General features: G+C 45.0%; 11 protein-coding genes across 11 annotated transcripts in view; 6 read left to right on the top strand and 5 right to left on the bottom strand.

Annotated features, from left to right (window-relative positions):
* Positions 1–15794: 15794 nt before the first annotated feature.
* On the bottom strand, positions 15795–16724 carry LOC311342094 (olfactory receptor 11A1-like; the record flags this gene model as incomplete). The annotated part of the gene is made up of 1 exon (XM_084466927.1): positions 15795–16724. One exon carries the CDS (start codon positions 16722–16724, stop codon positions 15795–15797), a length of 930 nt encoding a protein of 309 aa, XP_084323053.1.
* A 5175-nt stretch (positions 16725–21899) lies between these two features.
* Positions 21900–22826, bottom strand: LOC311342095 (olfactory receptor 11A1-like; the record flags this gene model as incomplete). Its single annotated transcript, XM_084466928.1, has 1 exon — positions 21900–22826. One exon carries the CDS (start codon positions 22824–22826, stop codon positions 21900–21902), a length of 927 nt encoding a protein of 308 aa, XP_084323054.1.
* A 1732-nt stretch (positions 22827–24558) lies between these two features.
* Positions 24559–26682, top strand: LOC311341586 (olfactory receptor 2G6-like; the record flags this gene model as incomplete). The annotated part of the gene is made up of 2 exons (XM_084466406.1): positions 24559–25452; positions 26641–26682. 2 exons carry the CDS (start codon positions 24559–24561, stop codon positions 26680–26682), a joined length of 936 nt encoding a protein of 311 aa, XP_084322532.1.
* A 414-nt stretch (positions 26683–27096) lies between these two features.
* LOC311341584 (olfactory receptor 10A6-like) lies at positions 27097–29374 on the top strand (the record flags this gene model as incomplete). Its single annotated transcript, XM_084466405.1, has 2 exons — positions 27097–27990; positions 29195–29374. 2 exons carry the CDS (start codon positions 27097–27099, stop codon positions 29372–29374), a joined length of 1074 nt encoding a protein of 357 aa, XP_084322531.1.
* Positions 29375–33319: 3945 nt separating this feature from the next.
* Positions 33320–36114, top strand: LOC311341583 (olfactory receptor 11A1-like; the record flags this gene model as incomplete). The annotated part of the gene is made up of 2 exons (XM_084466404.1): positions 33320–34199; positions 36110–36114. 2 exons carry the CDS (start codon positions 33320–33322, stop codon positions 36112–36114), a joined length of 885 nt encoding a protein of 294 aa, XP_084322530.1.
* A 276-nt stretch (positions 36115–36390) lies between these two features.
* LOC311341582 (olfactory receptor 1496-like) lies at positions 36391–37407 on the bottom strand (the record flags this gene model as incomplete). Its single annotated transcript, XM_084466403.1, has 1 exon — positions 36391–37407. The coding sequence occupies one exon, from the start codon at positions 37405–37407 to the stop codon at positions 36391–36393; it is 1017 nt and encodes a 338-aa protein (XP_084322529.1).
* A 3183-nt stretch (positions 37408–40590) lies between these two features.
* Positions 40591–41607, bottom strand: LOC311341581 (olfactory receptor 6N1-like; the record flags this gene model as incomplete). Its single annotated transcript, XM_084466402.1, has 1 exon — positions 40591–41607. One exon carries the CDS (start codon positions 41605–41607, stop codon positions 40591–40593), a length of 1017 nt encoding a protein of 338 aa, XP_084322528.1.
* Positions 41608–44535: 2928 nt separating this feature from the next.
* On the bottom strand, positions 44536–46137 carry lipt2 (lipoyl(octanoyl) transferase 2). Its single transcript, XM_084466837.1, has 2 exons — positions 45632–46137; positions 44536–45286 (listed from the first exon to the last, which is right to left on the bottom strand). The coding sequence occupies exons 1-2, from the start codon at positions 46080–46082 to the stop codon at positions 45045–45047; spliced, it is 693 nt and encodes a 230-aa protein (XP_084322963.1). The 5' UTR covers positions 46083–46137; the 3' UTR covers positions 44536–45044.
* A 1017-nt stretch (positions 46138–47154) lies between these two features.
* rnf169 (ring finger protein 169) lies at positions 47155–52838 on the top strand. The gene is made up of 5 exons (XM_084466793.1): positions 47155–47577; positions 48553–48623; positions 49707–49813; positions 50528–50615; positions 50720–52838. Exons 1-5 carry the CDS (start codon positions 47214–47216, stop codon positions 51701–51703), a joined length of 1614 nt encoding a protein of 537 aa, XP_084322919.1. The 5' UTR covers positions 47155–47213; the 3' UTR covers positions 51704–52838.
* A 1003-nt stretch (positions 52839–53841) lies between these two features.
* Positions 53842–62994, top strand: calm3a (calmodulin 3a (phosphorylase kinase, delta)). Its single transcript, XM_084466851.1, has 6 exons — positions 53842–54000; positions 56575–56605; positions 57193–57336; positions 57860–57966; positions 61033–61168; positions 61352–62994. The coding sequence occupies exons 1-6, from the start codon at positions 53998–54000 to the stop codon at positions 61378–61380; spliced, it is 450 nt and encodes a 149-aa protein (XP_084322977.1). The 5' UTR covers positions 53842–53997; the 3' UTR covers positions 61381–62994.
* Positions 62995–68002: 5008 nt separating this feature from the next.
* The window catches only part of ptgir (prostaglandin I2 receptor), a 15007-nt gene continuing 12568 nt past the window's right edge, over positions 68003–70441 (top strand). The window contains exons 1-2 of the mRNA XM_084466537.1: positions 68003–68119; positions 68374–69718. Coding sequence (XP_084322663.1) covers positions 68879–69718 — 840 coding nt within the window. The 5' untranslated portion in view covers positions 68003–68119; positions 68374–68878. The remainder of the gene's footprint in view (positions 68120–68373; positions 69719–70441) is intronic.

Raw genomic sequence — 70441 nt, 5'->3', positions numbered from 1 at the left:
AATTCAGGTCTGTTTCTACATGTTGCCGTTTAAAATGGATTCCCCATTCCTCTACTCCTTCCAAAGTGTCCCACAACATTGAGAGTGCATACATGTTATTGATTTCTAGATTTCTGTATTCATGAGTTATTATTATTATTTTTTATGGATCGAACAGTGAAGACAGACAGGAAAGTAGACTGATACAGAGAAGGAATAATATCGGCATAATGTGGGTCCAGAAGCCATGCGGTCAAGGTCGTTATCGTTTCCATACCAAATAAATACTATTTGGCTCAGTACTGCATGAAAATGTGCACAAAACCAATTTTGCCCTACCCTTATTTGACTGACACATTTTACTACACATTTGCCTAACAGGTTTGGTTATATATCGGAGGCCATGTAAATGGCCTTTTGTCTAGACAAATTTAACTTTCCAGTAAGTCTGGCGGGATCAGTCTTGGATTCGCTCAATTAGTTTCACGTTTCCATTTGGTCATTTAGCTTCATGTAAGCGTTCATGCAAAGCGTCCTTCAAGTTGGGCTGAGATACGCGCATACAATCAAAATGTACTTTTCAGAATCTCCACACACGGACACAGAGTTCACCAATGTTTTTGTTTGGGTTAGTAACCTGCTGTTTATTGGTCAGACTCATTCTTTCTGGTCCCTGTGTGATTGATCCTGTTTGAAGCGGTGACGGTTGGTTCTGGTCCGTTTCAGGCGGTCATCGAGGAGGTACTGGAGGAGAGCCCATACTACGAAGGGACAGGAGCCAGGTGACCGTAGCCTAGGGTCAGAGAGGTCAAGGTCATCAACACATGTTCACTAGCCCTCCCCTCTGACCCTAGGGTCAAAGGTCAAGGTCATCAACACATGTTCACTAGCCCTCCCCTCTGACCCTAGGGTCAAAGGTCAAGGTCATCAACACATGTTCACTAGCCCTCCCCTCTGACCCTAGGCTCAGAGAGGTCAAGGTCATCAACACATGTTCACTAGCCCTCCCAAGAAGTTCACACCGCTCCGTTTAAAATAGAACAAGCTCAATTTATAATTATTATTTGAATAATTACTATTATTAGTATTTTGATATGAAATGCAATCTATATTTTTTTTTGGGGGGGGGGGGGGGGGGGGGATGTACTGATTCCTTTGATTAAATAAATACAATCAATTCGTTTTTTTTATTTGTTTGTCCATGCATTGTGTAACAGGCAATAAATGTCTTCTTTATGAATTGGGTGTGACTGTACGGATATTTGATGTATGACTATAATGTCATCGCCTTGTTTTTGTTTGCATAAAATATGTACAGATATAGATTTAATACATGTAAATGTTTGACTAATATATTGGAACACTGTTCAAATATACAATATAAGAATATTAAAGTAACAATATAATGTATTCTTTTATTAATGTCATTTGAAACATTTAGTGTCATTTGGATTTCTGTACGTTTTGATAACTTCATCACTTTGACAATAAATATCTGAGCTGATTGATTTTATTATTTTTTATGCCGTTATAGCATTTCTATTTTGTGAATAAACAAACGCAACTATAAAGACTTTCATAGTTGCATAATTTGCCCAAATGTTGTAATTTGCATATTTAAGTTAAGTCAGTTGTGTTCTATTTTTTATGTTCTATAATAGTAATTGTATCAATACAGTTATAGTTAATTAGTTATGTTACACATTAGGCATTTATTTTTTTATTATTTTTTATTATTTTCATCAAAAGGAAATACACCATCATACGGTGTAATTTCATACTTCAATCAGCATACAATTCCTGGTAGTAACAGTATTCCTCTACTCCATATGGTTTTAAACCACACTCACACATCCACATAATATATACCATTTATTCCCACTCATCCACATATCGTTCACCTTTTAAACACACAAACCCAAACACACACCCACAGTTTGTAACCCAAACCCACCCACCCACTCCCACCCCCGCTCAACACACACACACACACACACACACACACACACACCACACACACACACACACACACACCTATGGCGGCGCACACCTGCATGTAGTTCCGCTGATTATTCGCTGATTATTTCGCGGGTCTCGGTGATCGCGCTGCGTCTCCATTGAGCCTCACTGTGCTGCTGCTGCTCGCGCTCCGTCAGCTGTTGGCTCCACCACAGGTTAGATTGAAAAAGACGCTGAGCCGTCTCCATTACACGGTTAATATTGACGTTATTTTAGTAGTTTAACCGAAACATGGTTAGAAACGTCCGGTTGAAGTTATAAAAGTAACTAATGATCCGTCTGGTCCTTTTGTTTTCCAGGTTGACCGTCGGGTTAATTAACGAACACTTTTTTGAAGTAAAACGGCCGCTACATCCGGACCTGCTGTGAGTAGGACACTTATTTATAATTTATCTTAATTGTTTTTTACTCTAGGCCTACTTGATAAGTTGAATAATAGTAGTCTGGATGTATGTCGTCGTAAGCTGTTTTTAATTGAGTTAATTGATATTTTTCGCCGGGTGACGCGGCTGCAGATATTTATCATTATACAACAGTTAGTTCCGACTCGGTCCCAACCGAGCAATTTGATTGGACAACGAGACATTCCATAGTGCTGATATACAGTATAACAGCACTGGGACTTTTCACAGACCTAATCACTCCGCTGTACGGGCGTTCTAATAACCGTTATTAGCTAACGTTACATCAGCTGTTAAATAGCCTGAATGTTTATGTACTGTATATGTGTTGCCTGGCAACAGCCTAGTCTCCCTTCAGTTGCGGAACTATTTTTGTTGGCGGAGCCGAATAAATGATTACTAAACAAACAAATCATAATCTCTTGTTTCTTATTACTGTTAACTAATAAAATGTGCTCGTAGCACTGTTGTATAAAAGCAATATCACACCTCGAGGTCGTGCTGTTGTACTGTATATCAGCACGGTGTGATTATCTGCGGCACTCGGCCTGCGGCCTCGTGCCTACGACCGAATCACAGCCGTGCTGATATACAGTACAACAGCACTCCCTCTCGTGTGATATTGCTTAAATGACTCCATGACTGAGTTGGCGGCGGAAGACGTAGGGGGGCGGGGCCATGACGTCACACAATGACTCCGCACTCGGTTACCGTCGTAGTTAGATGGGAAAAATAACTTTATTTTAATAACTTATTTGGATTTATTGGATTAATCACTAATTAAAACACACACACACACACACACACACACACACACACACACACACACACACACGCGCCGTAAAACTAATCTTGTTGCTCTCCTTCACAGCTCAAGAAGAAGAAACAGATTCTGTGAGTATCACGATCGAACCACGAAGAAGAAGAAACTGCGAACTGTAAGTCACAACATTTTCTTTTAATGCTGTGGGCTGACAGCGTTTAGTTTGAACCGGTTCTCAGGCCCCGCCCCACGTAGGCCCTGCCCCGCCCCACGTAGGCCCTGCCCCGCCCCCTCTCTGGCCCCGCCCCACGTAGGCCCTGCCCCGCCCCACGTAGGCCCTGCCTCTCTCTCTCTCTCTCTCTCTCTCTCTCTCTCTCTCTCTCTCTCTCTCTCTCTCTCTCTCTCTCTCTCTCTCTCTCTCTCTCTCTCTCTCTCTCTCTCTCTCTCTCTCTCTCTCTCTCTCTCTTCTCCCCCCCCCCCCCCCCCCCCGTTCTCATGCCTCTCATTCGTCCCTAAAAGATACTTTATCCGTCCACTTTCCTACTACATTCCTCATCATTGCATCACATCCCATGTGTGTTGTCCTACTGATAAGGGTGTGTGACTGACTGACCAGAGATGCATGCAAGGGTTCTGCGCTGTTTGAGGCCTTCAGTTGTGTAGACATTCCCCCTCAGGGGAACCTAGTGTTTAAGAGGCCGTCGTCACGTCAGTTACATGAACTGGAACGTCCTTCAGGATGGAGACAGGGACTCCTCAAGGAGACACCAGGGGGCGAGATGTGAGGGCTGTCCCTCTCAGCAACTAGAACCCAACCTGGTTCCTGCACCTGAGAACCACGGAGCACGTTCCAACGTTTCCCTCCGTACGCTTTGAAGCCCTAGCCCCCCACCACTGGTCTCTCCATCAAACCCTCCACTGGTCTCTCCTCTCTCAAAGACCTACAAACCCAGTGCTGGTCTCTCCGTCAAACCCACCACTGGTCTCTCCGCTCTCAAGTACCTACAAACCCACCACTGGTCTCTTCTTAAAGACCTACAAACCCACCACTGGTTTCTCTTCTCTCAAAGACCTACAAACCCACCACTGGTCTCTCCGTCAAACCCACCACTGGTCTCTTCTTAAAGACCTACAAACCCACCACTGGTTTCTCTTCTCTCAAAGACCTACAAACCCACCACTGGTCTCTCCGTCAAACCCACCACTGGTTTCTCCTCTCAAAGACCTACAAACCCACCAGTGGTTTCTCCTCTCAAAGACCTACAAACCCTCCACTGGTCTCTCGTCTCTGCGGGGCGATGGCCTCCGTCGCCCCCGGTCGATCGAAAGGGAGTCGGGTTCAGATTCCCAAAGCTGGAGAGGCGGAGATAGGCGCCGCGAGGCGTCCAGTGCGGTAACGCAAACAACCCCGGAGAAGCTGGCGGGAGCCCCGGGAAGAGTTCTCTTTTCTTTGTGAAGGGCAGGGCGCAAAGACCTACAAACCCAGCACTGGTATCTCGTCTCTCAAAGACCTACAAACCCAGCACTGGTCTCTCCGTCAATCCCGCCACTGGTCTCGTATCAAAGACCTACAAACCCAGCGCTGGTCTCTCTGTCAAAACCTCCGCTGGTCTCTCCTCTCTCAAGGACTTAAAAACCCACCACTGGTCTCTCAAAGACCTACAAAACCTCCACTGGTCTCACCGTCAAACCCAGCACTGGTCTCTCCGTCAAACCCTCCACTGGTCTAGTCTCTCAAAGACCTACTAAGCCACCGCTGGTCTCTGTCAAAACCTCCACTGGTCTCTCCTCTCTCAAAGACCTACAAACCCACCACTGGTCTCTCCTCTCTCAAAGACCTACAAACCCTCCACTGGTCTCTCGTCTCTGCGGGGCGATGGCCTCCGTCGCCCCCGGTCGATCGAAAGGGAGTCGGGTTCAGATTCCCAAATCTGGAGAGGCGGAGATAGGCGCCGATAGGCGTCCAGTGCGGTAACGCAAACGACCCCGGAGAAGCTGGCGGGAGCCCCGGGAAGAGTTCTCTTTTCTTTGAAGGGCAGGGCGCAAAGACCTACAAACTAGGGGTGTGAACGGTTACAAAAAATTGTAAACGGTTACACGACCCCTTTTTATTCGTGTACACGGTTAACCGTTTTATTATTTTTTTTTTTTAGTGGACCGCAGTTGCGCTTTACGACCAATGGAGGGTGCAGCCACTTTTCAGAAAGATTCCTCCGCGTCACTGTCGCCACTCAAATGCCAGACATATACAATTATGATAAAGTAGGCTAGCCTAAATAAGTCGCACAGAAAACTTGCTGTAGAATTTGTAAAAACAAATAGGCCTACCTGTAAGTATTTATTTTAGGCCTATATAGGCATACAACAAGGCTATGATAACAACTAACACGATGAGAATGAAATCTCTATTTTTAAGGGACGAGAAACAAAGGATTTTTCAATACCAGTTTATTATGCACTGATAATATCAACATGTCTAACGGAAACATTTCTCTGTGTCATATACAGAACAACTCAACAGCAGCGAAAACGGCAGCCTCGAAAAAGTTGATAACATATTTTAAACAAAATAAATAATAACTTAGGTTCACCTTAACAGAGGATAAAATAGGCCTACTACAGGACTGCATAGGCCCATGCCTGCGGTAATTTTAACACACGCAGAAAATTAACAGCGGCGCCACAAACTGCAGCCTTGAAAAAATATTAGTCCAGAAATGTAAACATTTTTAACATAATAATAATTAACTACAGGACTGCATTAGACTGAATTGTTGTTTTAAACCAACCACACACACACACACACAAAATGGTGTGTGCCGGTAGTTGAATGATGCTGATTCTCTCAGCGTGTCTTCTTTTCGTTATCGTTGCATGGTCTGGAAAACAAATAATAAAAGTCTATAAGCTTTTATAAATGGCCAAGAACAACATTAATCAAACAATGCTTCCCATAGTGAGAATAGCCTGAATAATAGTTATATTAATTACCTGGGCAGATTCTTGTTAAGGAATATCAGCGTATTCACGTTGTCGGGAAGAAGCCGAGAGCGTTGCTTTGACACCAGTAGGCCTGCAGCGGAGAAAACTCTCTCTGACGGCACGGAAGTAGCTGGAATGCTCAGAAACTTTTTGGCAAGCCTGGACATTACGGGATAATTCTGTTCATTGGTTTTCCACCATGCAAGGGGGTCTGTGTCCAGGTGACATGCAGGGAGAGAGAGATACCTCTCTAACTCTGACTCTGAGTGCTCCTCTTCCTCATATGGCGCACCTAAGAGGAAGGCCATGGCACTGCTTTTCTTCGGTTGTTTTGGAGCTGTAACATCGTCCCCGCTCTCCTCATCCAGCTGTTCTCGTCTTGCCCTTTCCTTGTCCTTTTCATCTTTAAAAATCGCCTCCATGTGGGTCTTTGCTGCAGCTTGCATGTCAGGTGACAGAAACCTGAGGTTCTTGTGTCGGGGGTCGAGGACTGCAGCCACAACAGCAGGCTTTGATGCAGTCAAAGTGTCCCATGGGAGGAACCTTTTGGCCAGTGATTCTCGCACAGTGTTCACAAAAGTCGCGACTTTGTCATTACCACCTGATGGCTGCAAATGTTCATTCATCAGGCCGCACACCATCGGGTAGACCACTGAAATTGAGACCGCCTCCTCACCGCAGGTCGCTGTTGTGGCCATCGCCAATGCTTTCAGGACAGGATCCATCTCCTCCATGAGTCTCCAGTACTCATCTTTTAACTCGAGGTTGCGCGCATCCGCAGGTTTGGTGACAGAGCGGTCTGACAGCACAGCGCAGACAGCCCACCGTTGCTCTGTCAGCCGCTCAAACATTCCATATATGGAATTCCATCGGGTCTTGCAGCACTGTATAAGTGCATGTTCTTTGACGGACATCTGCTTTTGCTTCACAGCGAGTGCTTGCATAGCCGTTGCGCTGTGGTGAAAATGCCCAACCAGTTTGCTGCACGCTCCGATCATGCGCTCCAGGATCTGGACAGCCTTGAACCCGTCATTAATAGCCAGTTGGAGCGTGTGCGCAAAGCAACAGACCGACTCCCAGTCACAGGCTTCGTTGGCCTTTACAATATTTGCAGCGTTATCGTGCACGCACGCACTAACCCGTCCACTGACACTCCACTCCGCCACCACCGTTTCCAACTCCATTTGCAGATTTTCTGCTGTGTGCCTCTCTTCCATATTTTGTGTGGTCAATACATGGGCCTGCATTTGCCACTCTTGGTCTATATAGTGACAGGTTACTGTCATATAAGATGTCGTGGTCAGGGATGTCCAGCAGTCGGTTGTCAGTGCGACATACATGGTTTGGTCGAGCAGGCGTTTAATTTTGGCCGAGCAATCTTCGTAAAGCTTTATTACCCTACAAGTAACTGTTTTCCTGCAGGGCATTGTGTAATCTGGCTGAAGAAAACTGATTAGCTTTTTAAATCCTTCATCCTCCACCACTGACATCGGTTGCATGTCAAGGGCCACCATTTCGGCAATTAAGTTGGTGATTGAGTCACTCCGTCCCTTTTCACACTTCTTGCTTGCAAACTGCCGCATGGTTGTCTGTCGTGGCCCAGAACCGCTACCACCGCCACCGACGTTAGCCCCACCCCCCTCCGTTTCAGACCACCTTGTCGAATGTTTCCAGCGCAGGTGATTGTTCATCGACCCTGTGCTGTTTTTGAAAGCCAAATGTACACCGCACAGTGTACATTTAACTTGGTCTTCTTTCTCGTTTTTTTCAAAAAACTTCCACGCCATACTGCGCTGCTTCGTGTCAGCTGCCATCGCAAGTCCAAAGTGAAACTTAAGTGTTACATGACGTAATGCCCGGTGGTCAATTACCCATCATTTATCACGTGCATTTCTTAGCGCATTAACGTTGTCAAAGTGGAACATTTGTAGCTTTATTAATCTCTAAATAAATAGTATGTGTTCATTTTGATTGAAGATTTTGAATTTTTCGGTTTTCGTTTACTGATTTTTCCTAAACGGTTATGATTTACTAACCGGTTACACGTGTACACGTGTAAACGGTCACACCCCTACTACAAACCCAGCACTGGTATCTCGTCTCTCAAAGACCTACAAACCCAGCACTGGTCTCTCCGTCAATCCCGCCACTGGTCTCGTCTCAAAGACCTACAAACCCAGCGCTGGTCTCTCTGTCAAAACCTCCGCTGGTCTCTCTTCTCTCAAGGACCTAAAAACCCACCACTGGTCTCTCAAAGACCTACAAAACCCAGCACTGGTCTCACCGTCAAACCCAGCACTGGTCTCTCCGTCAAACCCTCCACTGGTCTCTCAAAGACCTACAAACCCAGCGCTGGTCTCTCCGTCAAACCCTCCACTGGTCTAGTCTCTCAAAGACCTACAAAGCCACCGCTGGTCTCTGTCAAAACCTCCACTGGTCTCTCCTCTCTCAAAGACCTACAAACCCTCCACTGGTCTCTCCTCTCGTTTGGCTTTGTATTCCTTTGAGTATTGTCATTGTTTGTGTAAATACACAATCTAATAACTGAAAATAAAGAGGTGTGATCTTTAACCTGGTACTGGTCAATCTTTGCATGTCATGGGGTACTACTTCATGTGAGGGGCAATATTTAACCTGGCATGGGGCACTAAGTGTGAGCGGGGCAATTGTTGACTTTGCACGGGGCATTAAGTGTGAGAGGGGTGATCTTTAACCTTGCATGTGGCACTAAGTGTGAGGGGCAATCGTTGCCCTGGCATGGGGCACTAAGTGTGAGAGGGGCACTCTTTAACCTGGTACTGGGCACCACATGTGTGAGGGGAAATTTTTCTACTTGGCTTGTATTACCTGAACATTTTAATTTTCAGCTATAGGAGGATGCTACTCTTCCTGAAACACCCTTGAGTGTCATTTGGTCGGATGTTTCTGATGACTCAAGTCTGTGGCCTAAATCAAAGAGGATAACAAAGTGGGTGTTCAATACAGCAAGAGCCTGGAGCGATCAAGCATCTGGATCTCAATTCGACCTTCTACACACTGGACAGGATGACTTGAGTGTCATGCAGCTTGGACTGTAGTGTGACTGAATCATGCAAACAATGGGAAGCGACAATGGCTACTTGGTACAATGGATGATGGACTAACGGCATTCCGAATGGACAGAATCGGATGAGAAACCAACCAACTAACTGAAGATGGAAGATGAAACATTCTGCAACGTGGCTTCCCTACCTAACCTCAACATGATGGACTACTGGCAAGCCCTCTGGATCTCCTGTACTCCTGCCCTGAGATCTAAGTATTTCTCGGGCTGAATCGGAAACCATCTTGGAAACATCCCAACTAGCGTCCCTGTCGAGCTGCAGTTGTGCTCTTCAGAAGAGGTGAAGAAAGCCTCACTGGGGCTTCAAGGTCTATGAAGAGGAACGTTGAAATGTGCGCCATGATTCTCTCCTGTAAGAGCTGTTGTATTCTAGTCACCGAGAGGGGGAGCCTCACAGCCTACCCTTTGGCGTTTCTCCTTGGGGAGTCCCTGTCACGGTCTTGACGGACGTTCCAGGTCATGTAACTGATGTCACGACAGCCTTTTGAAAACTTGGTTTCTCCTGAGGGGGAACCTCTACAGAACTGTAGGTGTCAGATGGCACAGTATCCCAGCATGCATCTCTGGTCACTCAGATCACACCCTGATCAGTAAGGCAACACTCATGCGATGTGCATGCGATGTTTTAGAGAGTAGTAAGGAAGTAGACAAAAGGCATGAAAACAGTTTGTTATTTTGTACTGTTGTCAGCCTTGTTTATGGGTGGGAATTATTTGCTAAATGGGGGGGATATGAAATGTATAGTCAATTATTTGTACATGAACCAACAGCAACAAACTACTAGATCTGCTCAAGGTAAGTCTGTTGGCTGTATTTTGCAACAAGACGACCAAAGCACCCCAAGATCTCCATCGTCGTTCCAGCTCAAGGTAAGGGGCTCCTGCGGGGGGGTTGGTAGTTAGATTCGAGACCGCGATGTGCACGGGTCTATAAAGATGCTGTCTGACTTCACAGGATCTCCTGGACCAGGGTGGACCAGCAGGTGACCAGATCCCACTGGACCAGGTATGGGTCACCAGGGTGGATGATAATAATAATTTATTATTTTATTATTTTATTATTATTATTATTATTATTATTATTATTATTATTATTATTATTATGTGGATGTGTCTAGTGCTTTTCTCGCACTTAATTATAATGTAGGGTAACTAGATCCCCTAGACCAGGCATGGGGCACCAGGCTGGACCAGAGGGTATCCAGATCCCCCTGGACCAGGAATGGGGCACCAGGCTGGACCGGAGGCTGTGGACCAGAGGGTAACCATAACCAAACACTTGACACCTGGAGGTTCTTTTTAATTATTTCAAATGATCGTAGAGGGTCTTCATTCGTTTTTCCTTCAGATTTTTCATTCTGTGAATTTTAGCCAAAGCTGTGAAGTAATTAAGGTCACATCAGCTGCTACTACTATAGTTTATCCAGCGTACATCAAGGTGGACACTAAAACGTAACAGCTGGTCACACTCACACTTGGTAACGTAACATCACCCTTTTAATGTGTGTTTGTATTGTGAACAGATTAAGCTGACGACCCACCAGGAGCGAGACGAGGACTACGATGGGACTGCTCAAGTCTTTGGAAGGTTAATACCAACAGGTTTTTTTTTACATCGTTTCACCACTAAAGCTATGCTGTTAAATTCACAGAATGTTTTACTATATTCCTGAATTACAAATTCCCAAGTGTGTGCATGTTTCATGTTGAAGTTTAAAATTTGATTTGATTCAGAATTATTTAAACAAGGTGTCCAAAGAATAATAAACTACTACCACTGTGTTTCTAGTGTAGAATTCTCAAAACAAAAGTATTTTCTTCAACACAAATTATATAAACTAAAAAAATTATGGAGGAGAAGCCACCTGGAGGGAGACCCGGAATCTGGTTAGCCGCCTAGCTGGACATCGTTAGCCTCCTAGCATAATGGATATAGTTAGCTTCATAGCATAATGGATATCGTTAGCTTCATAGCATAAAGGGTATTGTTAGCCTCATAGCATAATCAACATCGCTAGCCTCATAGAGTTATCTATATCATTAGCCTCATAGTATAATTTATATTGTAGCATAATTGACATTGGTAGCCCCATAGTGTAATCAACATGGTAGCCTCATAGCGTAATCGACATGGGTAGCCTCATAGTGTAATCGACATTGGTAGCCTCATTGACATTGTTGGCCTATGGCTAGCAACATAGATTATGCTACGAGGCTAACGATTTGTGTTTTTCCTCTTGCAACATTTCAGTGACCCACTGACGGCGCCTCGTCGGAGCTGGACGGTGGAGACTTCAGATGCAACTTCTACCTCGCAGGACGTGACTTAAGTCACGGGTTGTCAAGGGTTCCTTGTTTCTCAAGGGTTCCTTCGCGGGTTCCTCATGGTTCAGTGTTAGGGACAGAGTTAGGGTCAGATGGTCTCACGATGAACCATTGTATTTTTTTTTTTAATCACATCCCAGAATTGTTTCACTGTGCACAGATGTTGAAATGTATACTGATGTTTTATGATATAAAATCATTTAAAATGACCTGGTTGTGTGGCTTGTTGTATGGTAATTTTTATTATACACATGCATGTTACCCTAATGAGGTAAGGTTACCTCTCCCCTCCCCTATATCCTAACCTCCCCCCTCCCCCTCCTATATCCTAACCTCCCCCCTCCTATATCCTAACCTCCCCCCTCCTATATCCTAACCTCCCCCCTCCCATATCCTCTCCCAACCTCCCTCCCCTATACCCTCCCAACCTCCCTCCCCTCCCCCCTCCTTTACTCATACCTCCCCCCCCCCCCTCCTCTAACCCTAACCTCTCCCCTCCCCTATACCCTAACCGCCCGCCTCCCTTACCCTCACCCCCAACCTTACCCTAATCCTCACCCTTATCCCTAACCCTAAACCTAACCTTGACCATAGCAGCGAATATCAAGCCAGTAAAAGCACGTATGATGATATTAGCTAACTAGACAATCAGATGGACAGTGGCTATACAGTATAGCTAGTCTAGCTTTCCAACCCAATTTTGTGTAGCCCACCATCGTGAAATGTGTGATAAACAGGAAAAGGTCCTGCCACACTTACCTAACTGGAATGGGGTAATTTTTGGGATTACTGTTGAACTACTGTGTTCACCCGGCTATGAACTGAGACTTGATAAATCATTATCAATATATAACATTTCTTGCCTTTTCTCTCTATAGTGTAACACTATAGTACCATTGATACACTTAATACTAACCATCATGAAACGTATAGCAATATTAACCCACTCTATATTTCTCTCTCTTCCCCCTTACCTCACTTGTGAGGTAAACCATTACCAGTTATTAGCCATCCTTGTATTTGGCCCTCATCACACCTGAAGTCCCATCCCTATGACTGCCCTACCATCGCCTGTTGCTGTCCCCTTGACCGGATTCCTGGCCTGCACTGCCTAGCGATCCACTACTGCCCTATGACAATTCCTAATCCCTATGACAATTCATCCCTACACTAGACTATTTGAACTTTCTGACACTAAATGGGATTCATGCATTATCATACTGGTAAGGTAACCATCCCGCCTCTTTGTAACATACACCCCAGGTGGCTCTAAACACCATGTTCTATTCTCTACACCTAACTAACCTATTCATTTATCATGTATACAAACCTCACTGCCCTGTAACTGACCCTAGGCAGATGGGTCAGGCCCTCGAGTCGTGGATCTGCTCGAGGTTTCTTCCTATATGTATCTCCAATTCTAGGGAGTTTTTCCTCGCCCCTGTTACTCATGGGCTCTCTCTGAATGTTCAATACTCTGTAAAGCGCCGTGAGACGTGTAATGTTTTGGCACTCTATAAATAAAATTGAATTGAATGTTAACTTGTGTATAATTCCCAATTTTTATTGATATATTTGCACTTTTAATCTTGCTGAATTCTGCAAGGCAAATATTAAGTTAAAACTTAGTTCCCCGGCCCCATTCGTCTTTGTAAGGAAATGTTCTATTTTGTCTAATTTTAGGCAAAGTATAAGACAATACTTTCTTAACAGTATAATTGGAACCATGAATAAGTCGTTCAAGTAACAATATTGAAATACTAACATTGTTGGGTAAGACAGAATTTGGTTTTATTCTGAATCCAGTGAAACAGATGGTGGTTTTAGCTGATATAAAAACTTTCAGGTGTTTATTTATGTTTAAGTATTTGGCAGACACTTTTATCCAAAGCGACATACATAAAAAATACATATAAAACAATCACTCTAAACATAATTTAAGGGAAGAATGTAATACAAAATATCAATCAATCAAAATATCAAGTGTCAAGACAGAATAAACTGCTGCTGCAGCAACAGAGATACAGTCTATAAGTCCCTAAGATATCTAATGTATTCATACATTGTTTATGTAGGATATACGTATATGTATATATAACCTAATCATATTGTTTCTTCTACTTAAAAATAGCTGACCGTTTTTTTCCCCTTCTCGGGGATTATATTCCCAGTTTTGATCTCGGACATCTGGTCACTTATAGCATATAAGAATATTCTATTACTGTTAAGCCAACTATGAATAATAAAACACGCCAAAACATGTGTCCTTTATCATAGCTACACGTATGACAAAAAAACGCGTGAAAATCAGTGGTATTCAGTGAGGTAAGATTAATTAAATGCGCTGACAGTTCATTGCTCCTGCCAAATGAATTACACTGAGTGGAGCGGATCACCACTCCAAGATGGCGGCCCGCGTCTCGTCAGTGCCAGTAGGCAGTAGCGGTCGATGCTGCGTCTACTTATAAGATGTCTATGGGTCCATGACCTGGTGTTGACATGCTATAGGTACATGACCTGGTGTTGAACATGCTATAGGTCCCTGACCTGGTGTTGAACATGCTATAGGTCCATGGGAATCATCATGCGATTTGAATGGTAGTAGGTTAGCTTGAACTCAACATTTTGAATGTATAATTCTGGATTATACAAGCCAGTGTTCAGCCAGAGGGACCACCAATGGAGCACTAAGCCATATCCAATGACACACCAAGCTTGTCAGAGAATCATTTGTTCACCAGAGGAACATGTACTAATGTTTTGTGTTCAGTTCAACCTTTATCAATAAGAAATTGTAAATGAAACAAGTTAATGCAATAATGTCCCATTTCCAAATTGCAAATTAGTATATAGATGTTCTTCAAAACATTACGATTTAAAACCAGGGAATAGTTTTGGATCCAGGAAACTAGATGAAATCAGCAAACATCATTATTTGCATTTCAAAACCTGTGACCACAGAAGGGTCAGTACTATTTGAAGTGGATCTTTAGTTAGTTAGACTTGCGTCTACAGCTGTGGAAACCACTGGTTTAGAAGGAGAAAAAAGCAAATATAAGACAACATGAACAATATTTTATTAATTGTATACTATTAATGCATTGTTAAATATGCTGTAGGTTAGATTCAAGAGCTACAATTTGTGCGTGATTTGTTAAGAAATGCCATAACCGTCCATTAGCTCTTAGCAGTGGTGTAGCCAGAAATGTCCACATGGGTGGGCATAGAAAAAAACTGGCGGGCAAAGCCAATTTGATTTAAAATAAGATAGGCCTAGATTAGATGCACCATACAAACACTAATCAAAGGCATGTTATATTTATGACATAAAGGTGGAATTTATTAAAGGCATTTGATCACAGCTGACAAATTACGCTGAAACATTTTAAACTTGCGCAAAACTGCATGAACCCATGCATCGGCGCGTCACATTTATTGAACACTTCAACGCTTCCGGTCACAGCTGACAATAAACATTTTAAACATGCACAAAACTGCATGAACGTAGCTTTGGTGTGCATCACATCAAATTGAAACAGATTGGCCATATAAGACAAGCCTACTGCAAAGATGAAAACTTATCACACACACGCAGAGAGAGAGAGAGAGAGAGACCTCCTCGACTGACAGACAGGCCTAATGTATAATGGCTATATTTCTTTATTTCTTATATTTGTATAGTGGGAGGGCTCTCACAGAAACGTTCAGGAGGTGGGGGCTGAGGAGCTGCCGGTTGTTCGCGATTTGACTGTTTTTTTGAGCTCTCAGCGGAGTGCTGAGTGTGGAGTGCGCCTTTTTTTAAATGGTGAATGTAAACGAAGGAAAGCCCTCTGATTGGATGGGCAAGACTGACAATTGTCAGTCAGAGGCTATGCCTCTGGCTTTTAGTGGGTAATAGCGTGAATATCTGTTCCTAGTTGACCACAAAGGCCTCTGTATGAGACCATTACGATTCTAGAATGATCCTGGCTCATTTTCTGACCAATCAGGGCATCTCTCTCCTGATTGGCTAGAGGAATTCATCTTGCCTGTCTATCACATTATCTTTACAACTCTTAAATCTGACCGACTACACCTTTTAAGGGGAAATCATAAACATAAAGTTATTTGGGACTAGTTGCAAATAATATAAGTATAAAATTACCTATCCTACACAGATATGTAGGATTCACATTAAGTATCATTCATATCAATATATTTGTTAAGTTATTAAAAAGTAATAACTATAACTTCTTACAGCAGAACTGATTTCTACACATCTGTCTTATTTTAGATAACCTCAGACCATAAATGATAGGGTTAAAGATTGGTTGAATGGTGAGAAAGTACAGTGATAAAACTATGCGCAATATCCTGGGAACATCGGTCATATTGAATCTACTCTGAAATATTTCAAAACAACACCCAAAAGAGAAATTGAACAGGGAGGCGATGTGGGGGGTGCAGGTACTGACTGCTTTCTGTCTGGTCTCTTTAGAACCAACGACACAAACCATGAGGATCTTGGTGTAGGAGAACAGGATGAGGATCATTGGAACAAAAACAGTCAGAAATGTTCCAAAAGCTCCATAGATATTGTTTACTGTGGTATCGAAACACGCAAGTCTGGTCACATAGTAGTTTTGACAGTATAGCCGATCCATAACTTTCCCACAGAGTTTTAAATGGAGATTCAGACAAAGGGTTATTAGGAACTTGATAAAAGAGTACAGCCATATGAGAGCGATCAACAGAGCCACCTTGTTAGAGGTCAGCCGAGCCTTATAATGCAGAGGACAGCAGATAGCAAGGTACCTATCATAGGACATCACAGCCAGGTTACAAAACTCAACAGTGACATACGTGTACAAGCAGTAGATCTGTAGGAAACACATGGATCTAGATATTGTGTGAGTGTCAGAGGTGATCTGCAGCAGGAGGAATGGAAATAGACCAGCGCTACCATACAATTGATTAACCAACAGGCTACACAGAAACACATACATAGGCTCATGTAGGCTCCTCTTCATACAAATAGTTACAATGAGCAAAGTATTCGCAACCACAATCACAATGTACAGAAACAGAACAATCACAAAATAGAAGTACTTCAGATAGCCCATGTCCAGGTAGGCAGTCAGTATGAAATATGGAAACTGGCTTGAATTGACCATGATAACTTTCGCTCTCAGAAGTTCTTCACAGGATTGGTATTTGTTCCTGTTGTAGGACTATTATCGTGTTGTCTTTTAGAAGAATGTCCCTACATTATTCACTTCAAACTAAAAATAAGTCACATATCTGATAATGTCACTCATCTTGGACATCAGAAGACACTTTTCATCAGAACATTTAGTGTGATCCCCACACCTGACCGCTACACACTTACCACTCCCTCTCTGAGCCTAGAACATGACCTCACATCTTTAAAATGGTTTCAAATGACAGAGGGAAGACGTAGCAGACATTGTGGCCTCTGCTTTAACCTGGACCTCCAGTCAGACTGAGCTAAGGCTCTCCTCTGCTCCTATAAAGCTTCTCTCAGCACCAGAAACCATGGGAGCAGGACTTCTGACATCATCAACGAAGGACCAACTGGAACCTGCTACATCTTCCACGTACACATTAGTGGCTTGTTGTGATAAAACAGTATGACCTACATCTGACACATGGGGAATATCAACGATGAATTATTGCACTTTTTGATCATTGTTTTCCTAAATTCTTAACTACTTTCCTAACAATTATATTAATTACCTCTGATAGTAATAAAAAATATTTCTTATTGTAAATAATGACTTCATATTGAACATATAAAGATATACATTATTTGTAAATGTCCTTCTCTTCTAGATGTGCTCTTGGAGGAAACAATGAAGGCATTCCCCAGGGCTCTGTCTTTGGAACCCTCCTCTTCATCGTTTACAGCCCCCACCTCTCTGTAGGACCCTCCTCTTCCTCGTTTACAGCCCCCACCTCTCTGTAGGACCCTCCTCTTCCTCGTTTACAGCCCCCACCTCTCTGTAGGACCCTCCTCTTCCTCGTTTATAGCCCCCACCTCTCTGTGGAACCCTCCTCTTCCTCGTTTACAGCCCCCACCTCCAGGGCCGGACTGGGAAGATCATTCAGGCCGGGAAATATAATGCGAAAATTACGGAATTACAGGCCGCCAGAGTTGACGCGTCAGAGTTGATTAGTTATCAAACTATTGCGCCGCCACAACTACAAGCACTGGCCTGGCCTGCTTCTAAGTTCAGTGGCCTGACTGCGAAAAAAAAAAAATAATAATAACTTTTTTTTAAAAATTATTATTATTTTTTAATCTGCGGCTTGCGGGCCATTTAGCAGGCCAGGCCAGCAGGAAAACTCCCGGTGCTCCCGGTGGCCAGTCCGGGCCTGCCCACCTCTCTGTGGAACCCTCCTCTTCCTCGTTTCCAGCCTCCTACTCTGGGAGGCCATCACCAAATCTGCATTCTATTAAACACATCTCCAGATTGACTCAAGTAGTTCTTATGTACTGTATGAAGTAGTTAATATGTACTATATGAAGTACTTATTATGTACTATATGAAGTACTTATTATGTAGAATATTAAGTAGTTAATATGTACTATATGAAGTAGTTAATATAAACTATATTAAGTAGTTATTGTGTACTATATGAAGTACTTATTACGTACCATATGAAGTACTTAATATATAGTATAATATATAGTACTTAATATATTAATATATACTATGTGATTTAGTTATTAGGTACTTTATGAAATAGTTGTTATAAAATATATGAAGTAGTTATAATGAATTGTATGAAGCAGGTATTATAAACTATACCAAGTAGTTATGTTGTACTATATGAAGTAGCCATATGTATTAAATTAAGTTTCATTTATTTGGTTATTTGGTAATATATGAGGTAGTTAATATGCACTATATGAAGTAGTTAATATGTACTTCATGAAGTAGGTATTATGTACTGATGAAGTAGTTAATATTAATAGTTACAATAAACTATATGAAGTAGTTATTATGTCCCATATGAAGTAGTTAAAAATAACAAAATGAAGTCTATATACATACTACTTTAATACTATATGAGTGGTACGAGACTTTACTTTGTCCCATTTTCCTGAGCTCGTTCAGCGAACAAATATCAAGGCAGAAGAACATTACGTAACAAGGGTGGAAAGACAAACCCATTAAAGCTCTGTTTGTATATTTATCATGAAATAAGTAAAATTAAGAATTGATGATGAGACTTATAGTTAAATACAGCTATGTTAAATATCTGTTAGTAGTAATAGCTGTAATAAAAAAGTTAATAAAGAAGTTATGCACCAATGTGCACGTTTAAAAGATGTAGCAGGTTCAATTTGGTCCTTTGTTGATGATTTCAGAAGTCCTGCTCCCATGGTTACTGGTGTTGAGATAAGCTTTATAGGAGCAGAAGAGAGCCTTAGCTCAGTTTTACGGACTGGAGGTCCTGATTAAAACAGAGGCCACAATGTCTGCTACGTCTTCCCTCTGTCATTTGAAACCGTTTTAGAGATGTGAGGTCATGTTCTAGGCTCAGAGTTGGAGTGGTAAGTGTGTGGTGGTCAGGTGTGGGGATCACACTAAATGTTCTGATGGAAAGTGTCTTCTGATGTCCAAGATGAGACGTTATCAGATATGAGTTTCTTATTTTCACTTTGAAGTAATTTATGTAGGAACATTCTTATGAAAGACAACACGATAATAGTCCTAAAACAGGAACAAAGACCAATCTCCTGTGATGAACTTCTCTTTTGGGTGTTGTTTTGAAATATTTCAGAGTAGATTCAATATGGCAGATGTTCCCAGGATATTGCGCATAGTTTTATCACTGTACTTTCTCACCATCCAACCAATCTTAAACCCTATCATTTATGGACTGAGGTTATCTAAAATAAGACAGATGTGTAGAAATCAGTTCTGCTGTAAGAAGTTATAGTTATAACTCTTTAATAACTTAACACATATATTTATATGAATGATACTTAATGTGAATCCTACATATCTGTGTAGGATAGGTAATTTTATACTTTCATTATTTGCAACTAGTCACACGTAACTTTGTCTATGATTTCCCCTTAAGGTGTAGTGGGTCAGATTTAAGAGTTGTAAAGAGAATATGATAGACAGGCAAGATGGATTCCTCTAGCCAATCAGTAGAGAGATGCCCTGATTGGTCAGAAATGAGCCAGGATCATTCTAGAATCGTAATGGTCTCATACAGATGCCTTTGTGGTCAACAAGAAACAGATATTCTCCCTTTCCGCCCACTAATGGATGGTAATGGCATTTTTTAAACAAATCACACTCAAATTGTAGCTTCAATCTGAACTACAACATATTTAACCATGCATTAATAAAATGAATACAATATTGTTCATGTTGTCTTATATTTGCCCTTTTCTCCTAGTAAACCAATGGTTTTCACAGCTGTAGACACAAGTCAAGGTCTGAAGGTCTGAAGTATTATTAGCATTAGCATAGGTTTGGGGTAATGGTTAACTTTAGGGTTAGTTGGTTAGGGTGAATATAATGATGTAAAACAATGTATTAATGAATGCCTTAGTTAACATCAACACCACTGACTCAGTTGACATGTAATTTCAACTCCTTTTCTTTGGGACTTCATGAGGAGTGTAAGCAGGACAGAACAACTCCCTCATAGGTGAGCAGAGGTGTGGATCCATATCTCCAATGAGACGGACACAGGCTGAAACTACACATCCACAGCCTTACGTGAGAAAGTTCACATACCCAACAGCCAATATGACCAGAAGCTGAGACCTTTGTGCATGCATTCAACAGAAAAAACACATTTAATTCATATTCTTTCAATCAACTTTCAAAATATGTTTTATTGAACCGTTATACTATCAACCTTAATTCAGCAACATAGGCAGGGAATGGGACTTTAATGGTAAATAGTAAATGGACTGCATCTATATAGCGCTTTTATCCAAAGCATTTTACAATATTGCCTGACATTCACCCATTCATGCACACATTCACACACCGACGGAGTCAACCATGCAAGGCAACAGCCAGCTTGTCTGGAGCAGTTAAAGGGGTAGTTCAGTATTTTGGACATCAGGTCTCATTTCTAAGTGAGCCAGTGTGTTATTTATCATTGGAGACTGTTTTCAACACTTTTCATTCAGTCCTTCTAGTTGCAGAAATCGCTGGTGCTAGGCTAGCGCAACTCAAGGGGAACTGCTAGCCTTCCAATAAAAACTGATTTACCCACTCCCGAGGCAAACCAATTATAATGCCAGACTATCGATGTAAATGTCTGTGTTGATAGAATAGTGTTAGAAATAAACTTACCCTTGCATCGCATTGCATTTAGTTTATAATCCCTGTAGTTGGAAGCTACGGAAGCAGCGGACTGATATTACCTGGAGTGCGCTTCTCTGTTTACCTTCTGCCGTAGTGAATTGGTTGCTACACCAGAGCAAAGTGAAATTCTGCTGCTGAGAAAAGTAGTCCCCCAAAATGTAATGTGATCATTGCGATACAAGGATAGGTTTATTTCTAATATTATTCTATCAACACAGACATTTACCTCGATAGTCGGGCATTATAATTGGTTTGCATTGGGTGTACTTTGGAGTGGGTAAAACTGTTTTTATTGGCAGGCTAGCAGTTCCCCTCGAGTTGTGCTAGCCTAGCACCAGCGATTTCTGCAACTAGAAGGACTGAATGAAAAGTGTTGAAAACGGTCTCCAATGATAAATAACACACTGGCTCACTTGGAAATGACCCAATGTCCAAAATCCTGAACTACCCCTTTAAGGTTAGGCGTCTTGCTAAGGGACACCTCGACACTCAGCTAGGAGGAGCCGGGGATCGAAATAGCAACCTTGCGGTAACCAGCCAGCCCACTCTACCTCCTGAGCTACTGCCGAACTTTATCTAAACAAAGAGACATTTAAAAAGATCATCAGAATGATACATGGCTTTGTAAAGGGACAGGCTAGCTTATGTGTATCATATTAAGTAATGCCTGATCTAACCCTAGCCCTGAACATTACCCTGCTATGGTACCCTGACTTGACTATTAACCCTTACTCTACTAAACTTATCCCCGTTCAAAAAAACCCTACTTACCCCAACCCTACTGACCGTGAACCCCCTCAAGGAAGGTGTCTTAACCAGAGGGCTAGGGTGTCATATAATGTGGCCTGTGAAGCACTTTGAGACTGAAACTGTGATCAAGGGCAATATTTAGGAAATTTACTTAACCTTACTTCAGGAATTTTAAAAGGTCACACTTACAATCCTTATCTTAGGGAACAATAAAGAATAATCTCCTTTGCTTTACTTCTTGCAGACAAAAACATATCTACACATCTGTCTTATTTTAGATAACCTCAGTCCATAAATGATGGGGTTAAAGAGTGGTTGGATAGTGAGAAAGTACAGTGATAAAACTATGCGCAATATCCTGGGAACACCGGTCATATTGAATCTACTCTGAAATATTTCAAAACAACACCCAAAAGAGAAATTGATCAGGGAGGCGATGTGGGGGCTGCAGGTACTGACTGCTTTCTGTCTGGTATCTTTAGAACCAATGACACAAACCCTGAGGATCTTGGTGTAGGAGAACAGGATGGGGATCAATGGAACAAAAACGGTCAGAAATATCGCAAAAAATCCGTAGATATTGTTAACTGTGGTATCAAAACACGCCAGTTTGGTTACATAGTAGTTTTGACAGTACAGCCGGTCCATAACTTTCCCACAGAGTTTTAAACGGAGATTCAGACAAAGAGTTATTAGGAACTTGATAAAAGAGTACAGCCATATGAGAGCGATCAACAGAGCCACCTTGTTAGAGGTCAGCCGAGCCTTATAATGCAGAGGACAGCAGATAGCAAGGTACCTATCATAGGACATCACAGCCAGGTTACAAAACTCAACAGTTGCATAGGTGTACAAGCAGTAGATCTGTAGGAAACACATGGATCTAGATATCGTGTGAGTGTCAGAGGTGATCTGCAGCAGGAGGAATGGAAATAGACCAGCACTACCATACAGTTGATTAACCAACAGGCTACACAGAAACACATACATAGGCTCATGTAGGCTCCTCTTCATACAAATAGTTACAATGAGCAAAGCATTCGCAACCACAATCACAATGTACAGCAACAAAACAATCACAAAGTAGACATACTTCAGATAGCCCATGTCCAGGTAGGCAGTCAGTATGAAATATGGAAACTGGCTTGAATTGACCATGATAACTTTCAATCTCAGAAGAAGTTCATCACAGGAGATTGGTCTTTCTTCCGGTTTAAGGACTATTGTTCGTCTGGTCGTCATTGAGAAGAATGTCCCTACATTATTCACTCAACTAAAAAGAAGACTCATATCTGATAACGTCTCTCATCTTGGACATCAGAAAACACTTTCCATCAGAACATTTAGTGTGATCCCCACACCTGACCGCCACACACTTACCACTCCTTCTCTGAGCCTAGAACATGACCTCACATCTTTAAAACGGTTTCAAATGACAGAGGGAAGACGTAGCAGACATTGTGGCCTCTGCTTTAACCTGGACCTCCAGTCCGTTAGACTGAGCGAAGGCTCTCCTCTGCTCCTATAAAGCTTCTCTCAACCCCAGAAACCATGGGAGCAGGACCTCTGACATCATCAACAAAGGACCAAATGGAACCAGTTACATCTTTTACACATTCACATTGGTGCATAACTACTTTATTATTTTTTTAATACAACTATTACTATTAAAAATTACAATTAATACTATTAATATTTAACACAGCTGTATTTAACTATAAGTCTTATCATCAATTCTTAATTTTACTTATTTCATGATAAATATAGCTACAAACAGAGCTTTAATGGGTTTGTCTTTCCACCCTTGTTACGTAATGTTCTTCTGTCTTGATATTTGTTCGCTGAACAAGCTCAGGAAAATGGGACAATGTAAAGTCTCGTACCACTTATATAGTATTAAAGTAGTATGTATATAGACTTAATTTAGTTATTTTTATCTTATGGGATATAATAACTAATTCATATAGTTTATTGTAACTATTAACATAGTACATATTAACTACTTCATCAGTACATAATAACTACTTCATGAAGAACATATTAACTACTTCATATAGTGCATATTAACTACTTCATATATTAAATAACCAAATAAATTAAACTTAATTTAATACATATGGCTACTTCATATAGTACAACATAACTACTTGGTATAGTTTATAATAACTGCTTCATACAATTCATTATAACTACTTTATATATTTTATAACAACTATTTCATAAAGTACCTAATAACTAATTCACATACTATATATTAAGTACTTCATATGGTACATAATAACTACTTCATATAGTACACAATAACTACTTAATATAGTTTACTACTTCAGTCAATCTGGAGATGTGATGATGATGATCAAAAAGTGCAATAATTCATCGTTGATGTTCCCCAGCTGTCAGATGTAGGTCATACTGTTTTATCACAACAAGCCACTAATGTGTACATGTAGAAGATGTAGCAGGTTCCAGTTGGTCCTTTGTTGATGATGTCAGAAGTCCTGCTCCCATGGTTTCTGGGGTTGAGAGAAGCTTTATAGGAGCAGAGGAGAGCCTTAGCTCAGTCTTACGGACTGGAGGTCCAGGTTAAAGCAGAGGCCACAATGTCTGCTATGTCTTCCCTCTGTCATTTGAAACCATTTTAAAGATGTGAGGTCATGTTCTAGGCTCAGAGAGGGAGTGGTAAGTGTGTGGTGGTAAGGTGTGGGGATCACACTAAATGTTCTGATGGAAAGTGTCTTCTGATGTACAAGATGAGAGACTCAGATATGAGTCTTATTTTTAGTTTGAAGTAAATAATGTGGGGACATTCTTCTAAAAGACAACACGATAACAGTCCTAAAACAGGAAAAAAAAATCTGCTGTGATGAATTTGTGACGAGAGAGAGTTATCATGGTCAATTCAAGCCAGTTTCCATATTTCATACTGACTGCCTACCTGGACATGGGCTATCTGAAGTACTTCTATTTTGTGATTGTTTTGTTGCTGTACATTGTGATTGTGGTTGCGAATGCTTTGCTCATTGTAACTATTTGTATGAAGAGGAGCCTACATGAGCCTATGTATGTGTTTCTGTGTAGCCTGTTGGTTAATCAACTGTATGGTAGTGCTGGTCTATTTCCATTCCTCCTGCTGCAGATCACCTCTGACACTCACACGATATCTAGATCCATGTGTTTCCTACAGATCTACTGCTTGTACACCTATGGATCTGTGGAGTTTTGTAACCTGGCTGTGATGTCCTATGATAGGTACCTTGCTATCTGCTGTCCTCTGCATTATAAGGCTCGGCTGACCTCTAACAAGGTGGCTCTGTTGATCGCTCTCATATGGCTGTACTCTTTTATCAAGTTCCTAGTAACCCTTTGTCTGAATCTTCGTTTAACGCTGTGTGGGAACGTCATAAACAGGCTGTACTGTCATAACTACTATGTGGTCAAACTGGCGTGTACTGAAACAAGCCTTAATAACATCTATGGGTTCATCTCCGGAACCCTGACTGTCCTGGTTCCCCTCATCCCCATCCTGTTCTCCTACGCCAAGATCCTCAGAGTTTGTCTCTCCAGTTCCAAAGAGACCAGACAGAAAGCAGTCAGTACCTGCAGCCCCCACATCGCCTCCTTGCTTAACTTCACCTTTGGCTGTTGTTTTGAGACACTGCAAAGTAGATTTGATACAACTGGTGTTCCCAATCTTCTGCGTGTATTTTTATCCTTGTACTTTCTGATCGGCCAGCCACTATTTAACCCATTTATGTACGGATTTAGAATGTCAGAAATCAGAAATGTTAAAGTGTTTTCTCTTCTTAAATCATGTATGTTTAAAATGTATTAATAAATTAGGTGAATGCTTACATATCAGCATAATAATACCATAACATACCATCTTCTTAACACAGAGATCCAACTACCAACAACTTCTCCCAATACTGATGTCTAAGTGAACGTATGCCCAATGCACCAAACTCAGGGATCAGTAGTCGTTCACTAAGTGATTAGTAGTAGTTCACTAAGTGGTTAATAGCAGTTCACTAAGTGATCAGACGTAGTTCCCTGAGTGGTTTGCAGTAGTTCACTAGTAGAGATTGGTAGAAGTTAACTAAGCGATAGTTCACTACGTGAACTACTACCACCGCTTCCCTTTTCCAGATGGGAGATGTATGTACGGTCAGGGCGCTGTAGGGGGGATATGCAAATAAGGGAGGATGGTGCAGATGTGGGGTCTTACTAGCCGCTCGAAGCACTTCATGACGATGGGGGTCAGTGCTACGTGGTGGTCATGTAGGCAGGTGATGGAAGGTTTCTTGGGTACGGGGACAATAGTCGTCTATTTGAGGCAGGACGGACTGCAGACTTGAATATGGAGATAAAAACCTCTGAGGACACCGCCTGGAACGCCACCTGGCCCTAACTCCCAGCCACTAGCCACAGTGGCTGTGCATCCGTGCGCATCCATTCTGCTATCGGCTAGTAAGGGCTTTCTAGATATGTCAACAGGGTAATCTGCGGTGAGTGTTTACATGCAAAAACACAACGTTTATACTGTTTTGCCACACTACTTGAGTTAAACGAGCACGCTGGTGTCTCGCAAGGAACCAACTCGTGTTACATAGGTCTTTGAATGGTGTCTGAATGTGTTTAGAGGCCCCAAAAGCGGATAAAGAGCTTGCCCCCATAGGTTAGCTTTATAGCTATTCCGTAGCGCCGGCAGCCAGTGCAGATCTCTGGCTTGGTCTAATGAATTTTCTTCTGGTTTTTTACTTCCCTCAACATGGGGTGAACCTCAGGAAAACGATAATAGGGTTAAAAATCGCCGGAGTTCTCCTTTAAGCAGCAATTTAAGATAATTTAAACGACACAGAAGAAAACAACGGGTTTATGTATGCACGTCCACATTTGAATCCAGATAGGTACTAAAGGTACTAACCCTCTGCCTGATAATATCAAACTGCTTTGAAAACATCTCTGCCTCCAGACTCTACGGGGTCTTCTCCCGACGGGCGGGCTGGTCTCCTAGTGGGCAGAGGCCGTAAAAGATGGAGCCTCTCTATGTGATGGTCCCTGTTGACCACGTCAGAGGTCCTGCTCCCATGGTTTCTCGTGTTGAGAGAAGCTTTATAGGAGAGGAGAGGAAAGGAGAGCCTTAGCTCAGTTTAACGGACTGGAGGTCCTGGTTAAAGCAGAGGCCACAATGTCTGCTACATTTTCCCTCTGTCATTTGAAACTGTTTTAAAGATTTGAGGTCATGTTCTAGGCTCAGAGAGGGAGTGGTAAGTGTGTGGCGGTCAGGTGTGGGGATCACACTAAATGTTTGCTTTGAAGTAATTTATGTAGGGACATTGTCTAAAAGACAACATGATAATAGTCCTAAAACAGGAATGAAGGTTCAACAATCTCCTGTGATGAACTTCTTCTGAGAGTGAAAGTTATCATGATCAATTCAAGCCAGTTTCCGTATTTCATACTGACTGCCTACCTGGACATGGGCTATCTGAAGTACTTCTATTTTGCGATTGTTTTGTTGCTGTACATTGTGATTGTGGTTGCGAATGCTTTTCTCATTGTAACTATTTGTATGAAGAGGAGCCTACATGAGCCTATGTATGTGCTTTTGTGTAGCCTGTTGGTTAATCAATTGTATGGTAGCGCTGGTATATTTCCATTCCTCCTGCTGCAGATCACCTCTGACACTCACACGATATCTAGATCCATGTGTTTCCTACAGATCTACTGCTTGTACACCTATGTATCTGTGGAGTTTTGTAACCTGGCTGTGATGTCCTATGATAGGTACCTTGCTATCTGCTGTCCTCTGCATTATAAGGCTCGACTGACCTCTAACAAGGTGGCTCTGTTGATCACTCTCATATGGCTGTACTCTTTTATCAAGTTCTTAATAACCCTTTGTCTGAATCTTCGTTTAACGCTGTGTGGGAATGTCATAAACAGGCTGTCCTGTCATAACTACTATGTGGTCAAACTGGCGTGTACTGAAACAAGCCTTAATAACATCTATGGGTTAATCTCCGGAACAATGACTATCCTGGTTCCCCTCATCCCCATCCTGTTCTCCTACACCAAGATCCTCAGGGTTTGTCTCTCCAGTTCCAAAGAGACCAGACAGAAAGCAGTCAGTACCTGCAGCCCCCACATCGCCTCCTTGCTTAACTTCACCTTTGGCTGTTGTTTTGAGACACTGCAAAGTAGATTTAATACAACTGGTGTTCTAAATCTTCTGCGTGTATTTTTATCCTTGTACTTTCTGATCGGCCAGCCACTATTTAACCCAATTATGTACGGATTTAGAATGTCAGAAATCAGAAATGTTAAAGTGTTTTCTCTCATTAAATCGTGTATATTTAAAATGTATTAATAAATAAGGTGAATGCTTAGATATCATCATAATCATTAAAGGTGTCATGTTTATTTTTTACCAACTTCTTAACACAGAGATCCAACTACCAACAACTTCTCCCAATACTGATGTCTAAGTGAACGTATGCCCAATGCACCAAACTCAGGGATCAGAAGTCGTTCACTAAGTGATTAGTAGTAGTTCACTAAGTGGTTAATAGCAGTTCACTAAGTGATCAGACGTATTTCCCTAAGCAGTTTGTAGTAGTTCACTAGTAGAGATTGGTAGAAGATAACTAAGTGATAATTCACTATGTGAACTACTACCACCGCTTCCCTTTTCCAGATGGGAGATGTGTGTATGGTCAGGGCGCTGTTGGGGGGTATGCAAATACGGTGTTAGCCGTATTTGCACCAGGATGGTGCAGATGTGGGGTCTTACTAGCCGCTTGAAGCACTTCATGACGATGGGGGTCAGTGCAACGTGGCGGTCATGTAGGCAGGGGATGGAAGGTTTCTTGGGTACAGGGACAATAGTTGTCTGTTTGAGGCAGGACGGACTGCAGACTGTTTCAGGGAAAGGTTGAATATGGAGATAAAAACCTCTGAGGACACCGCCTGGAACGCAACCTGGCCCTAACTACTTCAGAGGATTTAGTCTTTATTAAACTCTCCTCCATAGTGAGGGACAGAGGGCAGTCATCCTGGTCCTCAGCCCACCTTACAGTAGGGAGAGTGTAGAAGCTATGAGCTGGCCTGGGAGACAGGCAGCAGGCTAGGTCTCTACTTTAGCTCCCTTTATATTTGCTGATGGACGGCATTCCACACCACATGGTCTGGGGTTGGAGCGGTGGTAGTTAGACTCTCTCAGTTTGTCTCTGTAGGCTCTTTTGGCGTCTCTCATGGCCTTCTGTAGGTCAAATCTGATCTTCCTCAAATCCCCCTTAACCCAGGGCTAAAGGCAGAGGAGTCTGAGCTTATCCATTACATCTCCATTAACCCAGGGCTAAGAGCAGAGGACTGGGCTTTGAGATCATCCCTTAAATCTCCATTAACCCAGGGCTAAGGGCAGAGGACTGGGCTTTGAGCTCATCCCTTAAATCCAGCTTAACCCAGGGCTAAAGACGGAGGAATCTGAGCTCTTCGCTTACATCCCCCTTAACCCAGGGCTAAAGACAGAGGACTCTGAGCTCATCCCTTACAACCCCCTTAAGCCAGGGCTAAAGTCAGAGGACTCTGAGCTCATCCCTTACAACCCCCTTAAGCCAGGCCTAAGGGCAGAGGACTCTGAGCCCATCCCTTACATCCCCCTTAACCCAGGGCTAAGGGCAGAGGGCTCTGAGCTCATCATCTAAATACAAAAAATACATCTTGATTGTTTCAGAGCAGTGTTAATTTTGTCACCTATTTTTATTTAGTCTTAGTCTTAGTCTTGTGCCAAATGTCCTTGTTAGTTTTAGTCATATTTAGTCATTCACATATCTTTTTTTGTTAGTCAAGTTTTAGTCGACTAAAAGTCTCGTCATTTTAGTCTAGTTATAGTCAAAAGAGAACTCAAGGTATCTTAGTCAACGATTATTTCTGAAAACCATTTCAGTCAAATAGGCCTAGTGTTTCACACATCTCAAATATTGGTTAAATGTCATAATTACCTGACAAAATACACTTGTTGAATGAATTTTGATGAATGCAACTTTGTTAAACGTGTCTGTTTTTCGAATTTAAGAGACACATTCACAAATGATGAACTTGTTCTGAACTACAAGCCGTGCATTGCACACATTCCACACGCGTCACACGTGAAACACAGCACGCGCACGCTCACGTGTATGGAGGTAGATTTGTGTCTTTATTATGCAATCAAACAGAATAGGTTTGAGAGCAAAACTTTCCACACTGCAATCAAAAAATAGATTTGAGAGCAAAACTATCGACACTGCAATCAAAAAATGTTTTATTGCAAGTAAAATAAATGTGATTAAAAATGTATTAATGGGAATCCAAAAGTTTTGTTTGCAAATCCAAAAGTTTTGTTTGCGAATCCAAAAGTTTTGTTTGCGAATCCAAAAGTTTTCCTTGTGAATCCAAAAGTTTTGCTTGCAAATCTAAAAGTTTTGCTTGCGAATCCAAAAGTTTTGCTTGTTGTTGAGCTGAATCTCATGGGCGGGACCTACGCCGAAAGATGTAAGACACGTCTCTATTGGCCAGTCTCGATCGGAGTGACAGCTTGGCAACTCCGCTCCCGAGTCCCGCTCGTTCTCATCATGGACTTCAAAACTCCCTCTCGTTACTAACTGTGGATGTTGCCAAGCTGTCACTCCGATCGAGACTGGCCAATAGAGACGTGTCTTACATCTTTCGGCGTAGGTCCCGCCCACGAGATTCAGCTCAACAGCAAGCAAAACTTTTGGATTCGCAAGCAAAACTTTTGGATTCGCAAGCAAAACTTTTGGATTCGCAAACAAAACTTTTGGATTCGCAAACAAAACTTTTGGATTTACAAACAAAACTTTTGGATTCCCATTAATACATTTTTTATACTTTTTTTTCACATTTATTTTACTTGCAATAAAACATTTTTTGATTGCAGTGTGGAAAGTTTTGCTCTCAAACCTATTCTGTTTGATTGCATAATAAAGACACAAATCTACCTCCATACACGTGCAGTGACTACTAGACTATATGTGACAATGCAATGCAAGTAAGCGATGGAGGACGTTAAGAAGAAATTGGCATCGGGAGAGTTCAAAACTGTTATGATGTATTAGTCCAGGAAAGGCCGCCGAGACAGGATCGCTTTTAACTCACTTTATTGGGTTAAGGTGGTTGGTCTATTGTCTATCGTCTATGAAACAAAAGGAGAGGGATCGTATATAACACGCGCGGAGCGTCTCTAAGCTTTACATCTAATCGATACGCCGCCCAAGAGATTCTGATTCTAAAATGGCGGAGTCCAAGTTAAATAGGCAGGTAGAGGTGGGCGTGTTCTGTGGCTTTAAAAGCCCGCCCCCTTCATCTATGTATGAATCAGCTGTTGCCCCCTTGTGGCTATGCGCAAGTCTTACAGCTTATGTTATGTTGGGAGAATATTATGGCTGAAATATGTTACAAAACAATCGAAAATCAAGGAAAGTATCCTGTGTGGAAGTATTATGAAGTTATGATTGTTCTCGCAGTTATCGCGAGCTTGTTGCGCTGATCGGTTGACAATTCCAAAATGCCTTGTGTAACAGTCATGATCTGCGTTGTGTTCAGTAACGACGATGATGATGATTGTCCAATCAAACGCGTTTATTTTCTGAAACGATGAGTGGACACACATGCGGTCAGGACAATCGGACGGTGCGCACACTGTAGCGTAGGGTTCATAGAATGGATTCAATACAATGAAACAATGTATATGAAAAATATGCAAAAACAATACCTGAAACGATGAGTGGACACACATGTGGTCAGGACAATCGGACGGTGCGCACACTAAACAACACAACATGCGCGTTAGCTTGCCGCCACATGGCCAACAATCGAACATATCCATAAAATCAACAAAATAACCACACATGTATCAGCTATGCACTAAACATACTCCACACATCAAAAACAGAAGTACACATCATATACATCGATGCAATGACAACAAAAGATACAATGCATGACATGTGCAATGGAGGCTTGCCCAACAGAACCTATAGCGTAGTGTTCATAGAATGGGACAATGACGGCACATGCACCGTTCCAAGACAGCACCACCAACCACTAGGTGTCACTATTTACCCCCTCAACTTACCAACAACGATACAAAAACCAAACAGGCCTGCAAGTGGAATTATCTATTTGAACTTTGTTACACTTGCATTCATTTAATAAAGGCATGCTTTCATGGTACAAATGTAAACATGTCATTACTAGTGCGAGAAAAAAATGTACTTTAACTGTGTCGGACTCGGACATATATATCTTAATGCCTGTCTGGCTCGGGTCGGGCTCTGTTAAGCCCAACACAACACGGTGTGTGGCCGGCTTTACTTCTGTCGGACGCGGGCCGGGCTCGGACAGAAAAATGCGGCCCGTTCCGCGCTCTAGCTAGCAGCAACAGCACGAACACATTCTGAATATTTTGAAGGTGTAACAGCTGAATATTCTATCTCATGAGGAAAAAGTAGAGACGATTGTAGACAAAAATGGAGAGAGATTTTATCTTATTTTTTATTTTATGCAAAACATTTTAGTCTCGTCTTTTTTTGTCAACAAGAATGCATGTTAATTTAGTCTTAGTCAGCGTTTTTGGACATTGGTGCAGTCTCGTCATCGTCTCATCTTAGTCATAGAAAAATAGGTTGTTGACGAACATATTTAGTCTCGTCTCGTCTGACGAAATTAACACTGTTTCAGAGTGACAGTTAATCTCATCTGCTTCCATTGATTTTGGTTAACTTGGTCGAAGGCTAATTCTGTCACATGCTAACAAGGTCAAATCCAACACTGATGATAGAAAAAAATTAGACAGTGCTTCTCAATGGACTTGGTCACTGGAAAATAACCCTATTTCCCCAAATGTTGGAGTTTTGCTTTAAACATAAAAATAACTGCAGTCAAGCATGCATTTTCCTACGTTTAAGCAATATGACTTGCTGCTCTGGTCAACAGTTAAGCAGAAATTTAAGTTAATTTTAAACAATGAACAAGAAAACAATAGGTTATGTATGAACGTCCACATTTGAATCCAGATAGGTACTAAAGGTACTAACCCTCTGCCTGATTATCAAACCGCTTTGAAAACATCTCTGCCTCCAGACTCTACAGGGGTCTTCTCCCGACGGGCGGGCTGGTTTCCTAGTGGGCAGAGGCCGTAAAGGATGGAGCCTCTTGATGGTCCCTGTTGACCACGTCAGAGGTCCTGCTCCTATGGTTTCTGGTGTTGAGAGAAGCTTTATAAGAGAGGAGAGGAGAGCCTTAGCTCAGTCTAACGGACTGGAGGTCCTGGTTAAAGCAGAGGCCACAATGTCTGCTACGTCTTCCCTCTGTCATTTGAAACTGTTTTAAAGATTTGAGGTCATGTTCTAGGCTCAGAGAGGGAGTGGTAAGCGTTTGGCGGTCAGGTATGGGGATCACACTAAATGTTCTGATGTAAAGTGTCTTCTGATGTCTAAGATGAGAAATGTTATCAGATATGAGTCTTATTTTTAGTTTGAAGTAATTTAAGTAGGGACATTCTTCTAAAAGACAACACGATAATAGTCCTAAAACAGGAACAAAAAACTATCTCCTGTGATGAACTTCTTCTGAGAATGAAAGTTATCATGGTCAATTCAAGCCAGTTTCCATATTTCATACTGACTGCCTACCTGGACATGGGCTATCTGAAGTACTTATACTTTGTGATTGTTTTGTTGCTGTACATTGTGATTGTGGTTGCGAATGCTTTGCTCATTGTAACTATTTGTATGAAGAGGAGCCTACATGAGCCTATGTATGTGTTTCTGTGTAGCCTGTTGGTTAATCAACTGTATGGTAGCGGTGGTCTATTTCCATTCCTCCTGCTGCAGATCACCTCTGACACTCACACTATATCTAGATCCATGTGTTTCCTACAGATCTACAACCTGTATAGCTATAGCTGTGGGGAGTTTTGTAACCTGGCTTTGATGTCCTATGATAGGTACCTTGCTATCTGCTGTCCTCTGCATTATAAGGCTCAGATGAGCTCTAACAGGGTGGCTCTGCTGATCACTGCTGTATGGCTGTACTCTTCTCTGGAGAGCCTTGGGTGTATCATTCTGAGTTCCTCCCTAGTGCTGTGTGGGAACAGAATCCACAAGATCTATTGTGATAACTTCCCTATTGTTAAGCTGGCGTGTTCTGACACCACCGTGAACAATGTGTACGGGATCGTGTCCACCATACTGGCCGTGGTGGTTCCTCTCATCTCCATCCTGCTCTCCTACACCAAGATCCTCAGGGTTTGTGTCGTTGGTTCTAAAGAGACCAGACAGAAAGCATTCAGTACCTGCACCCCCCACATCGCCTCCCTGATCAATTTCTCTTTTGGGTGTTGTTTTGAAATATTTCAGGGTAGATTCAATATGACCGGTGTTCCCAGGATATTGCGTATCGTTTTATCGCTGTACTTTCTCACCATCCAACCAATTTTTAACCCTGTTATTTATGGACTGAGGTCATGCAACTTACGAAACATAGTCAAGTCTATTCTTCTTTCTAAGAAATTGATCTTAAGGTTTCCTTCACAGTCTTAGATTCCAAGCATGACATGAATACATTTGGGTTCAACAGTGGAAAAGTGGGATTTGGAAGATGATGGTAGTGATATATGTATTGAATACCTTTGTAAATTTATATTGAATGTATTGTACTTCTATTCAATACATTGTATTGTGTTAATATGATTTATATTGTTTGTATATTTAGCTATCTATCTAGCAACAAAGCTCCTTAACATCTAAGCTATTTAGCTACCTAACACCTTAGTGTCTGAACTTCTTAGCTACCTACCGCCTAAATATCTGACATGCCTAGCTACCCAGGTCCTTAACATCTAAGCTACTTAGCTACCCAGCTCCTTAATGCCTGAACTACCTAGCTACCTAGCTCCATAACATCTAAGCTACCCAGGGACCTAGCACCTAAACAGCTAACCTACCTAGCTACCTATATTCTTAATTCCTAAGCTATCTAGTTCCCTAACCCATTAATGTCTAAGCTACCGATCTACATAGCACATTACCTTCTAAACTACTTAGCTACCTAGCTCCTTAACGTCGAAGCTACCTAGGATCCTGGCTTCTTAATGTGTAAGATACTTAGCTTTATATTCTCTGTACTACCTAGCTTAAACCATCATTCATAACTTTTCATGAAGTTAGAATGTAGTCCGCTGCTGGGGGTCTAATAACCCACAGGCCAAAACAAAGACAAACTTTCAGAGCCAAAACTTATATTTCAGAGGAGGTTTCTTTAATCTCTGACATGCATGGTCATTTTATGATTTAGTACAGGACATTTGTTACATATAGCTCCTTTAATCTATATTGTAGTAACACTTGATAATGTTGTACCTTGTAATATATCATATATTTGTTGTAATGTAACAATTTTATGAAATAATAAAAGACTTAATGGTGAGTTGGTGTTGCTTTACATTTTTGTACAATCGTTTGCAGTATTGTAGTTTATACAGTAAACAAAAATAAATGTCTTATATAAATAAATATATCATATAAACAATTCATATAGTAGCCCATTTTTTTAATGTAATAAACAATATTTGAGGTTATTTATGTAAGTAATAAACGGTGGTGTTGTAATCGCACAGGGGGAGGATCCTCTGCCAAGGACAAGCTGAGCCACAGTAGGCCCACATTGTCCACCAATAACGTCCCCATAGTGGTTCATTCTCATTATACCACCAGAAAGGATTAGACATTAATTCATCTGTAACGGCTTTTAATCAATATTTTAGTTGAAATCGGAATATTCTGCCATGGCGCTTTGAGCTTAATGTTTCTGCTCGGTAGAGGAAACATCTGGTCCATAGTTGTGGTGGCGGATGATGTGGAAGTGTGGAGGAAGAATGCACATCTGGAAGGGATCAAGCATTTAACAATGCGGTGATGAGATTAATTTTGGAGTAATGTTGGAGATGGTCTAAATAATTTATTAAATTGTATAGGTCGATTGTGTTATGAGATATTTTTAATGAATTGGTTTATGAACTTAGGGCCATTTTGTGAATACTATTCACTAAGAATAGCACTGCAACATTAATAAATAAATATATATAGGCTTGTATATATATAGATGTATATATAAATATAATATAATATAGTATATATATATAGTGAATTTTATATTTTGTTGTATCTACAAATAAAAAGGAATAGGCCACAATTTAAGATCATTAAATACAGGTTCATCATGTACTTTGTTGTGTGTGTGTGTGTGTGTGTGTGTGTGTCCTCATGTCATTAACATTGTTAGTGTTCCTAGCTCCTCCCCATGGAGCCAGTTATCTGGTGTTTAGAGAACATCATCTAGCTGGCGTTTGTCCCTCATGTTTGTGTGACCACTCTCAGCCTGACGCCACAGGACACAGAGCTCAGACTGTTGTGTGTAATGAGCTGCTTTCCAGCAGCACTTCTGAAACAGTGGAGCAACATTCAGCAACACAACAACAAACATGCTGCACAGGAAGTAGTTTCAGTTGTACAGGAAAGAGGGGAGTCTGCATTATGAACAAAACAATCTGAATAAAACCCACACTACCAGCCACAATTGAAATAAACAAAATACTTCCCTGTAATAAACAGATTATTGAACAACAGAACCAGACAAGAGTTGAGAAATGAACCAGGGTTTAGCTGATTGGTTGGCTCCCCAGCCGTCGTGAGGCCGGATGCGGACTCCGGTCGACAGGTACGACCCGTAGGGGAGCCGGCACCGGGCCGGGGCGAGGCCAGGCGGCGAGGAGCACCTTCTGGATGGAGCGCTGGATCTCCTTGGTCCTGAGACCGTACACCAGGGGGTGGAAGAGGGGGGGCAGCAGGGCGAACAGGGTGGAGTTGAGGAAGTTCCCCAGCACCGACACGTTGTCCCTCCGGTTGTAGAGCACAGAGTAGAAGATGATGGTGGAGAAGTTGATGAAGATGATGAGGTGAGGAGCACAGGTGCTCAGGGCTTTGCGCTGAGAGGCCTTGGAGGCCCTCCAGCTGACGGATAAGATCCGCATGTAGGAGAGCAGCACGCAGACGAAGGGGAACAGCACCAGGCTGCAGACGATGAACAGGCCGTACACGTTGTCCAGGTCTCTTCTGAAGCACGCCAGCTTCACCACCACCAGATTGTCACAGAACATCTTGTTGACGGCGAAGCGGCAGAGGGGCAGTCGCGACGTGAGGTACACCTGCACCGACGTCAGCCCCACGGGGAACAGGTAGGCGGTGGCCAGCAGCACGCGGACCCGGGCCGGAGTGATGATGGTGTGGTACTGCAGTGGCTTGCAGATGGAGATGTAGCGGTCGTAGGCCATCACCGCCAGGATGGCGTATGCACAGGACCCATACACGTTGACGAAGAGCACCTGCAGCAGACAGCCCCCGTAGGACATGAAGGGATCGTGGGACAGCAGGCTCTGCATCACCTTGGGACACACAGCGCATGAACCCACGATGCCATTGAGCGCCAGGTGCAGCAGGAAGGTGTACATGGGCTTGAGGAGGTTGGGATCGCTGAGGATCAGAGCAATCAGTAGAACATTAGCACACAGAGTCAACACATACAGGAGCAGGCAGAGCACGAAGAAGACATAGTTTAGCACGCCTGGGGGGCCGTAGGCAGTCAGAGACACAACAGTATAGAGGAAGCTCTGATTCATGCTGATGAGGAGCTGCACTGCAAACCAATCATTCCATCAATAAAAGCCCTGAGGGTCCAACCCCTGAGTCTGATGCCATGCTGCCCTACGTGGGGAACATGAGAAACACTTTGCACATTTAAAGGTCTGTCTGTCTGTCTACTCTCTGTTTGCCGGTGGCATCATCTCATCTTATAGTGTGATCTTAATGTCACCTGCTCTGACCTAATAAGAGCTGGTCATGTGACATACCTCGCCAAACAAATCCCTATGGTGGCGATAATGAATGGATGAACATGAATATATATCAGTGGTCCCCAATAGGCGGCCCGCGGGCCAAACCCGGCCCACCGCGAGTTGTTTTATGGCCCACAAAAGAGTTACTGAGAAAAAAGAAAATGGGTTTAATTGTTTATCTAAATTATGTATATACAGTATACATATATGTATACTTAAGCAATAGATCACGACAGGCTGTGGTATGTTCTCATTATACCACAGTTAAGGGGGTCGCCGTCCCTCCGCTGCAGTTCGGGACGGACAACGCCCCTTAACTGTGGTATAATGAAAACATTTCACAGACTGAAGTGATCTATTGCTTTTATAAAACGGTTACGTAAGTATGGGAAATGAAAGTCATAGACACCCTCAATTTTGAAAAAGCGAGAAAGTCGGAAAAGCATTTTTTTTTAACAAATACAAAAAAGTAGTCCCTCCTGGCTGCCTGCGAAGTGTACGGCGGTTGCTATGCAACACACTGTAGCGTCCTTCAGAGAGAAGGCTAGGCTAGAGACGGTAGCTTGGTTCGCCGGCAATTTAGCCTAATATCGAGTTCACTCACCGTGTGCCTATTGCTTTACAACATTTCCACCCTCTCCAGCAATCAACATATTTTTAGGCTTCAGTGAACTATGCTATTGCTTTTATATATAAATAAACAACAGTTCAAGTTAGGCGCAGAGTGATACTGAACTCTCTAAACTGAACGGGCGTCATAGCTGTGTGTATACGCTCAATATACAACAGTTGGGAACCAATCAGATCGCTTGATTTAAGCCATATCCTGCAGAAAATGTGGTGAGTGCTGTAGTGCAAAGTGAGGTTGAAAATATGTTTTAGTAATCCACATAGATTAAGACGCAAAGAAATGTTGAATGGCTTAAATCAAGTGAAAAGATTTGAAAATAGTTCAAAAGTCGAAATTGAATAAACAATGTAAACATGCAAATGATTTATAAAATGTCAAATGGTTGGAAACAAATAAAGTGAAGAGTTAAACAAATACCTAAAGTGATAAAGTTTGAATACATTTGAGATCAAATATAGAATAGCTGAACTGTTCTGATAAAGTTTGAAGTGTGTGTGTGTGTGTGTGTGTGTGTGTGTGTGTGTGTGTGTGTGTGTGTGTGTGTGTGCGTGTGGTAGTAACTTGAAAAAGTACTGAAAACTTGATTTCCTTCCTTCCATAAATTGAAAATGTATTCCTTCACATCTAGTTAATCAATATAAGCTCACAAAATGATGAGCTTTATACTGTTGGACTCTGTGGAGTCTCAGCTTTCAAATGGTATATTGTTTGTGTAGATAGCATGACATGAAAAATATTGTTGTAAAGCATTGTTGTTAGCGTTTAGCTTCTACCGGAAGTACACCAGATATGTAGTAAGCACCTGGCCTCTCACCATATTTTGGGGGTTCTCTAAAACCCCCCGCTTTGTGAAAATCAGTTTAGATATAAATGAAGATCAACGTAAGTTTATTTGTTAAATGTTTGGACGAAGGTTAATGGTTAAAAATGTATCAAGTTACAAAGTCTGAAGTAGTTAAAATATCAGAAAAGTAAATTAGACCAACTGAAAATATACAACGCTGCTTTCAAATTAAATAGTTGAATCTGAAAAAGCATAAATTATATCGAAAATCTGTTTAGATATTAATGAAGATCAAAGTGTGTTGATTTGTTAAATGTTTAAAAAATGGTTAACGGTTAGAAATTGACCAAGGTGCGAAGTCTGAAGTAGTTGAAGTGTCAGAGAATGGGCGGACGGCTTCATCATCCTCCTATTGACTTCCATTATAAAAATGTAAGGATTTAAAAGTTGGATGTTTACAAAACTCTAAAATATTTTATTTTTGAAAAGTAGTAGCACAAGATTCCAGGGAAATATAAAAAAAAAGTGGAATGGAGTCTCTAGGTGACAACTGTGGAAGGAGTAGGGTACCAAATTTTGTAGAGAATAAGAAAGAAAGAAAGAATAAAGCCTAAGAATAACAATAGATGAGCGCTGCATGCAGCACTCAGCTAGCTATGACAGTAATAATTGATGATAATATTTTGGTCTATATATATATATAAATAGTTCATTTTATATATAATTTTTTTGTAGGCCTATGTACAAATAAAATATATTTTTAAAAATATTTATTCATAGGTAGACACAATTTAAGAGCATTACAGGTTCATCATGTACTTTGTAGTGTTTGTGTGTGTGTGTGTGTGTGTGTGTGTGTGTGTGTGTGGGTGTGTGTGTGTCCTCATGTCATTAACGTTGTTAGTGTTCCTAGCTCCTCCCCATGGAGCCAGTTACCCGGTGTTTAGAGAACATCATCTAGCTGGCGTTTGTCCCTCATGTTTGTGTGACCACTCTCAGCCTGACGCCACAGGACACAGAGCTCAGACTGTTGTGTGTAATGAGCTGCTTTCCAGCAGCACTTCTGAACAAGTGGAGCAACATGGTGGTTCAGCAACACAACAACAAACGTGCTGCACAGGAAGTAGTTTCAGTTGTACAGGAAAGAGGGGAGTCTGCATTATAAACAAAACAATCTGAATAATAAAAATCGATCCCCGGCTCCTCCTAGCTCCTCCTAGAGTGTTGAGGTGTCCCTGAGCAAGGCACCTAACCCTAACTGCTCCTGATGAGCTGGCTGTCGCCTTGCATGGCTGACGCTGCCGTCTGTGTGTGAACGTGTGTATGAATGGGTGAATGTCAGGCAATATTGTGAAGCCCTTTGGGTGGCCACTGGTTACAAAAAATGCGCTATATAAATGCAGTCCATTTACCAATAAAATCCACAGTACCAGCCACTATTGAAATAAACAAAATACTTCCCTGTAATAAAGATTATTGAACAACAGAAACTAAAGGACCCTTGTGGAACAGAACCAGATGTCATGATAAGAGTTGGGAAATGAACCAGGGTTTAGCTGATTGGTTGGCTCCCCAGCCGTCGTGAGGCCGGATGTGGACTCCGGTCGACAGGTACGACCCGTAGGGGAGCCGGCACCGGGCCGGGGCGAGGCCAGGCGGCGAGGAGCACCTTCTGGATGGAGCGCTGGATCTCCTTGGTCCTGAGACCGTACACCAGGGGGTGGAAGAGGGGGGGCAGCAGGGCGAACAGGGTGGAGTTGAGGAAGTTCCCCAGCACCGACACGTTGTCCCTCCGGTTGTAGAGCACAGAGTAGACGATGATGGTGGAGAAGTTGAGGAAGATGATGAGGTGAGGAGCACAGGTGCTCAGGGCTTTGCGCTGCGAGGCCTTGGAGGCCCTCCAGCTGACGGATAAGATCCGCATGTAGGAGAGCAGCACGCAGACGAAGGGGAACAGCACCAGGCTGCAGACGATGAACAGGCCGTACACGTTGTCCAGGTCTCTTCTGAAGCACGCCAGCTTCACCACCACCAGATTGTCACAGAACATCTTGTTGACGGCGAAGCGGCAGAGGGGCAGCCGCGACGTGAGGTACACCTGCACCGACGTCAGCCCCACGGGGAACAGGTAGGCGGCGGCCAGCAGCACGTGGACCCGGGCCGGAGTGATGATGGTGTGGTACTGCAGTGGCTTGCAGATTGAGATGTAACGGTCATAGGCCATCACCGCCAGGATGGCGTAGGCACACAAAGCATACACATTGATGAACAGCACCTGCAGCAGACAGCCCCCGTAGGACATGAACGGATTGTGGGACAGCAGGCTCTGCATCACCTTGGGACACACAGCGCACGAACCCACGATGCCATTGAGCGCCAGGTGCAGCAGGAAGGTGTACATGGGCTTGTTGAGGTTGGGGTCGCTGAGGATCAGAGCAATCAGCAGAACATTAGCACACAGAGTCAACACATACAGGAGCAAGCAGAGCACGAAGAAGACATAGTTCAGCACGCCTGGGGGGCTGTAGGCAGTCAGAGACAAAACAGTATAGAGGAAGCTCTGATTCATGCTGATGAGGAGCTGCACTGCAAACCAATCATTCCATCAATAAAAGCCCTGAGGGTCCAACCCCTGAGTCTGATGCCATGCTGCCCTACGTGGGGAACATGAGAAACACTTTGCACATTTAAAGGAGTTGGAGATGTCTGTCTGCTAACTGTCTGTCTACTGTCTACTGTCTACTCTCTGGCTGTCTGTCTCTCTGTCTGCCCTGGGTTGTGTGGCATCATCTTCTCATCTTATAGTGTGATCTTAATGTCACATTACCTGCTCTGAGCTAATAAGAGCTGGTCATGTGACATACCTCGCCAAACAAATCCCTATGGTGGCGATAATGAATGGATGAACATGAATATATACAGTTTATAGATTATTATCTATAAACTGTATATATATTTTTTATTATTTTCTCAAAACAAACGAGCAAACAAAACAATCACAAACCTCATATACATAAATCACAAGATAACAAACTCATAGGACATTACAAAACAATACACCGTACAATGGGGGGGGGGGGGGGGGTGCAGATCCATAATATTCAATAAATTCATTTAAATACCCAGTTTCTCGAATACAGTCTTATAAAGATCCAGGGTCTTTCATCCCTTTAAGTCCTTTAACCAATTGTCAATGTTGAAGCAATTGGGTTTATGTATTTTCCAATGCATCATAAAAATTTGTTTAACAGACAAAAAGGCTAAAGCTATGATGTGTTGAGTAAGAGTTGACTCAATATTTTATACTCTACTGCCTAAAAGGCTAATTAGTGGGCAGAGTGGTGTTTTCACTTTCAGAATAGAAGACAAGTTACAGATCACATCTTTCCAAAAACTCTTTGCTGAGGGGCAATGCCACATTAGATACCAATGTTCCTGCCTCTCCGCAACCATGCCAACAAAAATGGGAATGGGACTTGTCCATTTCCTTTAATCTGCTTGGTGTTATATAAGCCCTGTGCAAAAATTTTATTTGAAGTATTTTTTATCTTACACATTTGGATAAAGCTGTTGGCTTTTGGTAACAGTATCCCACTGTGCATCACTCAGGGGTATGCCCAAGTCCTGCTCCCATTTGTGTTGAATAGAGGATAGGCTGTCAAAGGATGCAATGGTCAACAACTCGTATAACCTTGACACGATTCTCCTCCCTGATGCAATCTCCCTCAGTTTTATGTCCAAATCTATATCCTGTACTATGGGTTATTTTAAAATAAGTAACCCCAAAATTGAAATTTAATTGTAAATATGCAAAACGGTTGACGTCATACTGGTACTAAATCATACCGGTCACTATGTTCTATGTTAGCTGAGCTTTACGTCCTATAACAAACAGAGTCCAGAGTAGCACAGGGAATCAGAAGACAAGGTTAGTAGACTGAGAGATGAACACGAGGTATCTGACGGGATCTCCCCAGAAGAGGAGGGTTCAGGGGGGGTTAGGAGATGGGGTCTGGAGATAGTGTGGAACTACCTTGTTCCACTGAGACCCCACACTTGAAGAGAACCAGGGTACTCTGATAATTGAACCAGGGTCTCATACTCAATCTGTATGAATCCTGTAAATAAATATATATTTTAGGGTATATACTGTAGAATAAAAAAGTGCATGCTATATTGTATAGGTTATATGATAGGTAGATACCGTATGGCACGGTATCTATGGTATATAATATATACATATATAATTATATGTATACAGTATATTATCCTGTTATGATATATTATTATTATTATATGATGATATTATGATATGTATATAAGATGTGAAGCTGGTCTGAACCAAAGAAGGCTGTGAGGTTCTCAGGTTGGACCCCAAACCTGTTGTCTTGTTTCAAACGTCTCATCCTCGCCATCCGTTTGACCTTGTTAACCTTTAACCCCCAAAGGGTCCACAGAGTATCTTCTAGTTAAAGCAGCATAACAAACATCCCCTGGCTGACGGTGTTGTTCTGCTGGTCACTCCTGAGGACAAACAACTCCACCGTCGTCAAGGAGACGCTGAAGCCCAACATCTCCGGAGGTCCTCCTCCTCATGAGGGAGCGGACCGGCTAATTGGCCTCCAGGTGTGGCCCCTCCAGGTGGCCCCTGGTCCGGTAGTCTGGCCCACTGAGACCCTCCAGCCCGCTGACACCACTCCTCGTGGACGGCTCGTTGCATCATGCTAATGAGGTCATTACCCAGACGTTTATATCGGACTCATGACAAACCTCTCGTCCTGCCTGCAATTAATACAGATAAAGATGTTATTATATCATCAACAAGCTGCAATGCAAAATCAATATTGTATATTCTATATAGATTCATTTCACCAAAAGTGAAAAATGTCAATCCTTTATTTGTATTAATCTTGATACAGAATTTGGGATTTTCATGAGCTGTAAGCCATAATCATACAAATAAAGGCTTGAAATATTTCACTTTGGGTGTAATGAATCTATAACATAAGTTTCCCTTTTTTAATTTAATTATTGAAATAACTTAACTTTTCCACAATATTCTCATTCATTGAGATGTCCTCTCAATGAATGAGAATATTGTGGAAAAGTTAAGTTATTTCAATAATTAAATTTATATATATTTATAAATGTATATATATATATAGACTATAAATACTGATGAACCAGGGACAAGTAGGACTTGTTTGAAAGTGGAAATATTCAGAAAACATTGACACCTTGTAATTAGACCATAGACTATATAAAGTCTGGTCTATTTTAAGGTATGGTCCAAAGACTATCTTTCGACTGTGAAATTATCACTAAAACGATCTGTGCTTATAAGAAGACCCCTGAGAAACACAACCAGGTTCCATCCACAAACAGAGACTTGTTTTTCATATTTTATATTTGGTTGTATTTGTACATGTATGCAGACTTTGGATTTTGCATATTAAGCATATAATCCTTGCTTTCCAACCACATTAACAAGACAATCCATAAGAATCTGATTCTAGACCACCGTTTAGGTAAAATAGTCGGAAGTATCTGAGAGCTTCGTCTTGTTACATCATTGTAAAAATGTATGCATCTTGAATATGTGTACAGCATGAATATATAATTAAACACTTGTTTATTACAATCTTCTCTGGATCACATCACATGACTTGATAAGACATCATATCTTACGCTGTGTTTAACAAACCTCCAGCGTGTAAGATTAATCTGTAGAGATGTAGAAATAGCTTATAATAGTTTTTATATTGCAATACAATATAATACTCTTTACTTTGCTTGTCCAACATGAACAGAATGCAGCACGAGTCGTGCTTTTCAGTGTAGAACCAATAAAAGCATTAGTTGCTGAATGTATATTACACAGGGAGTGACAGTTCAAGTGATGGTACAAGTGACGGCAGTGAAATTATTCAGTTTTTGTTGCCCTCGGAATAAAACGGTATATTCACAGACGCAGTTCTAGAATCCGCCCGAAGAGAATCCACCACTTCAGCAGGGCCGAAGTGGTGGTGTTCTGGTGCTTGTGACGTCACAACCAAAGTGTTCTGAGAAGGAGTCCAGCAGGCGGGGCAGCACCTCCTCCACCGTCACCGCTCGGGCCAGCTCCTCGCTCACAGACGTCACGCCTTTACCCACAATGCCGCAGGGAACGATGTGTTTGAACCACGACAGATCTGTACTGACGTTGAGGGCCAGGCCGTGAGATGTGATGTAGCGGCCGCAATGGATCCCTGGAGCACAGAGCACAGCATTTACACCTGATTAGTAAGAGTTTAAACCAGATTAACAGAAACCTGGAGCGGAGAACACTGTTTACACTAGATTAATAAAAGGTTCAAACCAGACTTGTTTAAACCAGTAAATTTGAGTCAACTAGTTGAGACACGATTAGACAGTGGGTAGGAAAATGTGCCTCCTGTAGTAAAACCAAGGACTATCTGATCATTAATAGTAAACACTATAGGCCCATTTTCTATCGATAGATGAATTGATTGTTTGGTGTGCTATGAGGCGATGTGTGTGGTCTGTTCAGGACGCCTGGCCCTGAACCCAGCTGAGGGGTGGTCGTTACGCACCGATAGCGCAGATCTTGTTGTCCCCGACCCACACTCCGGTGTCCGGGGAGGTCGACGCCTCGATGCCCAGTTTACCGCACAGCCCGATGACGGTCCGCTCCAGCTGACAGACGTACCAGCGCACACTCTTCCTGAAGCCCCGGAGGTCCAGGACCGGGTAGCAGACCAGCTGGCCCGGCCCATGGAAGGTGATCAGCCCGCCTCGGTTCGTCCGGAAGAACTCGGCTCCCAGGAGGGCCAGCCTGCGCTCCTCCTCGGCGGGGTATGGGGCCTGGCGGATCCCGATGGTGTAGACCGGCGGGTGTTCGCACACCAGCAGAGCGTCGGGGGCCGGGCGGCTGGGGTCTCGGTCACGGTGTCGCTGGACGAAGCGCTGCTGCTCCAGGAGCGCCTGGGAGTAGGAGATCCGCCCGAGCCGGACGAGCTGCACCGCGGCTCTGGGGCGCTGCATGCCGGCCACTCTGACAAAGGTCTCCCGATCAGCCCGCTCTGTCGGTCACCGTAGAGAGGTCCCCGTTGGTCCAATCCGCTCTGTGGGTCACCGTAGAGAGGTCAGCCGGTCTCACTCAGACTTCAGACTCCCCGGTTGTTGCCTGTTTCTTCTTCGTTATGTGGGTGTACAAGGATTGTAGTATTATAGTAATGTGTGTATTACCACCCCCTGGTGGGCGGGAGTGTTTGAAGATTATATTCGAAGATTATATGAATTAGCCTCGTTTTAGTCTACGTGAAAATGCAAAAAACCGAGAAGAGTTTGTCTCCTCCACCAAGCTGAATCCACAGGTCGTATGACTTATAACTAAGATGTTTTAACACACTAGTGAGTTGGCCTGCCATCCTCTTCACCGTATGTGTTTTACAGACAAACTATTTTGTGGTGCTTGCCTTATAAACTGTGGACAACATAAAATAGATTCAATACTTTTGTTAGATTCAAATATCAGGTTTTCTTGACTGGAGGCTCGTGTTGTAAACCCGTCGTCTGTCGCCCCCTAGCGGCCGGTCATCGCCGACACACCGACAACCAGACATCACTGGATCAACCAACACACCAACAACCAGACATCACTGGATCAACCAACACACCAACCAGACATCACTGGATCAACCAACAGAGGATGGGACGATATTAAGTGATCATTTTTAATTAAAATACTCTGTTCAGACCTCCTGTCCTTCACATCCAGACTGTTGCTGCGGTATAAACACGCAGAACTGATCTCAGTACCAGAATAATGACATTAAATTAAGTTAGAGGATCCAATTTAGAACACAGGTGACTTAGCAACACACACACACACACACACACACACACACACACACACACACACACACACACACACACACACACACACACACACACACACACACACACACACACACACACACCCTAACACACACTTATAATACTACTACTACTACTACTACTACTACTACTACTAATATCTAGTCTAGTGTATTGAAGGTGTGGACCGGGACGGGGCGCTCGGTTTGGCCGCTCGGCGGAGAGGTGGGGGGACGGGCCGACGGGGGGCGGGGTTGTTTGTTTTCAAACTGAACCAGAAGGAAAAGAGCAGCGAAGATGGCGGCCGCGGCGTCCGCCGAGCGTCCCGCTGAAGCGGAGGAGCTGTGCCCGGGGAGCGGGCCTCTGCTCCGGCTCAGATCGGCGTCCGACCCGCAGCCCCGGGCCCCCACGGGGGAGCTGAATTGCCCGGCGGGGTGCGGGGGGGACCTCCCCGGCCCCGGGCTCGTTGCCCTGCCCCGCTGCGGACTCTCCGCCTGCCTCAGCTGCTTCCAGCGGCCGCGGAGCGGTCCCCGCTGCCGGCCGCGGGGCTCCTGCCGCCGGCCCGGCAGCGAGACGGGCCCGGCGGCGGAGCCGGACCCCTGGGAGCCCAGCAGGAGGAGCCGCCCGGAGCGCTGCAGGAGCAGACCCGACCGGAGGAAAGGTTGGCTTTAGTTTTAACATAAGGCTCTGTTTACTGAAGTAGTGGTTAGGGGTTATTGACTGTTTAACTCCTCATCACGGAAGAACTGCTCTTCAAACTAATACCCCCCTTGGGGGCAGTAAAGTTGGATCTTTTCAAAGGACCCCCTCGGGTCCAGCGGTAGACAATCTGAACCCCTCGGTTTCAGGGAGCCCCTCACGACCCGATGGTCGGGGTCTACCGTCGGGGTCCAGGTCTACCGTCGGGGTCTTGTGAACTTGTCCGGACTTGTTTCCTCAGCTCATCTCTTTATCTCTATCTGGAAGCTGCTCTCAACTCCGTCAAAGTAGTTCTTTACTTTTCTACAAAAAGGTAACATTATTGAAGACGCATATTATTGTAGCATTAATATCATAAGAGATAAAAGTCTTCATATCTTGTAGCTGAAACATCAGCGCACAACAAACCAACCAAACTCCTTCAGGGTACGTGAACCATATGGTGTGGTCGGAGGTACGGTGATGGTGGAGGCTGATGGTGGTGTAGTTATGGTGATGTAGCTGAAGGTGTTGTAGCTGAAGGTGGGGTTATGGTGATGTAGCTGAGGTGTAGTTATGGTGATGTAGCTGAAGGTGTTGTAGCTGAAGGTGGGGTTATGGTGATGTAGCTGAGGTGTAGTTATGGTGATGTAGCTGAAGGTGTTGTAGCTGAAGGTGGGGTTATGGTGATGTAGACGGTAGTTGGGTTTCTCTCCAGACAGCTCCACCCTGATCCTCATGTTATACAGCAGGGTCTGGCTGTGGGTTAGGGTCTGGGAGGTGCTGCCCTAGTGCATTGTGGGTGATCGTAGCGGACTGGTTGATACAGTTTGATGGCTGTGGTTCCAGCGGACTGGTTGATACAGTATGTTATGATGGCTGTGGTTCCAGCGGACTGGTTGATACAGAGTGGTATGATGGCTGTGGTTCCAGCTGACTGGTTGTGTTTCCTTCTCAGACAGCTCGGACCCGGGGCCCCAGGGCCCGTGGTGCGGGGGGATGACCTCCGATCAGCAGTCCAAGGTCAAGGTGAGTCCGCTGGAGGGGGCTGGTCCTGAGATGATCCACCACCCGTCGGGTCCAGAGGTCTGCTCTGAACCCGGACCAGGTCGCTAGTTAGATGGTTAGCTGGTTAGCTAGTTAGTTTGCATTAAGGAGCAGGTGTGCAGGAAAAGTACACAGTGTTTCCCACACATAGGCCAATGTGTGGCGCTGCGCCACAGATTGAGCAACGAGCGCCACAAATTGATTTTTCTTATTTATTTTTACTTGAACGCCCCCCCCCCCCCCCCCCCCCCCCCCACGTCAACAATCCCCCCGTCCGCCTGCAACCCAATTCCCCCCCCACTGTCAACAATCCCCCGTCCGCCCGCAACCCAACTCCCCCCCCCCCCCCTGTCAACAATCCCCCCCGTCCGCCCGCAACCCAACTCCCCCCCCCCTCCCCCTCCCCGTCAACAATTCCACCCGCGGTTATAACTTATAACGTAGACATTATAAGCAGTGGTGGTTTTAGGCACGGGCGAAAAACGAGACACACGAGAAAGAAAATGATCCGCGCATTTTCTATTATCGATAATACCCCCCCCTGGCGATTACCGCCAGCCGGTAATGCCCCCCCCCGTCAACAAATCCGCCACACATTGCTACCTGGTCTGTGGCAAACACTGGTACACCTAAAGACTTTAGACGGAATGAATGTTAAGGCCTAGGTTAACGTTGACCTGGTCCATGTCTGGATTTAAACCAGATGATCTTTGTCTGCGGTGAAGACGTATTCCGGATTGGGCAGTTGAAGATCAGTTGATTTGTTATGTTCCAAACGAGTGTTCGGCAGCTCCCATCGCTGTCTCTCGGTTTGTCCATTGCATACCGACTGCCCCGGCTAGCTGGTTTATTCCAGTATTTCCCACAAATAAACCAATCCACGAGTTTAGATTGTGTTAACACGCCACAGCGCAGGCTCCCAGACGGTTAGAACGAGTCACCATCAGCCTGGAAGACATCCTGCCCTAGCGACCGGTTCCTGATGACTTCCTGTCCCTGGCAAGCGGTTCCTGACGACTTCCTGTCCCTGGCAAGCGGTTCCTGACGACTTCCTGTGTGTTCCAGGTGAAGGCGGTCCTCTCAGACTCGGAGAATGAGGAGCCGGTCGGGAAGAGGACCCGGAACGTCTCGGGAGTGCTCAGGAAGAGCAAGACCCCATCGGCCTTCAGAGAGTACGATGAGTAGAACACGTTGTATAACATATTTATATATAGTAGAACACGTTGTATAACATATTTATATATAGTAGAACACGTTGTATAACATATTTATATATAGTAGAACACGTTGTATAACATATTTATATATAGTAGAACACGTTGTATAACATATTTATATATAGTAGAATACGCATGTTAATACCGCCAGGTAACATTTTAATACTGCTAGATAACATGTAATACCGCTAGGTACTAGGGATGGGTCAGAATATTTGATTATTCGATTATTCGATTATTCGTTCCTGAGGGTCAAAGTCGATTTTCAACATTTGGACTGTTAACATTTTTTCCCATTCAAATAAACAAGAATTAACGGACGGAGCTAATGTTGGTTCTGTAGCACTATTCGTTTTTTATTATTATTATTAATCATGTACAGAAAAACAATACACAAGCATAAATATTAATATATATGCATACAACACAAACACTGATCACTGTTAAAGATGATCCGATGATCCATGGCTGCCTTTGTGAATGTCGGCACACATCGAATAATCGATTATTCGTTCATACCACCCACTGATTATTCGACCATGAAAAATTGGAGTTATTCACATCCCTACTAGGTACATGTTAATACTGCTAGATAAAGTGTAATACCGCTAGGTAATAATACCGCTAGGTTACATGTTGATACTGACCACCACGGCGGTGTCCCCACAGCGCCTCCCAGAGGAGTCAGAGCTGTACTGCGTCGGTGGAAGGAGGCGGGAAGCGACGGTTCCTCCCCCAGTCGTCCGGGATGAATGCGGTGAGTCGGAGAGGTTCACTCCTCGCAGATTGAGCTTCCTCTGCTGGTTGTACTGGGCAGCCCCCAGTAGACCAGGTTGGTTCATCAGGTGTGTGTGGTTGCAGGCCGGGGCGAGACACAGCTTCGTGGCGGGGATCCTGCTGTCCTCAGAGAACAGCCCGGCGGTCTCCTCCCCCGTCAGCGCCGACCGCGGGCTGGCCTGGCGCGGCCTGATGACCTTGTTCCCCCCGCCCGCCCGGCCCGAGCGCTCCGTCAGCCCAGAGAGCAACGACAGCATCTCGGAGGAGCTCAACCACTTCAAGCCCATCGTGTGCTCCCCCTGCACGCCGCCCAAGCGCCTGGCGGACGGCCGGCTGCTGGAGCCCGCCATCGTCAAGTCCACGCCCAGGAACCTGCTGCGCGGCCTGCAGAGCCCCACCAGCTACCAGGCCAGCCCCGCCGTGCTGCTCAAGTGGCGGCAGATCGAGCTGGACCGCCAGAGCCTGAAGGTCACCTCCAAGGCCACGCTGACCTGCAGCCCGCCGGAGGAGGAGCCGGCCGCCGCCACCGGCCCCGCCGCCGAGGGAGGGTTCCCGCTGCGCACGCGGCCCAGGGTGTTCGGGCCGGCGGGGGAACCGGGGGACTTTAAGAAGACGGCGGTGAGGGTCTGCGTTCCCGCCAGGCGGGGCGAGGGCGTAGCGGCGGCGGCGGCGGCGGCGGCGGCGGCGGCGCAGGGTAGGGGCTCCATGCCGGGACCCTGGAGCAACAGGACCCCGGGGCCCCCCCTCGCCAAAGAGACAGAGACGCAGAATCACCCGGACCCCAGGAGAGGCAAACACAGTCAGAAGACCAGACATGTGGAGCAGCCAGCGGAGGGGAAGAGGGCCCGGGTGCTGCTGCAGCCGTCCCCCAGGGCCCCCTTCCCCCGCGTCCCGCCGGACCTGCAGGGTCGCGTGCTGGCCCTGAGGCGCCACACGCCGCTGGACTGTGAGAACCAGCCGGGGGGGAAGGCCCGCGCGCCGCGCTACCTGCTGCGGTCCCGTGTGGCCAAGCAGAGCCAGCGCCGCCAGAGCCCCCGCAGGCCCAAGCGGCTCTCCAGGAAGTACTGAACCATGGACCCGCTGCCCCGCAGGACGCACGGGGACTTATACCCATAATGCATTGCTTCCCACAGACCCTTACCAGGAACAGGCTAATGGCCTGTGTTCTATCATGATTGCTAACATCAGTGCTAGTTTTAGTACCACGTCACAAAGCAGCTGTGTGGCTAACTATACTAGCATAGTACCACAGTCTCTAGGCCAGCCAGCGTCAGCCTAGCAAAGCCAAAACTAGCCTCAGCGAAGCATAACCTAGCATTATCAAGCAAGTCTTATGCCGTGTTCGGATTGGTGCACTGACGCCCTATCTAAGACCTCGTTCACACCGAGACCAAAGTAGACCAGATCTGGTATCTGCTCACATGTGACTCACACTTCTGAACAGCACCGTCAATCTGTTTCATTCTGATCCCAAATCAGAATGGAACGAATCAGCTTCCGTGTGACTTCCCTATGCGGTAGTAGTAGTAGTAGTAGTGGTGTGTATTGTAGCCTAGCCTAGCTAGACCAAGCCTAGCTTAGCCAGACCCAGTGTAGTGTAGCCTAGTATAGCCAGAACTGACAGCCTAACCAGACCCAGTGTAGCGTAGCCAGACCTATCGTAGCCTAGCTAGACCCAGCTTAGCTTACCCTAGCCAGCCTGTCTCTGTGAGGAGCTGTTAACGTGGGTGTACTGTCTGCTACCCTGTGCTTATTGGCATGTAGCATATGTCACCAGTGTATGAAATGGTATTTTATCAGTGAATATACTGGTATGTTATCAGTATATATTCTGATATACAAATGAACACGCACCTGGCAAATCGTATTTATTGGTCTAAAAATCAACATGTGATTCATTGTTCCTAATGAAACCGAATTGTGATGTTTTGTTAAATGAACTTAAGCAATAGGAGGTGGTTTTCTGAAAAAGGGCTATTTTTTACTGTATAATCACATTATTTTGAATTATTGTTGAACTGTGTTCTTAAATTTATGCCAAACTAGCTTGACCGTGACATCTTTCTTATGCAAAATCTATCGAGAATGTAACACATGATTGTGTGATACATTAATATTAATACTGGCACAATATGATCTGTACAGCGATCTTTCATATCTATATACCTGACGGTTGTACTCAGACAATAAACAAGAGCTTTCATGTTTGAGTTTGCTTTGAGTTACGATTTTGGTTAGGAATACTTTTGGTGCCAAAATCAAATACTAGAACTAGAACTAGAACTTTTTTTTTTTATCTTAATTATGCTAAATGATTACAAAATTATTAAATAAATCATATATATTAAGATAAGGTGACAATTTAGTATTTTGAAATAAAAGTGCAATAAAATGTCATCTTTAAAATATGTACAATGAACATGATATTTGTAATAAGGATCCCTTATCTATTGGAGATGTATGACCGTTCTTCCCTGAGTAGGGACCTCTACGGACCCCTCCTCATGCCCCTTCCTGGGGGCCCACCAGACTCTACCAGGATCCTGAAGTCACTTCCTACACTCGTTTGTTTCCAGGTTTATCTTTTCAAAGGGCCCTTATTTTACCACCAGGTGTGAGTGTGATTAGCCATTACAAGCCGTTTCAAAGTTCGCCGTGCCCTACATCTACAGACCCGTCCTACACGGATCGCCACATTCACCCCCGGCTGCTACACTGGGTTTAGTCATTCTTCACTTAACTGGAGGGGAATGATCAATGTAATGGACGTGTAGGGCAGCACAGCTCATACTTGTCCCCTGTAGATTGTAAAGATGGATAAGTCGTTCATCCATAATATGAATACATGGGCATTTGTTTCGGGGCCTAAATAATTGTTTTAGATAACTAATATGAATGCATTTGTCGTCATATATTGCAGTATATATAGTCTTCATATATTTATAATTAGATATAGAAAATACAATACATGCTCTTTTCAATGGTTACTGTTATCCCACACGAGAGGCCTGAGGAGAATCAATACACTCTCTGACCATTGGGGGGCCAAAAGCGTCCCGCTGCACAGCTCCAGGCTCTCGCTGCGGTCTGCAAAGATACGCTTCTCGCGATAACACGAGCCGTCGCTGCGAGAGGTGCCTTAATGACGTAACCGCGGATGAATATGCGACATCGCGGTGATTCGGCAGCACTGGCCTCTCACTGCAAAGGGTTCCGGGCGTCTCCTCCTCATCTCGGCCCGTGATCAGACTGAACCGGTCCGGTAGCACCCAGCAGCACCTACAACCGACAACCCTCCCGCAGCGCCGATCGTGCATACTGGTTACAGTGGTTTGACAGGAGACGGACTGCTCTGCGATAAGATGGTGAGTTGAGTGTTAACTGGAGTGTTGAGTGTGAAGTGAGGTGTTCAGTGTAGTGTCAGTGTTGGGTCTGCACAGTTCTCTATTTATAACCGGGGCCCGCATGGCGGCGGATTATCTCCGCGGTCTGCGGTCGGACTGAGCGTGGGGAGGGGGGGGTGGGGGGGACGTCAGGGTTCGATCCCGGATTGAAGCCGAACAGCGTCTGTTGCGGACTGGCCCCCGGAGCGAGGCGTTCTGCGGGACTAGCCTCACCTGGGCGCCGCAGGGGGGCGTGCGGCCCGCGGGGGGCCGTGCAGGCTGCAGGCGGTCCAGGGGGTCGAGACACACGCACGCTCTGCTGTCTCTTTAACGTGTAAAATACAGCGCAGTGTTCGACATACACTTCCTTAATTGCCCAAATCAGGTGTGTGTGTGTGTGTGTGTGTGTGTGTGTGTGTGTGTGTGTGTGTGTGTGTGTGTGTGTGTGTGTGTGTGTGTGTGTGTGTGTGTGTGTGTGTGTGTGTGTGTGTTGATCCGTGATAATGATTCTTTAGTGTTAGAGCGCACGCTTTATTTAGTACTGGTTGGCCGTGACTGGGGCTACTGGCGACCACGCAGCCTCTGGTCCGGGAGGCGCTGCGCCGACCACAGCAGGGTGTGTGTGTGTGTGGGGGGGTTGTGCAGCAACAAGCACACAGTCCCATTAGAACAGCCCTCTATCGTGTATCGCCGGTGTGGCTGTCGGTCTGAAGTAGCGAGGAAAACATTAATAAATAAACTCCCCGGTCGTTTCTTTCTCTTAATGTCAGTGTCGTTCTTCCCCACTGAGGACGGCCTCCGCTGCTCCGTACTGCACCACAACGCTGCACCGCATTCTGTTCTTCTAGAACGGTACCCCTCACCCCCACCCCCCAGGCTTGCTGCAGTAACCGCAGTGGAGGCTCTACCAATGGGAAGCGAGTCCCTAATTTAAAACACTGAGTGATTGGTGGAGCGTCTTACCACCTTATCTGCTATTTATATTCAGCAGGAATTGAAAACTGAACGGGATTGTACCATGCATCGTCTTTGAGAACAATGATCCTATTCCCCTGAATAAAGTTGTGGTCGTCTCCCTCCTGTACAACAGCAGGTTCAGTCGAGTCATGACTGTCAGACTGAACCCTGCAGGCTGCACGGCCCCATCTCTGTTGTACAGAGGTTGTTTCAAAGCTGAATGAAAGCAGTCCTTGTGTTTGTATCCCCAAGCCCCCCAGTGCTGCCACAGACCGCTCTGTTCCCCCCCCCCGTGGTCAGTTACCATAGACAGGATGCCCTGCAGTCCCCCCTCCCCTGCTGATGGTGAGTCATGAGGCAAGAGCACATGGCCTCACCACCCAGGACCACAGAGATGGTTCATCTCCTCAGCTCTTCAGAAGCTGATCCGACGACGCAGACAGACCTCCACAGGTGGATCTGTGTGTAGCTGAGCGCCGCCAGCTGCTGAAACACCCTCGCTCGCTCTATTCTCCCGCCACACTAGTCCAGCTCTAGCATCAACTAGCGTCAATAAATCGCTATCTATATCTCTATCTGTATCTCCGTCTGTATCTCTAGCTATATGATTACAATTGGAGGTAGGAGGTGAGGGCCCATGGAACCAGATAAAGTGAGAGTGCTGGGAGTGAGCTACTGGTGTGCTACATTAGCGACCCTGTTCAAGTCTCACTAATTATAGCAGCGTGTGTATTTCGGGCGGTGAGTGCTACAGTCCCTCTCCGTGCTCTCAGGCTGCAGTGTGGTTGTTGACGGCCCTGGGAGGGCTGGTGGGGAGGTTCTACATCGTACTGTCCCACAGCCCCCTGCCAGCCGACAGAGGTTCTACATCGTACGGTCCCACAGCCCCCTGCCAGCCGACAAGAGGTTCTACATCGTACGGTCCTAAAGGTTATCAGCGCTGGCGGGACGGTCTGACGGGAGTTCACATCTGGGCTCACCTGTCACCTGACTGGATCTCCATCTCACCGCTGAGGCCTTAAGGTTCACAGCCTCCTCCAAGTTAGGCTAACGGTCCTCATGAGGCCCTGCTCTCTCTACGTCTGTAGGGCTGGTCTCTCTACGTCTGAAGGGTTGGTCTCTCTCTCTCTGCGCCAGTAGGGTTGATCTCTCTCTCTCTCTCTAGGTCTGTAGGGCTGGTCTCTCTACGTCTGTAGGGTCGGTCTCTAGGTCTGTACGGTTGGTCTCTCTCTGGTCTCTGTAGCCCGCCAAGGGGGTTTGTTTTCGTTTGATTTGGGCTCTTTGTTTAAAGAACAGACTCACTAAAGTCTCAGTTCAGTTTAGTCGTTATTCAGCGGATCCCCGTTGCCTCTGAACGGGGGGGGGAGTCGCTGTGGAGCAGAAACAGGGTGGAAGTCACAGTCATGTTTTAGACTGAATGTTGACTTGTAAATCGTTCCACAAAATAGCATTTCTTTGGTTTTTGAATATCATCTTTGATTAAAATAATGTAATTAATATATTATTGCCTTGCCATTCCATAAGTTTAATACAGTGGTACGTTTGCATGAGCCTAGCCTATATAAAGAGGATTGTTCTAAAATGTTTTTCTCCCCACAGGCTGACCAACTGACTGAAGAGCAGATTGCTGGTGAGTCGCCCCCTGCTGGTTGACCTGTGGAGCTGCAGGTATCCCCTTCCAGCCATGGGGAAGGGCATCTTAAACGCCGCCGCTACCCAGTTTGTCTTTTCTGACGGAAAACAAACGCCTCACAAGAGCAGGGTCTCGTTGGGACCAGAGTGTATGTTGTGTACTGGTCAAAGAGCCTCTCTGGCGGGGTCCTGCATGCGTTCTGTTGTATGAACCCGGCCCTAGACCAGAGGAGGACCTGTTAGAGGTCCTCACAGCAGCTTGGGTTTTTAAGGGGCTTCTGTTATACCACCGTCTGTGATGAGCCCTTTTAATGCCGTTTCAAAATCTGCCCTGGGACGGGGTGACATCTCAAGCGGCCACCCAGATGCATGCTGGGCAGACCAGTATACCAGCCTACCTAGTGGACTGTGGCGACTGGTAGGCTCATCCACCCAGCATACATCTAGGTGGGCCCGCCCACCTGTGATGTCACCAGGCGTGTGCCTGCTGGTCCCAGCTGGTGGTGAACCTTCAGCAGCCCTCATGCCTCCAGCCTCACGGCCCTGCTCCGCCTGTGTCCTCCTCCTCCTCCTCCTGTTCCCCAGAGTTCAAGGAGGCGTTCTCCCTGTTCGACAAGGACGGAGACGGCACCATCACCACCAAGGAGCTGGGTACCGTCATGCGCTCGCTGGGCCAGAACCCCACAGAGGCGGAGCTACAGGACATGATCAACGAGGTGGACGCCGACGGTGAGCAGGACCAGCAGCACATCCACACACTGTCTGGAAAACCTCCCAGACACTAACCCTCACACCGTCTGGAAGACCGCCTCTCAGACACTAACCCTAACCCTCACACCGTCTGGAAGACCTCCTCTCAGACACTAACCCTAACCCTCACACCGTCTGGAAGACCTCCTCTCAGACCCTAACCCTAACCCTCACACCGTCTGGAAGACCTCCTCTCAGACACTAACCCTAACCCTCACACCGTCTGGAAGACCTCCTCTCAGACACTAACCCTCACACCGTCTGGAAGACCTCCTCTCAGACACTAACCCTAACACTGACTGGAAGACCTCCTCCCAGGCACTCACCACATCCAAACACATATATGGATAACATGTCAGACAACGTGTTGTCCTCCTGAAGCTCTGTTGACCCTGTGACGACGGCGTGGACCGTCCACAGGGGAGGTCAAACACAACGAGCTGAGCTGAGCGATGTGGCTGGTGTTTGGCTCACCCCCCCTGTGGACTGTGCTTCTTTGTAGGTAACGGGACCATCGACTTCCCCGAGTTCCTGACCATGATGGCCCGGAAGATGAAGGACACGGACAGCGAGGAAGAGATCAGAGAAGCCTTCAGAGTCTTTGACAAGGTAGAGTTCAGCTGCATCACTGGTACTACTGGTATAGAGTACAAAGCGTTTAATAATCAATCTTTTCACTATTTATGGTGAACTGGTTAGGAAGAGGAGGATTCCAGCTCCTTTCCAGACATCAAATAAAGCCCGCTAATTGACAACGGTTTTAATGGGTCCTGGCAATTCTTCTTTGATCTGTTTGCGTAGCTGAGAAGGACTGAGTGTGAACTTCCAGGGTTTAAATCTGGGTTCTAGTCGGTCTGCTCCATAACCTCATCAAAACCCGATTTGTTATTTTAAAGCCATCCACTCTGTTGGACTGATTACCTCTGGTATTCCTGCTCTGCAGAAATCCAAACAGGTGACTGTGAATCGTCGACCTTGGCTCAAATGTTTTGTTGGCTCTGACCAAAAATTCGACCAAATGCTGAGCAGGGTAGTTTAGTAGAGGTCAGCAGACCCGCTGCTAAGCTTTTGGAGGCCCTAAGCATAATTTGTCATAAATTGGCCCACCGCCCCCCCCCCCCCCCCCATATCACATCATATAGTAGAGTCCAGTAGAGTATCAAAATAACAGCCTCAACTGCAGCATCATCAGTAATATATAATGTAATATATAAATAACATATAACTAATGTATAAAACTTTTTTAACAGTAGCATTACAATATAATAACAACTGCAGGCTCCAAAGATGAACGAAAAATAATTATGCACATGAATAAGGTATAAAAGGAAGTCATCAAAACAAATTATTCTACTTTGTTTAAGAATGCTTGACTCTGATTGGCTGGGAGGAGGGCATTAACCCGCTGACTGAGCACAGTGTCATCAAATAGTAGATCAATACGCCGCTTGTATTTTTTTTTTTCTATCATAGAAAAGTCAAACATGAGGTCCATTGTAAAAATAAACCTTGTTTAAAAAAGTTTCTAAGGTTTCTAAGGGAGGGTTAGTCGATACATGTTTCGCAAGCGAGATACAATGTAGCAACTACGTTATTAAACTAGTGATCAGATGCAGCCTTGTGCGGTTGCTATAGAAACTATTAAGCTACAGCTGAGCTAACGGAGAGCGTACCTATGTTCCCGGGTCCTAGTGGAAGGTTACCCGTCCACAAGCCAGGCATATCAAACTGTTTATTGCCCTGCCTCTCGGTGATTATCCCTTACTTATTCTGCTTAGTTTAAGAATGCTTGATTCTGATGGCTGGGAGGAGGGCATTAACCCGGCAGGTTGCCCGCTGACGTGTCGGTTGTACTTGCTGCTGACTGAGCACAGCGTCATCAAATAGTAGATCAATATGCCGCTTGTATTTTTTTTTTTATCACAGAAATTTCAAACATGAGGTCCATTGTAAAAATAAACCTTGTTTAAAAAAGTTTCTAAAATGTGTCGGAAATCTATCGGAGGGTTAGTCGATACATAGTTTTGCAAGCGAGATACAATGTAGCAACTATGTTATTAAATTAGTAATCAGATGCAGCCTTGTGTGGTTGCTATAGAAACTAATTAGCTACAGCTGCGCTAACGTTATTCACCGTAGTTCTAAAGGGGACTACTTTTTGAGGGAGATGAACATTTATACATTTAATAAGCATGCAATACGAATAAGAAAAAGCATAATTATTAAAGTATTTCAATTGTTTTATTATGTTGGCAAGCAAGAAGTAGAATAAACGGGATAATCACCTCAAGGCAGGGCAATAAACAGTTTAATATGCTCGGCTAGTGGAAGGTTACCGCCCTCGACTTCGTCTCAGGCGGTAAGCCATCCACAAGCCGGGCATATCCAACAGTTTATTGCCCTGCCTCTCGGTGATTATCCCTTACTAGACACACACACACACAACTATTTTTCACACACCCAAATACTACCTCAAAGTGCAGTATTGTCCTAATCAAAATATTTTCCCTACACTATACAGAACTCCTGTGTGTGCAATACTAAATTGCGTGTGCATTAAAAAAAACTTTAGAAAGTTTAGTTTAGAAAAACTGTGCTGAGAAAGGATGCTCTGCCTCCGATGCAAAAAGACAAAAGCTTTGAAGGCTGTACCATTTCAGGGAAGCAGGGGGAGACAGTTTTTATATTTTAGGTAAAAACATGTAATTTGCCCGAACGCGCTCTGCGTATGGGGAGCGGCGGCCCTGGAGGTCAGGCTGAGGGCAGCGGTGTGACGTCACTGCAGAAAAGGAGCGATGGAATACAGAGATCTGGTCCGATGGTCATCTGCTTGTCTGAGCCTGGTCACCAACACACTTATTGGTCGAGACTATTGGCTTTCCACAGTTTCATCAAAACAAACGCATGAATAAAGATGCTGCACATGGTTTGGTTTCAGCGTGTGTGAAATCAAGGCAAATGGAGTAAAGTCCTTCTTACTCTACTGCTTATGGGTCATTAAGACTTCTTAAGTCTGGGCGTTTAAAGTTGACCTCATCCCTCTCCTCCTGTGACAAACCCGTCTGTCCTCACCAGTGGGCGGTTCAGACCGGATCTGACCACGGACCCAGGGTCTAATACATTTATTTTATTTTATTTTATTTATTTATTTGAGGGTCTGAGGCATGAGTCATCAGAGGAACCGCCTAAAGCCGGCTGGATTTACTTTTGTTTGACTCACGCAAATTGGCAATTTTCATTAATCACGGCTGTGTTGACACAAGTCTAACACTAGTGTTAGACACAACATCTGTTACGGAGATGTTTGCTATGGTTAAAGCCTCCTTCGCCACATTCTGTTGGGACGTATTCTCACATATTCTCACTTTACCAAAAGTGTGTCATAGGGTCGAGTCTCTGCTTGAACAGTCCAGCAGAAATGAACATTTCTCACTCGTTTGGCCACCGATGGGAGGTGACCACCGTCTGCTCAACCGTTTGGTTCCAACACAAACATAAATGTCTTGGAAGACCAAGGCCCGAACCGTGTTTTACAGCACCGTTCACATTTAGAAGAACGAACAAGCCGTGCGTTGCATTAACGTAACTCCGTGCCCAGTGCTTGTTGCCGGGTCTGCGGGAGGGAAGGGCTTCTTAACGTGGTGCTGGTGTGTCCTCTCTGCCGCCCCCCTGCAGGACGGGAACGGCTACATCAGCGCGGCGGAGCTGCGGCATGTCATGACCAACCTGGGGGAGAAGCTGACGGACGAGGAGGTGGACGAGATGATCCGCGAGGCGGACATCGACGGAGACGGACAGGTCAACTACGAGGGTGAGGGGGAAACGCGCACACGCACACCGCTGCAGTGTGCAGGGAATGGGCTCATTATGGGATGGCTATGGAGAGCATTTCATTACTCTTCCCATGGTTTCACTGTTCCCTTTAGGCCTGTCTGTGATAATACATCAGCCGGCATATTTCTAAGATGTGTTTTTTTTTTTTTTTTTTCCACAGAGTTTGTCCAGATGATGACTGCCAAGTGAAGGCTGCTCCACCTTCTACTGTCATCGCTTGTCCTGAGATCACTCTGTCTTTAAGAAAGAAAAACTATCAAAACCAAGATCAAACTGACCCACCCCCCACCCCCCCACCCCCCCACACCCCCACACCGATAACCACTATCTAATCACTGTCACGCTGGCATCTGCCATTCTAACGTCCGGCCTCTTCTGAGCTGGTTTCAGACCGCTCTTACGGCCTTCTGTAGAGAGACTCACGGACCAGGCCAGTTTCCAGAGAGCTGAAGCCCCTTTCTCCTCCCCCCCCCAGGACACTGGGGCCCCTGGCTTCATTAGGGCCCCTAGCACCAGGCTCCTGGTTTCATTAGGGCCCCTAGCACCAGGCTCCTCGCTTCATTAGGGCCCATAGCACCAGGCTCCTGGCTTCATTTGGGCCCCTAGCACCAGGCTCCTGGCTTCATTAGGGGCCCCTAGCTACTGGCTTAATTAGGGCCCCTAGAACCAGGCTCCTGGCTTCAATTGGGCCCCTAGCTCCTGGCTTCATTAGGGCCCCTAGCACCAGCGTAGCGGCAGAGGGCCCATCTCCCAGGAGACCCCCGTACCCCTCACCCTCACATTGGACTGCAGACCCCCCCCTGGGGCCCCATTGTCCCCGTATTAACCTGTCCAGACGCACTCTGCATGCACCCTTCAGTGGCTGAACCCCAGAGATGGACTTGGATCGTGAACACACTGATGATATAAAATATATAAATATATATGTACATATATATTTTCTCTCTAACATGTGTGGTGTCAGTGGGTGCTGGGTGGGGGTCATTTCTTCCCGGGGGTCCGTTTGTCTGGAGATGTGACGACAATATGGGTGGGTGGCACTTTTAGGAGTGGGGGGGCTGCTGTTGTTTTCATTCAGAAGGTGAATGTCACCCCTCAGCCTGCTGGGGGCGCTGTTGCGCGACGTGAAGATTTAGGAAGGGGTAGAGTGAAAAAACGAGAGGACTGTAAAGATATTTAATCTGCAAACGGATATCCTGATGATATTAATGTAATGCTTTTTAAATGTTATCCAATATTAATGTATTTACTACAAACTTTGGTCACACGATATGTGTCTGTGTCAGTAGTGTGTTGCGTTGCCTATTGTGGTAGATAGTTTATCTCCCTCGGTTTTGTGCCATAATCTCAACACCTCAACCCTGAAGAAAGATGTGTGGTTAATTAGATCATTATCAATATATAAATGCATATAAATATTCAGTAAAAATATATCGCTCTTTGGTGTCTTCCATGAGATATTAGTTCTGAAGGAAAGAGTCGGGCGTAGAAGGGATCCTGCCTCGTCCCCCTCCTGGTTTCTGTCCTCCGTTCTCCAGTGATTCAAAGTATACTTCATATATCTATATCTATATAAATATATACCCAAATATTTTTCGTCAGAGGGCAATATATTTCCAGTTGGAGTTTCAGACGGGGGAAGGCAGCTTAGTGAGGACTTGTAGCACCTGATGGGGTTAAGTGTGTTTTCTGAGGGTCAGGGACATCCTTCAGTCTTGTGAACACATTTGAAGCAGGCTTAACTTAAGCGGGGATATCTGAAATGTTGATGTGATATTTTCATGATCCAATAAATTGAACATGTGTGCAGACGTGTGTTGTGCTACTTTTTTTTAACCACTCTGGGCCTCTAACATGTTATTGAACCACTGACTTTATAACATGTTATAGAACCACTCTGGGCCTCTATGACATGTTATTGAACCAGTCTGTGCCTCTATAACATGTTATTGAACTACTCTGTGCCTCTATAACATGTCATTGAACCACTCTGCCTCTATACCATGTTATTGAACCACTCTGGGTGTCTAACATGTCATTAAACTACTGTGCCTCTATAATATGTTATTGAACCACTCTGCCTATATACCATGTTATTGAACCACTCTGCCTCTATAACATGTTATTGAACTACTCTGTGCCTCTATAACATGTCATTGAACCACTCTGTGCCTCTATAACATGTTATTGAACTACTCTGTGCCTCTATAACATGTTATTGAACTACTCAATTACAGACGCAGTCGCTCGCAATGAAATTCTTAAGTCTCAGGCTCCTTCAACAGTGCAATACAAAGAAAAGTAAAAGTATAAAAAACACAAGAGAGCTAAGCCTAAATAAACAAAAAAATAATAACTATAATACTGGACATGAATAATTAGAATAAAATAAAAAATATAACTAATATATAATAATAACTAAGGTATAGATAGATGCAGCATAGAGTGATTTGAACTACTCTGTGCCTCTAACATGTTATAGAACCACTCTGGGCCTTTATAACATGTCATTGAACCACTCTGTGTCTCTATAACATGTTATCAAACCACTCTGTGCCTCTATAACATGTTATTGAACACTGTAGTCTCAGCCTGGGACAGGTCAGTGGAGGTTCTGGAGGAGCTATCCTGGGCTACAGGATAAGATAAGATAAGATAGTCCTTTATTAATCCCCCTTAGGAGAAATTCACCAGTGACCAGCAGTACAGTGGGAAAAGAGAGTGCAAAACAAGTAGAGTAGACGAAGAGTATATACAAATTAATTTACCAATTGAAATAAAATATAATAAAAAATGATTTGAATAAGATAAACATATTATATACATGCATATATACAACTGTCCGTTTGTAGGTGAAGCATTAAAAATATATATATGACTATAAGTATAAATGTGCCAACGTGCAGGGTTATAAATAGGGTTACAAATAAATATGACTATAAGTATAAATGTGCCAATGTGCAGGGTTATAAATAGGGTTACAAATAAATATGACTATAAGTATAAATGTGCCAATGTGCAGGGTTATAAATAGGGTTACAAATAAATATGACTAAGTATAAATGTGCCAATGTGCAGGGTTATAAATAGGGTTACAAATAAATATGACTAAGTATAAATGTGCCAATGTGCAGGGCTCCTGGGGCTGCTCTAGGGGTCACAGGGTTAATGGGGTTACAGGGTTAATGCCCTCACCCTGCCACCCCCTCCCCTGTGCGTCTACAGGTTAATAGGGTTAATAACATTAGGTTGGCGGTGCCGTAATTAGGTTGGAACGAAGATTTAATATTTAATGATTTGTGTGTTATGGATGTTTTAAAGAACATACCTTTTCTAGATTCTTTTGAAATCATAAATTATGTGAATAAAAAGTCACTGAACTCGAAGTTTGTAGCATGGCCGCTAGTGGGCGGTGTTTATGACCTGTATTACGCACTGTAGTGTCCTCCAAACACAACATGTTGGGGTGGAAAGTCATCACATTTATCCCTTTAAGCATTCTGTTATTACATGCCAGTCATTCTGAATCTAAAAACCCACACGCTGAGTGTTATTTATCCCAGATCAGACATTAGGGTGTCAGCGGAGTACAAAATAATCAACTAAATATACACAATATGTTGGTCTACAAATCAGGAGCATTGGAAATAGGTTGCGGTAGTAAAGGAGTGTCAATCTAAACATGAGTCGTATGAATCTATATTAATGACCTTTATAGTAGAGTTAACAACACAATGATAAAGATATATCTGGCTATATATGCTGATATATATGCTGCTATGCTGATAATTATTTTGCGTAAACTTCCCTCCTCGTCCCTCGTTCTTCCAGTTCCAGGTCTTAATCCTACATTTCTTAACCATCTCCATCTTTATAATATGCAGTCTTTTTTATTCCTTCTGTTTCATCTGCAATGTTGATGATTATTTGATGGCAGTGATATTCTTAATGATATTCTCTTTGCAGTTATTGTGCTATGAGTGCCTGAGGTTAGACGAGTAGAATCAATAGAAGGCGGTTACCCACCCAACGGGTTTCTGTCAATATAGTTATAATGAATAATGTCATTAGGAAAGACCACAGGTCATTATGTACTTTGTGATGTGTACACACACACACACACACACACACACACACACACACACACACACACACACACACACACACTCGAAGAGAAGCAAAGCTCAAAAGCTTGGGGCTTTCTTTGGCCACTGCTCCCTATAAAGGACGCTTAGCTGTCCAGCTGAACGACCATCACCTGTTCACTCTGGGGTTAAACAGGTCAGAGAAACCCCACCGGCGAGAGGACATGTTTAAGGATTACATCATCATTAGATCATTACATCTCTCATTAATGGGTTAATGCCACGGTGTTGAAGTATCAGGCCTGTTTGTGGGTTGATATGAACATGATATTAAATATGAGCTATCTCTGCAAGTGGCTCCTAATAAGGAGCCTGGGGATGGAGTTCGACAGAGGGTTTATGTTCGCTCTGGCACATGTCCTGTCACGTCTCCACCGGGGGTTTGAGTCAGATGTGGTTTCACAGACTCTGGGAAGACTTACCCTAATATTCGTAAGGCTCACTATGTATTTATACAAGCACATATTCAAATAATCATACATGTAACTATTGTACAAATGGGTTTGCTCTGGTCTGATTGATCGGTGATGGTGGTGGGCCTGAGGAGACGACCTACTTCAGCTCTGAACATCAGCGTGACTCAGTGGGCAGAAACCTCAACTTCCTGTCAAGAGACGAGCACTTCAAAGATGTTGCAACCCATCGTATCAATGGTGCAAACATAGCAAGAGATGTATCTGGGTACCTAGTATCTAGGACTGGACCACAGCAGCAGAGCGGACCACAGCGGTAGAGCGCGCCACCACAAAGCCCTTTAGAGGGACAGGAAACAACTTAGTAATACTCTAGTCAACAACAACAAATTGGAAACAGTCCTTGCCTCTCCTCTCCCCCCCCCCCCCCACACACACACACAGAAACACAAACACCGTCATGTCTCCTAGACACACACACAGGCCTACTGTACAGAGATGAATTATGCATAACAGTAAATAGAAATAAGACGGGCAGGACTGACGCCAACGGTCTGCTCTGGATTAGAAATAGAAGCAGGAGAACAACAGTGTGATGATACTCACACTGGGAGGGGCCATCGTTCAGCTGAGCGATGGTCCGGGGGTCCGGGCCACACGGTGCCCCCGTCCCCCGGTGAGGAGGACGGCCCTTTGGCCCCCTCCTTCATCAGACGGGACAGAAGGTCAGACTTTAACTCACCTTCTAACTCACCTGGTCCAGACCAGGGGCTTCGTCCTGAGGGGAGACCATTCACAGTTGAATAAACGTCATGTTGCTTACGCATGTTAGCACACACACACACACACACGCATGCACACATGCATGCACACACAGACACACACACACACACACACACACACACATGCTCATGCACACACACACACACATGCTCATGCACACACACACACACACACACGCACATGAGGAGGAGGTGATGGGCTGACTGGGAGGAGGTGATGGGCTTACTGGGAGGGGGGACAGAGCAGCCATCAGCCCCGGGCAGCGGGCACCGGCCCGGGTTAATGTCATTCAGACACGACAGGTGTGTGTGTGTGTGTGTGTGTGTGTGTGTGTGTGTGTGTGTGTGTGTGTGTGTGTGTGTGTGTGTGTGTGTGTGTGTGTACTCTAGGACTTCTCATGAAAGCCGATCCGCGGCTTTGTGTTCGTCTTTACAATCTCAGTTTGGCCCGGTTGGTGTGTGTCCGGACTTACTCTCCTTTTCCAAAACAACTGCGTGGTCAACCGTGTGCAGCCTGCTTATCATTAGCTCGAACCACGAAACAAAAGCCAGTGATTAAGATGAATGAAAACATGTGGCGGGGCTTTTGGAGTCGTCACCAAACAAACCGGACAGGGAAAAAAATCCTCAACGCGTCAATTGAACACGCTGCGTAAAGCGACCTGACTCTGCGTAAAGCGACCTCACTCTCCCGGCGCCACGGGGCGTCCGGGCACCGAGGAGACAGACGATACAGCGCGTGTTTAGGCGATCTCTGGTACTCTGTCAGACTCGAACTAACATAAACGACATCAGCTTCATCATCATCATCATCGAGTTGTTGTGTCACATCGATCGATCCGCCTACGCCACCAGCCCTCCCCCTATGGCAAGCCGAATTGTCATTTATCAACTAAGTTTGACTATCCGGAATTAACATTGTAGATATCCACAACTTCTTTCTGACTAGTCGTAATTACATTTTGAATAGTTGGAATTTCCATTCAAGATATCTGTAATGTAATAGTGACTAGTCAAAACGACAGATAAAGATATCTGTAATTCAGTTTTGACTAGGCGAAACTGAATAGATATCTTGCAGATATCTACAACACATATCCAGTCTAGCGAATTTATGTCAAATTGGCTTGCCATACTCCCCCTCCATCTAATCAGAACCCACGTGGACTCTGTGTTCGTTCATAGCAGCAGCTGTGTGTGTGTGTGTGTGTGTGTGTGTGTGTGTGTGTGTGTGAGGACTTTAATGATCAACACAGCTTGCAGATCACCTTGCAGACAAACTCTAACTCGGGAGGTGGAACCGAGAAGCTCTGATTCAAACTCCTCAATCAGAGCCCCGTGAGGAACGCTCATGTAGACAGCGTTAAACCAATTTCAGGTCCATGCCTTTTGACGAACTGCCGAAGGCAGCGCCTCTGTTGACTCAGGGGGCGGGCCACAGCGAGGAGGGCGGGGCTCGCTGTGGGGAGCGGAACCGAGGACCTGCTGTGTGAATGAGTGTAGGAGACACCGAACATCTCTCAGCGGAGCGGAGTCAGACAGAAGCATCTCTACTCCTCCTACAGTCGGAGGTCCGGACTCAGTCGAGGTACGTGGTATTTATCTCAACATGTCACTCCCAGCTGTGAGGGAGACGCTGGTTAACAGGCTCTTCTCTTACTGAAGGTGTGAGAGGAACTCACCGTCGGCAGATCGGGGTTTTGGAACAAAATTCCTGAATGTTGATGAAGTGTCCTGCTAGAGGACCGCATGACCCTGCGGCTGTTCTGTTAATTAGTATCGAGGTCTTTGGTTCAATGTGTTGGAGTCTGATCTCCTCCTCCTCACACTCCTCGTTCACAGATGGTCTCCGGACCGAAGCCCAGTGCGTCTCTGGGGTTGGACAGCGACTTACTGGTCTCCCACTGAGGAGCTATACTGGTCCCACTGAGGAGCTATACTGGTCCCAGTGAGGAGCCCTACTGGTCCCAGTGAGCAGCCCTACTGGTCCCAGTGAACAGCCCCACTGGTCCCAGTGAGCAGCCCTACGTGTCCCAGTGAGGAGCCCAACTGGTCCCAGTGATTTCTGTACTGGTCCCAGTGAGCAGCCCCACTGGTCCCCAGTGAGCAGCCCCACTGGTCCCCAGTGAGCAGCCCCACTGGTCCCCAGTGAGCAGCCCCACTGGTCCCCAGTGAGCAGCCCCACTGGTCCCCAGTGCGCAGCCCCACTGGTCCCCAGTGAGCAGCCCCACTGGTCCCCAGTGCGCAGCCCCACTGGTCCCCAGTGCGCAGCCCCACTGGTCCCCAGTGCGCAGCCCCACTGGTCCCCAGTGAGCAGCCCCACCGGTCACCCAGCGCACAGGGCGCCATGCTGCCCAACGGCTCGTGCAGTAACATCACGGCGCTCGCCGTGCGCTCGCCGCCCAGCGTCACCAGCTTCATGTTCGCGGCGGCGGTGGTGGGCAACCTGCTGGCCCTCTTCATCCTGGCCGTGGCGCAGCGGCGGCGGAGCGCCAAGCCGTCGGCCTTCTGCGTCCTGGTGACGGGGCTGGCGGTGACGGACCTGCTGGGCACCTGCCTGCTCAGCCCGCCCGTCTTCCTGTGCTACGCCAGCCACCTGTCCCTGCTGGGGCTGGCGGCCGGGGGCAGCTCGCTGTGCGACCTCTTCGCCTTCGCCATGACCTTCTTCGGCCTGGCGCCCATGTTCATCCTGACGGCCATGGCGGTGGAGCGCTGCCTGGCGGTGTGCCGGCCCTACCTCTACGCCCAGCTGGCGCGGCTGCGCTTTGCGCGGCTGGCGCTGCTGCTCATCTACCTGTTCAGCGCCGCCTTCTGCCTGCTGCCCTTCGCCGGCTTCGGGCGCCACCGGCAGTACTGCCCCGGGACCTGGTGCTTCATCGACATGGACGGCCGGCGGGGGGCCAGCGGAGGAGTGGGGGCGGCGGCGGCGGCGGCGGGGCTGGCCTTCTCCCTGTCCTACTCCTCCCTCATGGCGCTGCTCATCGGGGTGGTGTTGGTGTGCAACGGCGCCGTGATCGTGGCTCTGTGCCGCATGCACCGCAGCCAGCTGACGCGCCGCGGCTCGGTGGTGTCGACGGGCCGCCGCCGCGCCCTGGGCTGGTTCGGCCAGGGGGAGGAGGAGCTGGACCACCTGATGCTGCTGGCCTCCATGACGCTCATCTTCGTGGTCTGCTCCCTGCCGCTCACGGTAAGGGTTGGGGGGGGGGGGGGTGTGTGTGTGTGTGTGTGTGTTTGTGTGTGTGTGTGTGTGTGGTGCAAAATTGAGCAGGGGTCCTCTGCTTGACTCTTACTTCAGGGAAACATTTCCCTGATTTGATCATTGACGATTGTATGGCATGGAGGGGGTGAAAGTGTTCAGATAGGTGTGTGTGTGTGTGTGTGTGCGTGTACACCTTTTGTTTGAATAACACATTTTTGTCTCTCCTCTCGCGTCCGGTCCTCAGAGGAACCCGGTCATTAAACAGTCTGTACTGTGAGAGACTCCCGGTACGGGACGGGGAGGCTCGGGGGTTTGCATAGCGCACTTGGGAGAGACTCTGACATAACCCTCATTTACATCTCGCTGGCAGTGTGTGTTTGTGTGTGTACATGTGTGTGCTTGTGTGTGATCCCAAATCATGTGCTTTGAACCCAATGGTACCGTCCATTAAAAGGTGTCCCTGTGTGTGTGTGTACGTGTGTACGTGTGTACGTGTGTACGTGTGTGTGAGTGTGTGAGTAGAGTAAGGCCTTGCTGCCTTATGTCCCCGGCTCCTGTTTTAAATGCTGGGGTAAATGAAATCGCTGGAACCCACCTGTAGTGAGTTCTTATTATCATATTTTTCGTTATTTTAATCCAGAGACGTCCCCACACCAATATCAATATGTGTAGCCCTTTATCTGGCAGGAAGAGACGTGACATGAGAACAAT

This window comes from Micromesistius poutassou (assembly GCF_964030765.1).
Source record: "Micromesistius poutassou genome assembly, chromosome: 4".
Taxonomy (NCBI): Eukaryota; Metazoa; Chordata; class Actinopteri; order Gadiformes; family Gadidae; genus Micromesistius; species Micromesistius poutassou.
This window is presented reverse-complemented; position numbering and strand designations above follow the sequence as displayed.

Excerpts from the sequence above, each read along its gene's own strand:
- lipt2 (XM_084466837.1), bottom strand. The coding sequence starts at position 46,082 with ATGCAGCGCCCCAGAGCCGCGGTGCAGCTCGTCCGGCTCGGGCGGATC. Across the intron at positions 45,287-45,631 it reads CAACAAGATCTGCGCTATCG|GGATCCATTGCGGCCGCTAC; the intron begins GTGCGTAACGAC and ends TCTGTGCTCCAG.
- rnf169 (XM_084466793.1), top strand. The coding sequence starts at position 47,214 with ATGGCGGCCGCGGCGTCCGCCGAGCGTCCCGCTGAAGCGGAGGAGCTG. Across the intron at positions 47,578-48,552 it reads CAGACCCGACCGGAGGAAAG|ACAGCTCGGACCCGGGGCCC; the intron begins GTTGGCTTTAGT and ends TTTCCTTCTCAG. Across the intron at positions 49,814-50,527 it reads ACCCCATCGGCCTTCAGAGA|CGCCTCCCAGAGGAGTCAGA; the intron begins GTACGATGAGTA and ends GTGTCCCCACAG.
- calm3a (XM_084466851.1), top strand. Across the intron at positions 56,606-57,192 it reads GACTGAAGAGCAGATTGCTG|AGTTCAAGGAGGCGTTCTCC; the intron begins GTGAGTCGCCCC and ends CCTGTTCCCCAG. Across the intron at positions 57,337-57,859 it reads CAACGAGGTGGACGCCGACG|GTAACGGGACCATCGACTTC; the intron begins GTGAGCAGGACC and ends GCTTCTTTGTAG.